General features: G+C 43.2%; 1 protein-coding gene across 1 annotated transcript; it reads left to right on the top strand.

Annotated features, from left to right (window-relative positions):
* Window positions 1-18,505: 18,505 nt before the first annotated feature.
* On the top strand, window positions 18,506-34,290 carry ZC3HC1 (zinc finger C3HC-type containing 1). Its single transcript, XM_068973051.1, has 10 exons — window positions 18,506-18,824; window positions 20,675-20,786; window positions 24,103-24,253; window positions 24,803-24,886; window positions 27,533-27,660; window positions 28,950-29,104; window positions 30,077-30,320; window positions 30,648-30,860; window positions 31,305-31,511; window positions 33,903-34,290. The coding sequence occupies exons 1-10, from the start codon at window positions 18,679-18,681 to the stop codon at window positions 33,969-33,971; spliced, it is 1,509 nt and encodes a 502-aa protein (XP_068829152.1). The 5' UTR covers window positions 18,506-18,678; the 3' UTR covers window positions 33,972-34,290.
* The last annotated feature ends 37,799 nt before the right edge of the window (window positions 34,291-72,089 follow it).

Below are 72,089 nucleotides of genomic sequence, written 5' to 3'. Positions count from 1 at the left end.
TATGAAATCTAGTTTTATTTATCATATTGGGGTCTTAAACTCAACACTGCACTGGGAAACCCAAAGACTGTCAACACTGACTGCATTTTGGACTAACCTTAGACCATTTTGGAAAATACTGATATTCAGGTTCCATTTAGATCAATTAGATCAGAATCTCTGTAGCACAAACATTGGCCATACTTTAAAATTTTTTTTCATTTTATTTTGGTTACTTATTTTATTTTTTATTGGAATATAGTTGCTTTACAATGTTGTGTTAGCTTCTCCTGTACAGCAAAGTGGATCAGCTATACCTATACATATACATATAACTCCTCTTTTTTGTATTTCCTCCCCATGTAAATCCCCCTGTGCTAAACAGTAGGTTCTCATTAGTTATCTATTTTATACATAGCATCAATTGTGTATGTGTGTCAATCCCAGCCTCCTAATTCACCCCACCCTCGCCTCTCTTGTTATCCATAAATTTGTTCTCTACATCTGTATCTCTATTTTTGCTTTGTAAATGGCCATGTTTTTAAGTTCCCTGAATTATACTAATCTACAGCCAGAGTTGAGGAAACAAATGCAATCCTTTGAACCCCAATTTTATTACATGCAAAATGAGAGTAATATCTTCTATTTTAGCAATATCTTAGTGTTATTGTGAGAAATCAATGAAATAGCATATGTGAAAGTACATAGAAAAGTATAATGTTTCACCTGAATATAAAGTCATATTACCATGTTAACAATCATGGTACAGCAATCCTTTAAAAATGTTTACTTCTTGGATTGTTGGTTATTGTCATAGATTAAATATAATCCCGGATCATATGAATTCTTTGGTGAATAGGCAAAGGTGACTAACCACCCATCATTGTACCATGCACTGTGTGTTCAGTTGTGTCTGACTCTTTTGTGACCCCATGGACTATAGCCCACCAGGCTCCTCTGTCCATGGGATTTCCCAGGCAAGAATACTGGAGTGGGTTCCCATTTCCTCCTCCAGGGGACCTTCCAGACCCAGGGATCAAACCTGCATCTCCTGCATTGGCAGGTGGATTCTTTACCACTGTGCCACCTGGGATCAAATGGGGCATTGATACTAAGAAGCCCAAAGTAATGAGTCTTAGTTTACTTAATTATGAAAAATTATAAGCATTTACACATACAAGCTGGAGTAGGAAATGGCAACCCATTCCAGTATTCTTGCCTGGGAAATTCCATGGACAGAGAAGCCTGGCAAGCCACAGTCCATGGGGTCACAAGGAGTCAGACACAGCTGAGTGACAGAGCATGCATGCACACATACAAGGGTCACACACACATACGTCATAATTGTATAGATGTCATAGAAACACAAAGTACAAATTTTTTAAATTTTTATTTATTTATTTGGCTGCTCTGGGTCTTAGTTGTAGCATGTGGGATCTAGCTCCCTGACCAGGGATCGAACCTGGGCCCCCCGCACTGGGAGCTCAGAGTCTTAGCCACTGGACCACCAGGGAAGTCCCAACAAAGTACAAATTATAGCTAAGACTGCCCTAGGGAAAGAAAGAAGAGGGTTTCCAATTGTTGGCCACCTTTTGTGAACTAAGTACTTTTGTGTATTATCACTATGGTATTTTTTGAGACATTAAGTCATGAAATTAGTTTAGTGGGTTATGACCAGTAACTTCTTTTTTTACAACTATAAGTCACCATTCAAAGATATTATAGTGATTGACTATATTGCCCACACTGTACATTTCATGACTCATGACCAGAATGTCTTACATGAAATACAGTGGAAAAAGAAGAATAAAAATATGAACAGGAGAAAAGGACCCAGGAAATCTTAAAACACCTTATCTAGGGACTTCCTTTGCTCCTTGGAAGAAAAACTATGACAAACCTAGATAGCATATTAAAAAGCAGAGATATTACTTTGCCAACAAAGGTCCATATAGTCAAAGCTATGATTTTCCCAGTAGTCATGTATGGATGTGAGAGTTGGACCATAAGGAAGGCTGAGCACCGAAGAACTGATGCTTTTGAACTGTGGTGTTGCAGAAGACTCTTGAGAGTCCCTTGGACTGCAAGGAGATCCAACCAGTCCATCCTAAAGGAAATCAATCCTGAATATTCATTGGAAGGACTGATGCTAAAGCTGAAGCTCCAATATTTTGGCCCCCTGTTGTGAAGAGCCGACTCATTTGAAAAGATCCTGATGATGAGAAAGATTGAAGGCAGGAGGAGAAGGGGACAACAGAGGATGAGACAGTTGGATGGCATCACCGACTCAATGGACATGAGTTTGAGCAAGCACTGGGAGATGGTGAAGGACAAGGAAGTTTGGCATGCTGCAGTCCATCTGGTCACAAAGAGTCAGACAGGACTGAGTGAGTGAACAACAAAGGGACTTCCCTGGCAGTCCAGAGGTTAAGACTCTGCACTTTCAATGCAAACGCCACCGGTTTGATCTCTGGTCCAGGAACTGGGATCCCACATGCTATGGGGAGAGGTTGAAGAAAACACCTTATCTATAAGTATTCCCATTTGAAGAGCCTATTGGGAAAGAACAGGTAGACTCTACAGCTCTTACCCTCCCCTCTCATGATTCTCAGGCAGGTATTTGATCAACATTAGAGGCGGCAATTAATATGTTTAGCGAAGTTTTAGGTTCTCAGAAGCCCTGTCTCAGAAATCAATCTGCAAATTGTGAAGGTGACTCTTTGTCTCTCTCCTACACCCACTTAAAACAAAACAAGGAAACAAAATGAATTTCAAAGCTCTCATGTTTCTTTGTGTAGCTCTGTGGGTAAAAGCCTGAATTTGCCATTGAGGTTTGGAAAAACTATGTTGGGCTTTGCAAAGGTAAAACCAAGATTTCTTTCTGGACAGGGGAAGGAGTTAAACAATTCTACTTGAGATGACATTGGAAAGGTAAGCCTCATCCAAGAGCTTAGACTGAATCCTAATGGAGCGGGAAGCCACTGAAGGCTTTAAGCAGAGAGGTGACATGATCAGATTTATGTTTTCAAAGATCACTCCAGTGAATTGGGTTGAGGATTTATCCTGGAGACGGTCTACCCCTACAGGTGCACCTGCCTATAGGCAGCAGCCTCAGGGAAAAGACCTCTACTCCCAAATATCCTCTACCTGCCTCACTAAAGATCTATCTGCTTACATTATGCATGTCTGCAAGCAATATAACTAAAGATTGGAATTCTTGTTTAGGCTATGATTTAAATGCAATAGTGTTCTAACGCTGAGCCTCAAGGTCTTATAACCTTGAATTATGGAGACAATATTTTTGTAGTGGTGTTCTGTAACTGAAAGCTGAACAGAATTAAAATTCGTTATTTAATACATTGGGTTTTTTACTTGTCATCAGGAAAATGACATAATGTAATGCTCTGCGGTGCTTAGTCGCTCAGTCGTGTCCAACTCTGTGTGACCCCATGGACTGTAGCCCACCAGGCTCCTCTGTCCATGGGGATTCTCCAGGCAAGAATACAGGAGTGGGTTGCATGCCCTCCTCCAGGGGATCTTCCTAGTCCAGGGATTGAACCCAGGTCTTCCGCATTGCAGGTGGATTCTTTACCATCTGAGCCACCAGGGAAGCCCAATGTAATGCAGTAATATCTTACTTTAGTTGTTGCAGGCTAATGAGGACAAGGGCTGATATATAACATGTAAATGTTCACTCTTAACAAATGAAACTATCTGACATCACAGCCCCAAAGCAAGTCAAGTCCAATAAAAAGTATAAGATTATTTTAAAAAAACTGAATAAGAGTCAATCATTCTTAATTATGCAAATGAGTCATTTGAGTGTTTACTTCCTTCAATAATCTAATACAAAGTTCTGGGCTAAAACTGGACAATTTTTTCTACCATCGGCAATATTGAACTTGAAGTCCAGATATTACTTCCTGTTCCCAGTTCCAGAACAGTTGCCTTCTATACTCATTTAATGCAGATTTAAAAAACACTAACTCGACTACAAGGGAACAAGACACTTTTACAAAGATGTGAACTGACATCTCATTAAATTGACCTTTGAGGAATGCTGTCTGGCACAGATTTCTGAAGTATTGAGTCAGATGATCCTGAACAAGTAAACAAAGCATTGAAATTATTAATATCATTTTGTATTTTTGATGTGACAGGCTTGCATGAAAAACTAAATTACACAAGCAAATTAAATAGAGAACCTACACTGGGACATATTTTTCTACTTTTCTCCAATGTTGGTGATTGTAGTTCAGCAAAGCAACATCATTCATCAGAGTCATTTCATTAATATGAACTGTTTTGAGTTTATGGTTATTTACTTTACATTTGTATTCTGATTTTATAAGTACTCTGCAACCCCAGGGATTAGCCTACCAGGCTCCTCTGTCCACGGGATTTTCCAGGCAATAGTACTGGAGTGGATTGCCATTTCCTTCTCCAACTATAAGCATAAGGAACTTTAAATAATTTATGTGTTTAAGTAATATTCTGATAAAAATAACTTGTCAATAAGTTGAGGAGGGGATTTTTTCTCTGTTTGAAACAAGAACAAAAAACATGGACTGAACATTACTCTATTTTAAGAAATACTGTTCTACCAAATTTTCCTTCTCAAGTTAAATTAGGTTTGTTACCTGAAGTCAGTAAAATCCTAATTAATACACTGTCGCTAGAGTTGTGAGAAATGGATGCAAACGATAAACAACAAATGTGAGATATTTACTACACAAAGTAGATTAAGAAATGCTTTTTAGTTGGCCAGCTAAGAGAGGCAAATATTATTCGTTACAGCATCGGACTTTACTTCCATCACCGGTCACATCTACAACTGGGTGTTGTTTTTGCTTTGGCTCCATCCCTTCATTCTTTCTGGAGTTATTTCTCCACTTATCTCCAGTAGCATATTGGGCACCTACCAGCCTGGGGAGTTCATCTTTCAGTGTCATATCTTTTTGCCTCTTCATACTGTTCATGGGGTTCTCAAGGCAAGAACACTGAAGTGATTTTGCCATTCCCTTCTCCAGTGGACCATGTTTTGTCAGAACTCTCCACCATGACCTGTCCGTCTTGGGTGGCCCTACACAGCATGGCTCATTGTTTCATTGAGTTAGACAAGGCTGTGGTCCATGTGAACAGCTTAATTTTTTCTGTGATTGTGGTTTTTGTTCTGTCTGCCCTCTGATGGATAAGGATAAGAAGCTTATGGAAACTTCCTGATGGGAGAGACTGACTGTGGGGGAAATTGGGTCTTGTTCTGATGGGTGGGGCCATTCTCAGTAAATGTTTAATCCAATTTTCTGTTGATGGCCAGGGCTGTGTTCCCTAACTGTTGTTTGACCTGAGACCAAACTATGGTGGAGGTGATGAAGATTATGGCAACCTCCCTCAAAAGGTCCCATGAATCCACTGCCACACTCAGTGTCTCCAACCCTGCAGCAGGCCACCGCAGACCCATACCTCCACCGGAGACTCCTGGACACTTACAGGCAAGTCTGGGTCAGTCTTCTGTGGGGTCACTGCTCCTTACTCCTGGGTCCTGGTACACACAAGGTTTTGTTTGTGCCCTCCAAGAGTCTGTTTCTCCAGTCATGTGTAAGTTCTGTAATCAAATCCCACTGGCTGCTGAAGTCAAATTCCCTAGGGGTTCTCAATCCCTTTCCCAGATCCCCAGCTTGGGAAATCTGTCGTGGGTCCTAGAACTTTCTTAACAGTGTGAGCATTTCTTTGGTAAAATTGTTCTGCAGTTTGGGGGTCATCTGCTCAGCAGCTCTATGGTGAGGTTAATGATGACCTCCTCCAAGAGGGCTTATGTCACAGGCAGTGTCTCCAGGTCTTCTGCACTCAGAGCTGCTGCCCCTGCAGCAGGCTATTGCTGATGCGTACCTCCACAGGAGGCACTCAAACACAGTTCTGGCTCAGTCTCTGTGGGGTCTCTGGGACCTGGTGCACACAAGGTTTGGTTTGAGCCCTCCGAGCATCTCTGGAGGGTATGAATTTTGATTCTAAACGTGATTTTGCCCCTCCTACCATCTTGCTGGGGTTTCTCCTTTGCCCTTTGATGTGGAGTATATTTTTTTGGTGGGATCCTGCATTCTCCTGTCGATGGTTGTTCAGCAGCAAGTTGGAATTTTGGAGTTCTCACAGGAGAAGATGAGCACACATCCTTTTACTCCACCATCTTAGTTTCTAGAACAACATTGCATAGGAACCTGGAATGTTAGGTCCATGAAACAAGGTAAATTAGATGTGGTCAAATAGGAGATGGCAAGATGACATTTTAGGAATCAGTGAACTAAAACGGACTGGAATGGATGAATTTAACTCAGATGACCATTATATCTACTACTGTGGGCAAGAATCCCATAGAATAAATGGAGTAGCCATCATAGCCAACAAAAGAGTCCAAAATGCAGTACTCAGATGCAATCTCAAAAACAACAGAATGATCGCTGTTCATTTCCAAGGCAAGCTATTCAATATCCAAGTCTATACCCCGACCAGTAATGCTGAAGAAGCTGAGGTTGAACGGTTCTATGAAGACTTATGAGACCTAGAACTGACACCCAAAAAAAGATGTCTTTTTCAACATAGAGGACTGGAATGCAAAAGTAGGAATTCAAGAGACACTGGAAGTAACAGGCAATTGGCCTTGGAGTACAAAGTAAAGCAGGGTGAAGGCTAATAGAGTTTTGCCAAGAGAATGCACTGGTCATAGTAGACACCCTCTTCCAACAACACAAGAGAAGACTCTACACATGGTCATCACCAGAAACCATCACCATGGTTAATACCAAAATCAGATTGATTATATTCTTTGTAGCCAAAGATGGACATGCTCTATACAATTAGCAAAAACAAGACTGGGAGCTGAACGTGGCTCAGATCATGAACTCCTTATTGCCAAATTCAGACTGAAATTGAAGAAAGTAGGGAAAACCACTAGACCATTCAAGTATGACCTAAATCAAATCCCTTACGATTATACAGTGGAAGTGAGAAACAGATTCAAAGGCTTGCATCTGCTAGATAGTGACTGAGAAACTATGGACAGAGGTTCATGACATTATACAGAAGGCAGTGATCAAGACCATCCCCAAGAAAAAGAAATTCAAAAAGGCAAAGTGGTTGTCTGAGAAGGCCTTACAAGTAGTTGTGAAAAGAAGAGACATGAAAAGCAAAGGAGAAAAGGAAGATATACCCATTTGAATGCAGAGTTCCAAAGAATAGCAAGGAGAGATAAGAAAGCCTTCCTCAGTGATCAGTGCAAAGAAATAGAGGAAAACAATAGAAAGGGAAAGACTAGAGATCTCTTCAAGAAAATTAGAGATACCAAGGCAACATTTCATACAAAGATGGGACACCTCTTGATGAAAGTGAAAGAGGAGAGTGAAAAACCTGGCTTAAAACTCAATATTTAAAAAACGAATTTCATGGCATCCAGTCCCATCACTTCATAGCAAATAGATGGGGAAACAATGGAAACAGTGACAGACTTTATTTTGGGGGCCTCCAAACTCACTTAAAATGGTGACTGCAGCCGTGAAATTAAAAGACGCTTGCTCCTTGGAAGAAAAGCTATGACCAACCTAGACAGCATATTAAAAAGCAGAGACATCACTTTGGCAACAAAGGTCTGTCTAGTCAAAGCTGTGGTTTTCTCAGTAGTCATGTATAGATGTGAGAGTTGGACTACAAAGAAAGCTGAGCACTGAAGAATTGATGTTTTTGACCTGTCGTGTTGGAGAAAACTCTTGAGAGTCCCTTGGACTGCAAGGAGATCCAATCAGTCAGTCCATGCTAAAGGAAATCAGTCCTGAATATTCATCGGACGGACTGATGCCTAAGCTGAAAACTCCAATACTTTGGCCACCTGATGTGAAGTACTGACTCGTTGGAAAAGACCCTGATGCTGGGAAAGATTGAAGGCGGGAGGAGAAGGGGACGACAGAGATGAGATGGTTGAATGGCGTCACCGACTCAATGGACATGAGTATGAGCAAGCTCTGGGAGTTGTTGATAGACAGGGAGGCCTGGTGTGCTACAGTCCCTGGGGTTGCAAAGGTCGGACGTGACTGAGCGACTGAACTAAACTGAAGAGAGGCAAAATAAGATAATAAATATAAGAAGTTGTAAATACTTCTAAGATAGCTATATTGCCCAAGAGCTATATGGATAACTATACTGTGTCTTTAAATTAAACTTAAAATTTTAAAATAATGAATATAAACTTATTGTATAATCTTCAATAAATGGAAGAAGACATAAAAACTATGAAACTCTCCCCTTTACCCTCCACTCAATCCTACTCCCTACTCCAAAAGCCTGTTAACAGGTCAATGTCTCGTCTTCCAGGTTTTTTTCTATGTATTGACATATATGCACATGTGGACCCTGGCATCTATTCTATTTTCAGTCCAGTTCAGTCGCTCAGTCGTGTCCGACTCTGTGACCCCATGAATCGCAGCACGCCAGGCCTCCCTGTCCATCACCAACTCCTGGAGTTCACTCAGACTCACATCCATCGAGTCAGTGATGCCATCCAGCCATCTCATCCTCTGTCGTCCCCTTCTCCTCCTGCCCCCAATCCCTCCCAGCATCAGAGTCTTTTCCAATGACTCAACTCTTCACATGAGGTGGCCAAAGTACTAGAGTTTCAGCTTTAGCATCATTCCTTCCAAAGAAACCCCAGGGCTGATCTCCTTCAGAATGGACTGGTTGGATCTCCTTGCAGTCCAAGGGACTCTTGAGAGTCTTCTCCAACACCACAGTTCAAAAGCATCAATTCTTCAGCGCTCAGCCTTCTTCACAGTCCAACTCTCACATCCATACATGACCACAGGGAAAACCATAGCCTTGACTAGACAGACCTTAGTTTTAGCTCCTTACATAAATGGGACCTTACAGAATGTCTTCAGCATGGCTTTTGTTCTTTTTATACAATATGTCTTGGGTACATTGGATACATTTGTATTCATTAACAGGTCATTCTTTTTTTTAAACCTGCAGCCGTTCTTCTGTCCCCTTTGGTGGAAAAAAAAAAAAAAAAATAGCCAAGACCTTCAAGCCCCAAATCAGCATACTGTCTTTTGGAATGTAAGTTTACAAACACAGCAAAAACAAACAAGAAGGTGTTAAAGAAATCCAAGGATTCCAAACAAATCCAAGCAAAGTTAGAGTTGCCTTCAGCACCTGAAAAATCATTTTCTTCTTCTTCAAAAAAAATATTAGGGTTGGGAGGGGGAATTTCTCCAAATGAGAAATATAGCTTTCAAGATCTCAGAGGCTCTGGGAATACCCTTGTTGACTGCATTGCACAGTAGGTTGAAAAGCCCCACTGACTTTCATTTCCCTGAAAGACTTGTTCACAGGACAATATTTTGGTTTCTCCATGCAAAATTCACTTACATTGGGGGTTTTGAACCTCTTTCAGTCTGGTGATGTCTGTGGATACTTTTATAGAATACATAAAACAAAATTTTTGACCAAAGAAACCAATTATACTAAAATGTAGCTATCAAAATATTAAAAGAATTAAATTTGTGATATAGCAGTTCATGTACCTCCCTATCAACACATTAAATAACAAGGTCAAATGGGAATCTAATAACTACTATAATTTAAAATAGAGCATAACAATACTTCAAGATGTTTGCAGTAAGTGTAATGGTGACAAAGTCAGAGTACAGTTAACACCATTGTAGTTTGTTGCTTACATTTATAATTGATAGATGGGACCAGATCACTTCATGGCAAAAAGATGGGGGAAAAGTAGAAACAGTGGCAGATTTTATTTTTTTGAGCTCCAAAATCACTGCAGGTGATGACTGCAGCCACAAAATTAAAAGATGCTTCCTCCTTGGAAGAAAAGCTATGACAAACCTAGACAGCACATTAAAAAGCAGAGACATCACTTTGCCGACGGAGGTCAGTATAGTCAAAGCTATGATTTTTCCAGCAGTCAAATATAGATATGAGAGTTGGACCACAAAGAGGGCTAAGCACTGAAGAATTGATGGTTTTGAACTGCAGTGCTAGAAAAGACTCTTGAGAATCCCCTTGGTCTGCAAGGAAATCAAACCAGTCTATCCTTAAGGAAATCAACCCTGAATATTCATTGGAAGGATTGATGCTGAAGCTGAAGCTCCAACACTTTGGCCACGTGATGCGAAGAGCTGACTCATTAGAAAAGACCCTGATGCTGGGAAAGATTGAAGGCAGGAGGAGACGGGGACAACAGAGGATGAGATGGATGTGACTCAATGGATGTGAGTTTGAGCAAACTTTGGGAGATAGTGAAGGACAGGAAAGCCTGACACGCTGCAGTCCATGGGGTCGCAAAGAGTCAGATTCGACTTAGTGACTGGACAACAACAACATAATTGATGTAAATGCTAACTTTCAGTTAGAGAATTTTTAAAATAATGGTATTTTTGCCCTATCTATATTAGTTTTTTTGGTATATTAATTTGATAGGCTCCATAACAAAATAACACATACTAGAGGACTTAAAACACAAAAATTTATTTTTTCTCACAATTCTGGAGGCTAGAAGCCTGGGACTTCTCTGGCAGTCCAGTGGTAAAGATTCCGCACTTCCATTGCATGGGGCAAAGGTTCGACCCCTAGAGGGAGAACTGAGATCAAGCATTTCCAAGCAGTGCCGGGAGGGGAGGAACGAAATGCTGAAGCACTGGAGGCTAGAAATCTGATATCAAGCTATCAACAGGATCAGTTCCTTCTGGAGGCTCTGGAGGAATACCTGTTCTGAGCCTCTCTCCTGTATTCGGTTGGGGTTGCTGGCAATCCCTTGCCTTCCTCGGCTTGCAGCTGCGCCTCTCTAGGCTCTGCCTTCATCACTACATGATGCTCTTTCTGTGCGTTTATGTCCAAATTTCCCTCTTCTTATAAGGATATCCGTAAGGACAGCCATATAGGATTGAGGGCACATCCAAATCTAGGGTGATATCATCTTTACTAAGTCCGCCTGCAAAAATTCCATTTCCAAATAAGGTCACATTCAGAAGTTAGAGGTGGACATAAATTTTGGGGGGACACTATTCAACCCAGTGTACCATTCAAGTTCACAGACTCCCTAGCTTAAATGAAATCAATACTATGTTTGCAAGAGAGAAATGATGGAAAATTCTAATGATTATCGTGTTGGAGAGTGAAATTATGGAATTTTTTTTTCTTATCTCTACTTTCAGAATGTTCTAAAATATGATTATATTACTTTAAGAATAAAAAGTTAATAAAGAAATAATGATGGTATTGATTCTAAGCATTGGCAACTTTTTAGATAATTTCTCCTGAATTCAACCTTGGATAATTTCAACAGCCTAAAGACAAAGGGACCTGGACAGTAAGAGGAGTAAGACTCCTGATTTTATACATCTGTGAAGTTTCAGATTAACCTGAAAAATCTCTCTCAAAGAAAAAATATGGTCATGTTTAATTCTTTTAATATAAGAGAAATGTTACCAAAGTCTCCTTGGATAAAAACAAACTACAATTGCCATGTAAAAATGAGATTAAAAACCCTAGTCAACATACCTGGTTAGAAAGAGGCAGGGAACCATGTATTTATGGGCAATTAACTTTTGACAAGAGTGTCAAGTGCATTCAAAGGGGAAATAATAATCTCTTCAACAAATGGTGCTGCAGTAACTGGATTTCCACAGGCAAAGGAATCAAGCTAGACCCCTAACTCACACCATATACAAAAATTAATCCTCAGTGGATCAATGACCTACATATAAGTGCTAAAACCATAAAACTATTAGAAGGAAACAGAGGTGAATCTTCATTCTCGGATATGACACCAAAACATAAGCAACAAAAGAAAAAATAGTTAAATAGGATTTCATCAAAACTTAAAAATGTTTATGTGTCAAAGGACATTATCAGAAAAGTGAAGAGACAACCTACAGAATAGGAGAAAATAATTGATGTTTGCAAATCATAATAAGGGTTTAATATCAAGAATACATAAAGCACTCCTAAAACTCAACAACAAAAAGACAACCCAATTTTAAAAATGGGCAAAGGATTTGAACAGGCATTTCTCCAAAAGAGATACACAAATGGCCAATAAGAACATGAAAAGATGCTCAACATCATTAGTTGTTAGGGAAATGCAAATCAAAACCACCTGAGATACCACTCCACATTCCCAAGGATAGCTAAAATCCGAAAGAGAGACAAGAATAAAGGGAGGATGCAGAGAAATTAGAAGACTCATACATTGCTAATGGGATTATACAATGGTACCACCACTTATATTTTTCAGAGTTAAACATATGACCCCAAAATTTCACTCCTTGATTTCTATTTAAGAGAACTGAAAACATATCTACACAAAAACTTGTACATATTCATAGCAGCATTATTCACAACAGCCCCAAAGAGTAAACAAACCCAAATGTCTATCAACAGATAAAAATAAAATATATCTTTACAATGCAATATTATTCAGCCATAAAAAAGAATGAAGTACTAATACATGATACAACATAGACGAACCTTGAAAACATGCTCAGTGAACAAAGCCAGACACAAAAAGCCACATATTGTATGACTTCATTTGTATGAAAAGTCCAGAACAGGCAAACTCATAGTGACTCATCAGTGATTGCCAAGGGCTGGGAGAATCCCAGGGACGGTGGAGCCTGGTGGGCTGCCGTCTATGGGGTTGCACAGAGTTGGACATGACTGAAGTGACTTAGCAGCAGCAGCAACAGGGGGAAGGGAGAAATAGAAAGTAACTGCTGTTGGGTATGGATAGAGATGGATAGGGTTTCTTTTCGGAGTAATGAAATGTTCTGGAATCAGATAGTGATGATGGTTGCACAACCATGTGAATACACTAAAAACTGCTGACATGTACACTTTATTAAAGGGGGAATCTTGTTATTTTAGTTATATAATAATAAAAAGTAGCTCATAAGAAATCACCACCTGATTCGAAGAGCCGACTCACTGGAAAAGACCCTGATGCTGAGAAAGACTGAGGGCAGGAGGAAAAGGACAGGGAAGCCTGGCATACTGCAGTCCATGGGGTCTCAAAGAATCAGACAAAAAGTCACAAAGAGTCAGGCTTAGTAATTGAACAACAACATAAGGCATCAAAATGTTTGATAAATGTGTGCCCACTTAAAAAGCCTATTAAGTATCATGTTTCATAGAAACTAAATTTTCAATAAAAATATAAATTTTGCTGTTTGGTATATTTTTCTACTTCATGAAAGAATGATATGAGCAAATGTAGTATGTTTGACATATTCCTGAGAGGAGAGGTCCTACATAGCAGAATAGGCTTATCCACATATATTTTTTGTATATTCTCACCACCCAAAAAACCCACAGCAAAGACAGTGTGACAGCTGGAGCTATCAGCAGAGTTGTTAACTTCACAGGGACAAAAAAAATGGATAAGCTGACCCTGAGAGGGTGATTAGCATGATGCAAGTTTTGGGGGAGAGCACATGGAAACAACACTATGGTAAGGAGAGGGAGGAAGCAGGATGGCAGGCGGAGAGGCAGGACTGGGATCCAGTCTTAAGGGAGGCCCCAGGGGCCCCTACAGACAATGCTAACGCTTATGGCCCTTCAGCATCATCCAGAGTTAGGAAGAGGTTAGGCCTTTTAAACATCTGTCTTGGCTAATTTCTGGATTCAGGATGCCCTTGGGAAGGAGTATTAGGTTGAGTATATAAGGTTGGTCTTATGTAGAAATGGACTTCCCTGGTGGCTCAAATGGTAAAACATCCACCTGCAATGTGGGAGACCCGGGTTTGATCCCTGGACTGGGAAAATCACATGAAGAAAGAAACAGCTACCCACTCCAGTATTCTTACCTGGAGAATTTCATGGACAGAGGAGCCTGGCAGGCTACAGTGCATGGGGTCGCAAAGAGTCAGACACACTTTGGGTCTTCACGACCCAGATAATCATGATGCTGTGATTACTCACCTAGAGCCAGACACCTGGAATGCCAAGTCAAGTGCGCCTTAGGAAGCATCACTACGAACAAAGCTAGTGGAGGTGATGGAATTCCAGTGGAGCTATTTCAAATCCTCAAAGATGATGCTGTGAAAGTGCTGCACTCAATATGCCAGCAAATTTGGAAAACTCAGCATGGCCACAGGACTGGAAAAGGTCAGTTTTCATTCCAATCCCAAAGAAAGGCAATGCAAAAGAATGCTCAAACTACCACACAATTGTACTCATCTCACACACTAGTAAAGTAATGCTCAAAATTCTCCAAGCCAGGCTTCAGCAATACATGAACTGTAAACTTCCAGATGTTCAAGCTGGTTTTAGAAAAGGCAGAGGAACCAGAGATCAAATTGCCAACATCCACTGGATCATCGAAAAAGCAAGAGAGTTCCAGCAAAACATCTATTTCTGCTTTATTGACTATCCCAAAGCCTTTAACTGTGTGGATCCCAACAAACTGTGGAAAATTCTTAAAGAGATGGGAATACCAGACCACCTGACCTGCCTCTTGAGAAACCTGTTTGCAGGTCAGGAAGCAACAGTTAGAACTGGACATGGAACAGACTGGTTCCAAATAGGAAAAGGAGTACATCAAGGCTGTATATTGTCACCCTGCTTATTTAACTTATATGCAGAGTACATCATGAGAAACGCTGGGCTGGATGAAGCACAAGCTGGAATCAAGATTGCTGGGAGAAATATCAAAAACCTCAGATATGCAGATGACACCATCCTTATGGCAGAAAGTGAAGAGGAACTAAAGAGCCTCTTGATGAAAGTGAAATAGGAGAATGAAAAAGTTGGCTTAAAGCTCAACATTCAGAAAACTAAGATCATGGCATCCGGTCCCATCACTTCAAGGCACATAGATGGGGAAACAGTGGCAACAGTGGCTGAGTTTATTTTTGGGGGCTCCAAAATCACTGCAGACAGTGATTGTAGCCATGAAATTAAAAGATGCTTACTCCTTGGAAGGAAAGTTATGGCGAACCTAGACAGCATGTTAAAAAACAGAGACATTACTTTGTCAACAAAGGTTCATCTAGTCAAGGCTACGGTTTTTCCAGTAGTCATGTATGAATGTGAGAGTTGGACTATAAAGAAAGCTGAGCGCAAAAGAATTGATGCTTTTAAATGTGGTGTTGGAGAAGACTCTTGAGAGTCCCTTGGACTGCCAGGGACCAGTGGATGCAACCAGTCCATCCTAAAGGAGATCAGTCCTGGGTGTTCATTGGAAGGACTGATGTTGAAGCTGAAACTCCAATACTTTGGCCACCTGATGTGAAGAGCTGACTCATTTGAAAAGACCCTGATGCTGGGAAAGATTGAGGGCAGGAGGAGAAGGGGACGACAGAGGATGAGATGGTTGGATGGCATCACCAACCTCATGGATGTGAGTCTGGGTAAACTCCAGGAGTTGGTGATGGACAGGGAGGCCTGGCGTGCTGTGGTTCATGGGGTCGCAAAGAGTCGGACACGACTGAGCGACTGAACTGAACTGAATTCTTTGTTGTAAGAGGCTGTTCTGTTCAGCAGCAACCCTAGCCTCTACCATCACCCCACTGGTAATAAACTAAAATGTCCCTAGAAATTGCCAAATATCCCCTAGAAGGCAAAATTGCACCCATTTGAGAAACACTGATCTATAGTAACAAGAGGAAAGGTAAAGTACTATCAGAGGATAAGCCAACCTTTCAGTATATGAAAAGACAAGACAAAGTGAAATTTTTATGACCAACCTAGATAGCATATTCAAAAGCAGAGACATTATTTTGACAACAAAGGTCCATCTAGTCAAGGCTATGTTTTTTCCAGTGGTCATGTATGGATGTGAGAGTTGGACTGTGAAGAAAGCTGAGCGCTAAAGAATTGATGCTTTTGAACTGTGGTGCTGGAGAAGACTCTTGAGAGTTCCTTGGACTGCAAGGAGATCCAACCAGTCCATCCTAAAGGAGACCAGTCCTGGGTGTTCATTGGAAGGACTGATGCTAAAGCTGAAACTCCAATATTTTGGCCACCTCATGAGAAGAGTTGACTCATTGGAAAAGACCCTGATGCTGGGAGGGATTGGGGGCAGGAGGAGAAGGGGATGACAGAGGATGGGATGGCTTGATGGCATTACCAACCCAATGCACATGAATTTGGGTGAACTCCAGGAGTTGGTGATGGACAGGGAGGCCTGGCATGCTGCAATTCCTGGGGTCACAAAGAGTTGGACACAAATGAGTGACTGAACTGAACTGAACTGATAAGCAGTGTGGCACAAGCTCAGAAAAAAACCAAACTGCTACTCTTATACTGGATTTTGAGCAAGTGGGGAGTTCAGGGATTGGTGACCTTTCAGAGGTTTAAGGGTGTTGACATTCTCCCTACAGGTGATAACTTGGGTGAGACTATTATTGATTGGTTGGCATTTGGTGGCTTGTTTATTGAAGTGAGCCTGTGATTGGCTGATTTTCAGAATTAATGGGTTGTCTTTGGATTTGCAAAAGCTCCTTCACTGGGATGAGTTATCAATTGATTGAACTTAAAACTGGTTCTGATTTCTGGCTACTACCATGAGACTGAAAAAAGAAAAAAAAGTGAAAATGTTAGTCACTCAGTCCTATCTGAATTTTTGCGACCTCATGCACTGTATTCCACCAGGCTCCTCCATCTCTGGAATTCTACAGGTAAGAATACTGGAGTAGGTAGCCATTCCCTTCTCCAGGGACTCTTCCCTGACCAGATCTCCTGCGTTTCAGGCAGATTCTTTACCATCTGAGCCACCAGGGGAGCCTACTACCATGAGAATATGGGAACTTAAAAAAATTCTCAGTACTCTATATGCTAGTGGGTAGATGTGGAGTGGAAATTTGTGAAAGTTTTCTTCTGGTTGCTTAAGTTTTTTAAGTGAAATAGGAAATAAGGACATTAGCAGACAGGGAGGATGGATTTGAAGAGATGTGAAAATCACCTATGAAGGCAGGAGAGGAGGTACACTAGGGAAATGTAGAATGATTACTGGGCAAAATTAAGGGCCCACTTGAGGTTGAAAATAAAGAGAGACAAATCAGCATGTCATTCATTTTTTTAACCATAGTCAGCTAACAGAGTTCAAGAGCAGAGTGGTGGAACACTGAATTCTATTGTGATTGAGGTTTTGCCAAATGAGAACTACAAATCAAGAAAGGTTCAAAGAAATTGAGAGTACATTCAAGAGAATGTATGCTTTTTAACTTATATATTTTGCTTTTTATTATGACATTGTCAAAAATACCCAATAATATAAAGAATAATAAGCCCTCATCTATCACCCAAAGACAACAATTCAAAGCATTTTGGAAAACAAAACAAAACATTTTGCCATCTTTTTTCATCTATTCTTACATTTCCTTTTCATCCAGAATTTTAAAGTCCAGACATCATTCTAGTTCACCCCCAAATACCTCAAAATGTACCTAAGGACTTTTGAAAACCATAAATCACAATGCTACTATCACATATAACAAAAGGAACAAGAAGTTTTAAATATTAACTATAAGTCCACATTCAAATTTTGCAAAGGAATGATAATGATTGGCAATGAACTGGCTGGCTAAGGAGAGAAGAAATAGGACAGGTGTTGGAGTTAGGATCAGTGGAAAGACTTAGAGCCATAGGCGAAAGTCCTGGAGGTTGGAAACATTATTGGAGTTAGGAGCCCACAGAAAGTGAGCTAGAAGGGTCGGAGTGGTTCCACTTTCAACTTTGCCTATTGCTCAGTCATATCAGTCTTTTTTTTTCCTCTTAAGAGTCTGTGTATTTCTCTTTCCCACCATCTCATCTATTTTAATTCCGGCACTGATGCTCTCAGAAGAATCTGCGGACTGAATTAGGTCCTTTATACCCTTGGTATTTGTTTGAAGCACTTTTAATTTCAAAAGTTCACGATAACTTTTTTTTTTTAATGTCTAACTCCACTAAGAACGATGTCTCCTTTATTCACTGCTGTCATTGCCATCGCTGAGGACAGCGTCAGGAGAACACCCTCATTAAATATTTTTTTGGACAAAGCAGGGAATAAGTGTTCAATGATGGCAAATACTGGAAACTTCTAATTCCACCCATAACACTGTTTCTAAGAAGAATTCGAAATTATTTACTCTCAAATCGCCATTCTGTCACATGTAAAAAGATACAACTTTAAACCTTTTGAGTTAAATCTTTTAAACCTTGAGTTAAACCTTTTTAAACCTATGAGTTAAAACTTTTAAACCTTATCAGTTAATTTTCTAAAGACTAAATTGAGCACCTCATCCCTGTTGAACTCTAAAAACCTATCAACCCAGGTCGGCTCGTACATAAAAGAAACGATTAAACTTCGTGATTAACCAGAGCCCTCCCGCAAGGGTCTCTCTCGTTGTGTTTTTTTTGCGGGGCGGGCCACGCTGCACATCACGCGGGATCTTAGTTCCTGCGACCAGGGGATCTGAACCCGCCCCCTTCAATGGAAACACGTAGTCCTAACCACTGGACCTCCAGAGAAGTCCCTAGCTCGCTCTAAAACGAGAATTTGCTTCCTTCTAACGTGGCCAAGAAGCGCTGGGCCCCGCGGTGAGGCCCCACAGGTCTCTCGGGCTAACAAGCGGGAAGCCAAAGAAAGATCTTAACCGCCCAGAACGGAAGTTCCTGAGCCTTCACACCCGCGGGGAAGTAACCCGGACACGGACCAAGATGGCGGCGCCCAGTGAGGGGACTGCCTTTGCTGCGGGGGTCGAAAAGAATTGGAGTGCGGTTGTTCGCTCTCCAGAAGGGACTCCCCAAAAAGTCCGGCAGCTGATAGATGAGGGAATTGCCCCAGAAGAGGGAGGCGCCGAAGCGTGAGTGCAGCCTGTGTCTGGCGACGGCAAATTGAAAAGGGTTTAGGGGACTCGGAGCAGAGAGGATACCTGGGTCTGTAACTCAGGCGGTGGGGGCGGCTTCGACCCGGGTCTTGAAGAGACTGGGATTACTTCGCCTAGTCGCCTTTAATCTTCTACTCAGGAGATACTGGATCCCGACACCGTGGGCGCAATTTTGCCTTAAGCAGACTTTTTTTTTTTTTTTTAAGCGGGGCGGGAGGAAAAAAAGAGGACCGCTAACTAAAAATGCGCACCCAATTTCTCTTGGTTGGACTTAACCTTTTTAAAGTCCTAGACACTTTTGGCGGCCTGGTAAAGTTTATGAACACCTCAGAAAGTTATATTTTTCAATGCATGAAGTAAATGCATAGGATTATAAAGGATATCACTTACTTTGGAATGCAGTTTATCAGGAAGTAAAAGATTAAAAAAGTGATGCAGTAAAACGCTTCATTAGTAAAACGCTTATTTAGTAGTAAATATGTTGTCTACTGTGATTTTGATGTAGTGTTAAGCATAAACGGTATTTCAAAACATACGCAATAACCATAATGTGGGGACAAAATATCTGTGACTTCCATGGTGACAAGTTTACAGATACTGCTGATGCTACTGTGGTTTTTTAAATTATCTTCATTCGTAATGGAAAGAAGTGCTGTATTTCAGTTCAGTTTAGTTCAGTCGCTCAGTCGTGTCCGACTCTGTGACCCTCTTCTCCTGCTCTCAATCCCTCCCAGCATTAGACTCTTTTCCAATGAGTCAACTGTTTGCATGAGGTGGCCAGAGTATTGGAGTTTCAGCTTTAGCATCAGTCCTTACAATGAAAAACCCAGGAGTTAGAGGTTACTAAAATAAATGTCACTTTTTTCTATCCAAATTTCTGAATCCTCTGAATTTTTTCCTAGATCCAACCTCCCTGAGGCTCTCTGTGACTCTCAGAAGGATTCTTAGAATAAATTACTTTGAGTTATAATGATTGATGTAATCTTGAAAGTGAAAGTTGTTCAGTCATGCCCAACTCTTTGGGACCCCATGGACTATACAGTCCATGAAATTCTCCAGGCTAGAATATTGGAGTGGGTAGCAGTTCCCTTCTCCAGGGTATCTTCCCAGCCCAGGAGTGGAACCCAGGTCTCCCACATTGCAGGGGGATTCTTTACCAGCTGAGCCACCAGGGATGCCCTGATGTAATCTTACTTTTATTAAAATTATTTTTTTCTAATGCAGTTCCTCCCTTTACCCTATCCAGGCTCTGTTGAAGTGCCTTTCATTGACTATAAAAGAATTGTTTTGCTGTTTTTTTCTCCTTGAATTTTTTCATGAAATAGCCTAAAAATCTTTACTTAGATTTAAATTTTCAAATTAGTTCCTTTGGGGGAAAAGTGGGTATCAAGTATCAATCTAGGTGGAAATATAAAAACTTATTTTCTGCTGTTAAAAAGAGTTGAATTTGTAAGGTGGTTCAAGTTGTATAATTGATGATAGAAGCCTTGAGTCTTGTTTTGTGTTTACAAAAGTTATGCAAAGTGCTGTCAGAGACCAGAGAGTGAGATAAAACAGTTTACCAGTACAGGATTAGCAGAGCATGGTGAAGTAGAAATTGCTTGAAACTTAGTTATGACCAAACTGTAAAGAGATTTGAATGCCAGACTGAAGAATTTGGATTCTGTGGAACTACTGAAAATGTTAAGTAGAGAAGTGAAATTTAGAAAGTTTAAAATCTAGAGTGGTGTGATTGATATTATGATGTACAGAGAAGCCAGATACAAAATGTTTAGGCAAAGTGATGCCTTGAAAGGATTACCAGTAGTTCTGCCGCTTTATTTTAGGAAGGACACATCTGCCACATTCCAGTCAGTTAATGGATCTCCCCAAGCAGAAGAACCTCCGTTGGAATCTACAAGCAAAGAAGCCTTCTTTAGCAGAGTGGAAACATATTCTATATCCTTTTACGTTCGTGTGAGTTGCATGTTCTCCTGCTGCTGAATTTCCACCCCGCGCCCCCCCCCAGGAATAAGACCACTTACTCTGATGTTTTAATTTTTAGAATTAAACTTGGTAAAAAAATTTTTTAGGAAAATTAACATCATAAAATATTAAGGGACATTTGACTGCTAATCTTTTTTCTTCCCCCCACAGAAGAGGAAACTAATAGCCTGAGAGAAAAAGGAATAATAACTGACGTTGTATATAGTGTTTTCATGTTTATTATCACATTTGAGCTTCATCTTAAACATCTGAAAATAAGTATTCTTAATCTCATTTTTGCAAAGAGGAAACAGTTCAGGTAGATTATTTGATTTACCCAGGGTCAATTTACTAGTAACTGGTAGAACTGGAATTATGGTGTAAGGCTGTTAGTGCTCAAACCTAATATTATTTTAGACTATAGTACATTTCCTGTCTCTTTCAAGATTTTCCTCTGAAAGTTATACATGGTTGCACAACAGATTATCCTCAGACTTAGTAGCTAAAACCACAAACACTTATTATCTCACATTTTCTGTGGATCAGGAATCTAGGCACAGCTTAGCTGAGTCCTATGGTTCAGGGCCTCTCTCAGACTGTCATCAAAGTGTTGGCCAGGGCTAGACTAGTAAAGGTTCTACTTCTAAGCTCACTCATGTGGTTGTTGGCAAGATTAATTTCCTCATGTCTGTTGGACTGAGGGTTTCGGTTCTTTACTGGCTTTGACTGGAGCTACATGGGCCTCTCACAGGAATAGTTAAAACATGGCAGCAGACTTCAGTCAGAGGGAGCAAGCAAGAGAGAGCAAGATAGAAGCTAGATTATTTTTATAACCTAGTCTCAAGCAGCATCACATCACTTTTGACGTTTTCTATTTACTGCTGCTGCTAAGTTGCTTCAGTCGTGTCTGACTCTGTGCGACCCCATAGATGGCCTCCCACCAGGCTCCGCCGTCCCTGGCCTTCTCCAGGCAGGAACACTGGAGTGGGTTGCCATTTCCATCTCCAGTGCATGAAAGTGAAAAGTGAAAGTGAAGTTGCTCAGTCGTGTCCTACTCTTAGTGACCCCATGGACTGCAGCCTACCAGGCTTCTCAGTCCATGGGATTTTCCAGGCAAGAGTACTGGAGTGGGGTGCCATTGCCTTCTCCTTCTATTTGCTAGAGTGTTTTTAATCTAAAAGCAATTACAGACTTAATAGAAAAGTTGTACAGGTTGCAAAGAACCTTCTATTGAGTACTTGAAAGTAAGTTGCCAAAGTGACACCTCATGACTCCCAAATATTTCCCACAAACAATGACTTTCTTCTACATAACCACAATGAAGTCATCAAAATTGGGAAATTCACATAATAAATTACTACTGTCTAACCCTCACATCATAATCATTCTATCAGTCATCATAACCTTCTTAAGATCCAGTTAAAATCTTCAGTTTTTCTTTGAATTTCATGACCTTGATACTTTTGAAAATGATAGGCCAGTTATTTTATAGAGCGTATCTCAGTTTGGATTTGTCTGATGTTTGGTTATGATGAGATGCAAGTTGTGATGCTGTGTTCTCATTGCATCCTGTCAGAGGTGGCGCATGCTTTTGATATGCCCCTATACCTGGATGATCATTTTGATCAGTTGATTAAGTGGGTGTTTACTGTTGTAAAATAACTTTTTCCTCCTTTGTAATTAAGCTGTTTTGTGGGAATATGCTTTGAAACTACGTAAATATAATTCCTCATCAAACTGTATGTAACTTACTTGTTTGTAGTAGCTTGGTCTCCTGATTTCCTTTTTTATTCAATGGATTTTAATCCATTACTATTATTATATATTTTGAAATTCCTGGTGCCCCCTGATTTGGTGAGTGGGAGGCCCATGTAGATACTCTTTACACCTCACTTGGTTACAGCACCCCGGGGTGCTCCAACATCCCCCTCTATGTGGACTCCCTCTTTACTTCGGCTTTGACGCCTTGCCCTGAGCTGTCCCCCTCACCCTCCTGGCTTATTCCTCTGCCTTGCACCCCCTGGTGGCTTTAGGACTAAATTGTTCAGGCAAGATAAAGTATTTTAACCATCCTTGTACTGCTGTTCCTTGGATTAATTCCTAATATTGATACAGCATTTAAAAATTATTTCATTTTGTTATTTTTTGTTCTCAGTGAATTTAATTTGATTACCACTTTGATACGATAATAATTTATTTGACCTAAGCTAGTTAAGTGATTCTCTCACTTTAAAAAAAATTTTGTTTAGTTTTTAATTGAAGAATAATTGCTTCACAGAATTTTGTTGTTTCCTTCTTTTATTCTACAGAATTCAAACTCCTTTAGCATTTATATCTAGATTCTATTTCTATCCTTCAGTTCTTTTGCTGCTATTAAAATGTTTTCAAATTCCAATATCCCTTCTAAAAATACAGAACTTTCCTGCAACTTTCGTGTTTTATCCTTTTTGTGTGTATATGCTCTGTAAAACAAGAGCTCTGTAGGTAAACAAAAAAAAGTGTTGAATGTTAAAGATCAATAAATGATTTTATTTTCCCCATACTTGTAGATGCTCTTAATGCTCTCAGCCTATTTCAGACACACATACCACCTACACACATTAGTATATAACAGTCAAATTTAGGGCAAGGATGAATAATGAATAATTTTACTGACTTTATTTTTCAGAAGGTAAAAGTAGGGCAGCACAGAGGAGTGATAAATATCTCTGTTGTTTGACCTTCACCATCCCCTATCGCTCAGGAAAATCTGGGTACTTTCACTGTGTTTTCAAATCCTTAGCATTTTTTTTATTCTGTTGTATTTATTTGTGGCTGCACTGGGTCTTCATTGCTGTATGCAGGCTTTCTCTAGCTGTAGCGAGCAGGGGCTACTCTTCATTGCAGTGCACAGGCTTGTCATTGTGGTGGCTTCCGTTGCAGAGCATCGGCTCTTGGGTACTCGGGCTTCAGTAGCTGTGGACCAGGCTTAGTTACTCTACAGCATGTGAGATCTTCTTGGACCAGGGGTCGAACCTGTGTCCCCATCATTGGCAGGTAGACTCCCAAACACTAGACCGCAAGGCAGTCCCTAGTATTTCATATTAAGCAAAAAAAAAAAAAATAGAATGGCTTCTCTACTCCATCCCACCACTGGTAATAAAAAACATTTTAAGCATATAAAATACATAGGGCTTCCCATAGCTTTTCCTCTGAATGTGTTTATTCCTAACTATACTAAGAGTGAATTAAAGTTTTCATTTCTGACTTGTTCATTTTAATGTACTCATGTTTTTCTTAACATGAATACTCTCTGAAATGGGCAGGCAAGCCCTCTGAGCTGTCTCCACTGGTCTGTGCAAAATACGGCTGGATCACAGTTGAGTGTGATATGCTGAAGTGCTCTAGCTGTCAGGCTTTCCTCTGTGCCACTTTACAACCAGCTTTTGATTTTGACAGATGTAAGTATAAAGTACAAATTACATTTTTCTCCAAGTTCAAAAGATATCTATGCTAGCTTTTCTGAAGACTAGCCACTTGTGTTTGATCAAAGAATGTGTCCTTCTATATATAACAAGCTAAATTTGTGATTTTCTTCACCCTAATTATCAGCTTCAGTCATTACTTTTTTTTTTTTAAAGCTCAGCTACTTTAGAGTGAACCTGTCTGTATGCATTCTGGGAAACTAAACAGCAGTATGTTTATATTAGGATTCTGAAATTTATACTTTAGGCTAAGAAACACAGGATGTTAATGAAGGCTCACATTTTGGAATGCTCTGCCTTATAAAGATACATAATAGCTCCTTGTTAACTGGTCTTAGAATCTTGATTTAAAACTTGTTTTGTGACAAATATTAAGATGATGCAGTTACTAATATTTCATATCTTTAAAAATTGCCTAAGTTATTTTTATTTTTAGTTATATCTATACTCTTAAAGGCTCTTGGCCATTGGATGTTGAATCTGTGATAGTGTTTTTTAAGGCACTGTTACCTATGTGGGTTTCAGATAAGGAACGATGTGCTGAGCTGAAGAAAGCCTTATGTACTGCCCATGAGAAGTTCTGTTTCTGGCCAGACAGCCCCTCTCCAGGTACTTATTCCCAGCATTTCCCAATTATCATCTCTTTGGTCATTGCATTTCTCGTATTGTCTATTTCTTTGTAAAAATCTAGTCTTTAAAGTTTCTTTTTTCTCCTTTCTACTTGTGCTTTACTAGAAGCACTGACATTAATTTATTCTTAAGTCAATATTTTATTAAATGCATTTGACATGACAGAGATTAAACCATGCATACATTATCCTGTTTAATCCTTTCAGGGGCCCTGGGAGGTAGATAGTATCAATCTGATTCTTAGGTAGGGAAACTGAGAATCAGAGATCTTAAAACCAACTAGTGAGGAGCCATAACCGTGGTTTTATCTGATTTCAAACTCTGCCTTTCTTACCGTAGCAAACCAGCCCCATGTTCTGCCCAGGCTTCCTGGTACACTAATGGCATTAATGGTGGCAGTTAAACAGGGTTCAGTTGCTAAGGAAGACTCACAGGACTGCACATGAGAGTGACTACAGATCTACAGTTTATGACAGTAAAACAGCACCACATACCGGTAGCATTGAAGTGAAGGTGTCACAGGGGCTTCCCAGGTGGTCCAGCGGTAAAGAACCCACCTGCATGCAGGAGATTCCAGAGACAAGCCCTGGGTTGGGAAGATCCCCTGGAGGAGGAAATGGCAACTCACTCCCATATTCTTGCCTGGGAAAATCCCATGAACAGAGGAACCTGGCAGGCTACAGGCCGTGGGTCACAAAAGAGTCGGACGTGACTTGGTGACCAAACAATAACAAAGGCTGTCACAGCCAAGGACGCCCACGCCGTAGGGAGTCTGGAGAGGCCAGGTGCAGGCTCCTCTTGAGCTTCCCGTGGAAGAGCTGTGGCAGTACGCCCTTTTTCTCCAATCAAACCACTCATGTGTGCACAAAGCTCTTCAGAACAAGGGAGCCCAAAACGTAGTCTCAAGTGGTACTTGTTTATATTTTGCTGGTCTCGGAGGCATATTGAGTAAAGCCTTGAGCACAGCCTTCTGGGGGCTCACAAGACCAGAGACAAAACTCTTTGGACCCATAGAAAGTGTCTCTTGTTTTATTTTTAACTTTTTAAGTAACTTCTAAAATTTTAGTGTTTCAAGTATCAAAAAATGTAAATAGTAATACAAGAAGCATCTCTACATCTACCACCCAACCTCACCAATTACTAACATTTTGCTACCCTTGTAAACACTCACCTTGCATTCTTTCTGTTAATCAGGAAGAATTACAAGTACAGCTGTGTAGTCCTCCCCAGCCTCATTCCCTGCTTCCCTGTCCTGCAGTAACTACTATCGTGAATTTAGTGACCATGATTTGTTTACATGGTTTCTGTATCTACATTTTCAAGTATCTAGAGGCAGTATATATGGTACTATTTGTTTGTTTTACATTTTTCTATAAATGTTGTCATTCTGTATATATTCTGCAACCTATCTTTCATAGGGGGAGTCAGCTTTTTTGAAATTAATCCATGTTGTCATATGTAGCAGGCTTGAAGCTTTATAATTGGTAGAACCATCTAATTTTAATCTGAGAGCTGAGGAATAGTGTTTATCTAGTTGATTCTCCCTTTGGGAACACTGGCTTATTCATTTTAGAGCCTCCTGTCAGACCCTCTTTCTACATTATTGTTGTGTGACTGTAACTTGAACACCCTTCTCACCAAGTTACTTGTCATACCGGTGTTAATCAAGCTTGCATTCTTGGTACACTTCCTACTTACTCTAGCATAGTGGCTCTTTCTCTGCTTACATAGATTTTGAGCTTTTGGATGTACAGGTAAATGTTTTTAATCAAATTTGGGAAGTTTTCAGGTCATATTTCTTCAAATGTTTCTGCCCCTTTCCCTCTCTTCTGGGTCTCCCATTATGCAGCTGTTGGTGTGCTTGATCGGATCCCACAGGCCTCTGTTCATTTTCCTTCATTCCACATGGATGTTCCTTCTCTCCATCCTTGTGCCACTGATATCTTAGAGGGATTACTACTTCAGATCACCCCACTGCCCGCTATACTTATTTCTTTGCATCTAGGCTAACCCCTTAGTCTCTAAACTAGCGCATATATTCTATAATATATTTTTCCTTTAAAAAAAAAAATCTTCCAGTAGTTTCTCATCAACATACATTAATAAAATTATGGCCTGACTGCTGTCTATACTTTAACCTTCTCTTCGACTCGGCTCCGCACAGGAATAGTGTGTTCCAAGCCTGAGAAACTATTTAAAATTCCCCACATATGCTGTCCCTTAGGGCTTTACTTTTACACATTGTTGTTGGTCTTTCCAGTTCAGCTTAGACCTGACTGCTTCTGAGAAACCTTTCCTGAGACTCTGCTTTCTAAATATAATCACAGGGACTTCCCTGATGGTCCAGTGGTTAAGACTCCACACTCCCAATGCAGGGGGTACAGGTTCAATCCCTGGTCAGGGAACTAAGATCCTGCATGCCCCACAGTGCAGCCAAAAAATAAAACAATCACAAAAGTATCATCACAGCCCTATCCAAAAAAAAATCGATAGTTTCTTTTTTTTTTGGTAGTTTCTTAATATCATCAAATATCATCTGTTTTACATTTCCCCTGCTGCTCTATGCATGCTTTCTTTTGAAAAGTAATTTGCACCAATATCATCTTCAGTTTACTGTTTCCACAGATCGATTTGGGATGTTGCCATTGGATGAGCCCACTGTTCTTGTTAATGAATTCCTAGATCGTTTTCAAAGCCTTTGTCACTTGGACCTCCAGCTTCCTTCCTTGAGGCCAGAGGACTTAAAAACTATGGTGAGTTTTTCTTGGCTAGCATACAGTGGCCTTCAGTTGTCACCAGCATGCAGCATTTCCTTTAATGACCAGAGGATGAAGATAGCTAAGAAGAGAACTGCTTGTTTGTCTCTCAACTGACCTTTTCCAATCTCTATTGGAAAGGTGACTTGAGGGTTTAAATAAATGAGTTCTATTTGCACTTTTAGATATGCTCTAAGTGGCATAAATTCAATTTTATCTCAATTTGTTACTTAAACTACTTAACAGAAGATACTGAAATATGGCTTATTGCATACCATTTTCCAAAGAAAATGTTAGAGAAGTTATAAACTCCCTTCTCCCTTGTAAACAGAAATTTTGAAATACTTTGGCCCATCTGTACTTTGAAACTGAACATTTACTGTCCCGTTTGTCATCCTGTGATTATTCTATCAAGACAGACTGTAACTGTAGGAAGTAGAGGCTATTATTTTGCTTTTTCAGTTGAGAAACTATTATATATTTTGGCATCAGACTATAAACATCTGATGCCTATTATAAATGTCCACTTGTCCCTAGCCAAGGCAAGTTTTCTTCACCCTGTCATGGTTCTGCATTATTCTTAGAACAAAAGTAAAGATTCTGGCAAGCTCTTTTGTTGTGTCAAAAGCAAATTCAGGGCTTCCTTGGTGGCTCAGAGAGAAAGAATCCACCCGCTAATGCAAGAGACACAGGTTTGATCCCTGGTCCAGGGAGATCTCACATGACGTGCAGTAGTTAAGCCCATGAGCCACAACTATTGAGCCTATGCTATAGAACCCCGGAGCCACAACTATAGTGAGGCTACATGCCTTAACAGCTGAAGCCCACATGCCTGGAGCCCGTGCTCCACAGCAAGAGAAGCCACCGTGGTGAGCAGCTAGACAGAAGGCCAGGCAGCAACGAAGACCCAACACATCCAAAAATAAAGTAAATTCAGTGTCAGCGCAAGATACAAGACATAGGTGGTAGTCATTATTTGGTTTTGAAGTTTACAGATTTCAGAGAAAATATGGAGTTGGTGATTTGAAAGCAAGTTGGTACTAAGAAAAGATGAGGTAGTTCCAGGAAGACTGTTCCCTTTCTCACAGCAGATCCCGGGCAGGTCAGGAAGTGCCTGTGGATACCTTAGCCTCTGCTAGAAGTAAGTCTACTTGAGTGAAGAGAACTGTCTTTGTGTTTATCATTTTTTCCGTGATTTTTGCCTTGTACCATCCAGATGCATCCTTATGGCTTCTGTTCATGGTGGTGGAGATTCGTGTAAGTCTTTCATATTGGTTCCTTTGTAGTGCTTGACAGAAGACAGGATCAGTCTTCTCCTGCACCTGCTTGAAGATGAACTGGATCACCGGACTGATGAGAGAAAAACTGCAACCAAATTAGGCTCAGACATCCAAGTGCATGTCACTGCCTGTATTCTTTCCGTGTGTGGCTGGGCGTGTAGGTTAGCGAATGTGCCTGGGGACATAAACCGTGGTGACACCGTATACCCATGTGTATCAGTTACTCTTAGCATTTGTAGATCACGTGGTATTTGTGTAAGAAAGGCAGTGACAGAGAAAACCTAAGTGGGCGGAAGAGGGATAGTAAGAATTAGCAACAAAACCAGAATTAGAACTCAGGAGTTCGTGAACACCCCTGAACTGTTTCTTTTACTGTCACTTCCCAGTAGGAAATTTGTGTTCCTGTAAGCAGTGAAGCTCCTTTCTAGTTTTAGAAAGGAAAAATCAGTTTAATTGATGAAATCTACCAAGGAAGCACCAGCTGAATCCTCTAGGCCCCAACTTGGTGTTTCCATTCCAGCTGCTCAGTTTGGCACAGAATCCTTCTGAGACAGAAGACTCAGACCAATTTTGATTTATTTTAAATATACTTTCTTTGGTACATTAAGGACTATTCTTTTATAGGGAAAAACTTTTAAAAGGACATGAGAAATTTATAAAACATACCTTTAAAGTGGGGCTTCCCTGGTGGTTCAGACAGTAAAGAATCTACCTATAACATAGAAGATCTGGATTTGATCCCTGGGTCGGGAAGATCCCCTGGAGAAGGCAGTGCCTATCCATTCCAGTATTCTGGCCTGGAGAATCCCTTGGACAGAGGAGCCTGGCAGGTTACAATCCATGGCATCACAGAGAGTCAGACACAACTGAGTGACTTAACACTTTCATCTTTAAAATAATCTTGCCATAGACGGCACACTAAGACCCCTAGATCTTTCTATAGGAAATTCGTAAGAGGTGATGAAGTTAGGTCCTGAGCCTGGAGAATAGGGGCCCTGAGAGGAGGTGGTCCCTAGGCCATTGGACTGCCCAGAGATTTGATGAGATGCAGCATACTCACAAATCATTATGTTTAGTCCCTTGGCAGTATTACCTTCTGAGAAAACCCTCTCTCTTTTCTTTTCTTTTCTTAGTTCTTTGTTGGAACCCATGCAGCTCTCCCTGATAACTTGTTCACAGTGTATGAGGAAGGTGGGGCTCTGGGGCTTCCAGCAGATGGAGTCATCCATGACCGACCTGGACGCTTCCTTGGGCCTGACCAGCTCCCCTGTCCCGGGATCTGAGGGCCGGCCAGAGCGCTCCCTTCTGGTGCCTGAGTCTCCTCGCAGGATGGTGACTCGGAGCCAGGATACCATCTTTTCCCCAGGCTCAGAGCAGGTATAGACTCCTTTGGCTTGTGTGGGGTGGACTTTTTAAAAACATCATTCTTAACAAAAATCTTGGTGAAAAATTGGAAATTAACTTAGGTTAATTGATCAGAATACCATAGAATGGTTTTATTCATTAGTTGCAGTGGAGATGCTAAATTCATTATTTTGTATGGAAGTGTTATTTTTGAAGAGTTCAGTTACACAATTCAGAAACTAAATTTTTATAGTTTTTAAAATGTTAAAAAAATAAATGTTAGCTTTCACATACTTCTAGAAATATTTCTCCGGACCATAGTCATTAATGTCATTGTCCAACATCTCCCCTTTCCTTCAGGCTGAAAAGAGCCCAGGTCCCATCGTCTCCAGAACTCGGAGTGGGGACTCCTCCAGTCCTGTGGACCGTCCCGAGCCGGAGGCTGCTGGCCCCGCCACCAGAACCCGCCCAGTGACCCGCAGTATGGGAACAGGAGACAGCGCCGGCCTGGAAGTGCCATCTAGTCCTCTTCGAAAAGCCAAACGGGCTCGCCTCTGCTCTTCCAGCAGCTTGGTGAGCCCACCTGCATGCTTGCAGGTCCCTGAGCATGGCAGCATGCGAGCCCTCACTGTGTATACAGCGTGGAGAAGCAGGCATGAGCCGAGCCTGGTCTTGTGGCTATAGGAGGCTGTGGGAATAAGTTTAAAGATGGGACAGTTGGGTGACTAGAGGCGGGGGGGCGGGAAATTAAGGGTTTTGCCTTTAGTTTCTTTGGGATGGCTACTGGAGACATGATAAATTTGTCTAGCCCAAGGGACAGTAGTGAGAAAGGGGAACAGACCTGGTAAGTTGTGGTTTAACAGAAAGGGAGTGAAGGAATTTTTACGAGAGGGAAGTAGATGGGCAGAGTTTAAAGGAGAACATAAAACTAGAAATTTGAGCATCATGAGATTCTGAATTTGACGACTTACAGTGTCTGCCCTTCATTAACACTGACTGCTCTGCCTCCTTCCTCAGGACGCCTCTTCCCGAAGCTTCTTTGATCCCACGTCTCAGCATAGAGACTGGTGCCCTTGGGTGAACATCACACTGGGCATAGAAACCAGGGAGAATAGTGGTACGGAGGTGGATGCCAGCACTCCGGCAGAGCCAGGCTGGAAGGCAGTGCTGAACATCCTCTTGGCCCACAAACAATCTAACCAGCCCGCTGAAACCGACTCCACGGTGAGATAAACCGTTGCCCTGATCATGTGCAGCACTTGCTGTTTATGAGATGAGGAGAGGCTGTTCCTATAATTAGCACCCTGCCTGCCCACACTTTTCACAAGTCAAGATGGACTCAGTCTGGGTTCATCCTAGAGAACAAACACGGGACTGGCTCAGTCCTTCTGCAGTTTAGCATTTGTCATTCCACCAAATTCTGATAAATTCTTTGTCTTCTCAACTTAGATGACTCGAAGTAGAAAAGGGATAGAGAAACAGCAAGAGGTAACAGGCCACTGCTCCAGCCTCGTGTTGGAGAGCACCTGCTTTTTCCGTCTGAGTTGCTGTCTCTTGGACTTGGAGCCCTGGCCAGTTAACGTAGCTGTCTGCATGGAGCTCTGTGCTCTGCTGCCATGAGCACAGCTTCATTCCTCGTGGCGGGCGCATTATTTTGCCGTGTTCCGAGGCCCCAGGCTTGTGTACTGACCCTCAGCTGCCATCACACGAATGACTGCTGCTGGTTCCACTTGTGGGTAAAAGCAAACCAGTCACGAAAGCTGAGAAAGCAACTCAAGCATTTGCTCTATGCCACGGATGGAAGCGAGAGGACAGTGGGCATTAAGAAATCATGAAAACTGCATTCTCTTTCCTTTGCTGGCTCATTTCCAAATTTGCCATGTCACCTGCTTGATATAAATATAGTAATTTCTGACTTCTGTTCCCTCCAAGGACAAAGTAAAATAATACTTGCCAGCAGCTGTTTATCAGAAGCATTCCCAGATTCATGGTTTTGTAGGGTTACAGGATTCCACTGGAGGGAGCTGCTGTGATGCTAAAAGCTCAAGAATGTACATTCATTTACCCTTAGTAAATATGCAGATGATGGTTTTCCAAGTTTTTGCCCAAAAAAAAAAACCCCTGCATTTTTCCAGTTTAAAATCTTGGAAATACGTAAAGCTACCTGAAGACAAATGTTTTGGCCCACCTTGCAAATGGGAGAGATTAGGTCTATCTTTGCACATGAGTTCTCTCTGCCTGGGTCCTCATGAAAAAATGTATGGCAGTTCTAATTAACTCCCCTCTGTCACTGTCATGCTAACTGGAAACCCCTCAGGGCTTTTTTTTTTTTTTTTTTTGGTAGTGGGAAAATTTGGCCTCATAAGTGGCCCTGAGTTCCAGGAGTTTGAAGGTCTGTTTTTGCAACTTGTCTGCTAAGATTCCCCACAGCTGCTGTGTGACTGGGAATTACAAAATTTAAGAGGCTCTCCTATAAAGGATCTTGAAGCTAGAAAAAAGTTTACACTGTTTTCCAACTTAAATTTCTTTCAAGTTTGTCACTGTATTAACTGAATTGCCCTCAGTCACGAGTAAGAGTTCAAACTTTGCCCTCCTAGAGCTTTATTAAGACATTCAGCCACAAAGAGGATAAGGAAACAGTGAAAATGTCATCTTCTGTCAGACGTTGGAGGGAACTTTGTGGGTTATCTCGTTAGATGTGTTTGTGCTCTCACCGAGACTCTATGCTCATCTGTGACTCTCCAAGGCAGAGGGAACCAAGTGTTCTGCTTCCCTGAGAACTTTTATCTTTCAGTGAACCGTTTTGTCTCCCTGTAACACCATTTCTCAGAATCTCAGATCACTTCGCAGGCATGATCAAGTGGCAGTGAGATTCTTCCTATTATTAGCTCTGCTGGCTAAAACAGGAAGCTGAGAAGGCCAAGGTCATAGCTTAAGCTCTTCAGAGTCATTTAACTTTGTTTCATTCCTCAGCCTTAGATTATTCCATGAATACCAGCTAGGCATCTTATGAATCTGAATCCTTGTTCACAGGGCCAGTTCAGCATCACAGATGAGAAGTCAGTGCAAAGTGTGTGGTGCTACACTGATGGCGGGTCACACGTGTCATCCTCTCTCTCATACAAAGATGAGGACACATACAGATGCTTGGAGGAGGACATAAGCCGTATTGTAGAGGCGCCGAGTGTGTTAGCAGTGGTATCACAGCAGACTCAAGCTTCTGGATTCTTAGTTTGGCTTTTAGCTACCCACTCCAGTGTTCTTGGGCTTCCCTTGTGGCTCAGCTGGTAAAGAATCTGCTTTGAATGCGGGAGACCTGGGTTTGACCCTTAGATTGGGAAGATCCCTTGGAGAAGGGAAAGGCTACCCACTCCGATATTCTGGCCTAGAGAATTCCATGGAATGTATAGTGCATGGGGTTGCAAAGAGTCAGACATGACTGAGCGATTTTCACTTTCACTTTATGTATAGCACAGTATACAATTAACTTGTTTTATTTACTCCTAGACATATCTAGATCTTTGTGGGAGAAATTTATAGACCTCATCTTAAAGCTATTACCCTTTGTCTCTGTAAAGGAATTTAATCTCTAATAATGAACTTTTCTATCTACAGAGTCTCTCTGAGAAATCAAGAAAGGTATTCCGAATATTCCGGCAGTGGGAATCTCTGTGCTCATCCTGAAGATATCCCAGCCCTTCCTGCAGAGAAGTGGAATGAGTGGCTTTGAAAAATAAAGCCTAAATTCCTTTTTGAGCAGCTGATGCTAAGATTTTCTCCTTTCTGGTTTAATCACAAGGAGCCCCTGCCCTTGCAAAGACATGTGTGTCACCACCTGCATCTGACAAGAGGAGACTTATTTGCAGCACAGGGATGTGGGCAGGAGAGGCAGGGCGAGCCTGGCCCTGGTGAAGGAGTGCCTGATTCCAAAACTCCAGGGAGGACCCCAGCCTTGAGCAGTTTTCGTGTCTGAGGTTGGGGCAGTGTTTTGGAGACTCTTATGTCCCAGAAATATGTCAGTGTGTGTTAATAAAGCATTTGTTAAGATTCTTACAGTTGGAGAGCTATTTTCCTCCTTGTCTAATGGGCTGATATAAAGGAAGCTGAGACTGAGAAAACTACTACAGTGGAGCAGTAAACAAAGTCAAAATTTTAGTTTTCAGATTGGCTGCAAAGCCTGGAGTTTATCTGTGATTCTAGTCAAAGAGGTATTCCTGAACAGAGACAAGACATTGTTCTCTGCATCACCAGACCTCCTCATGAGTTATAGTGTAAGTAAGCTAATGGTTTTCTCCCTTCACTTGATAATAACAAGAATGAGAGATGCCAAAGGGAGCCAGGCTCTTCAGAAGAGACCCCTCCACGCAAGGCTCCCCTGAGTGGGGCTCCCCAGGGCTCTTTCACTGCTGGTGGGGCATTGTCTCCAAGGTGGAGAAGTTGACCCTGACCTGCCCCAACTAAATAGACTACCCACAGAGAGAGCGACCACGAAGGAAGCTAGGTATTCTGCCAAATGTCGTATTTTCTTTCAGTAGCTGCAGTAGGTTGGTTTTATACCTCACTTCTTTTATACTGCAGTATTCTAGGAACATAGTATGTAATATAATACTCCACCCATGCTAAAATTTATATCTCTCAAAAATTTTCTGTGTATTGCACCCAACAAAATAAACCCTTAATATCTAATACTCAGTCCATATACAAAATTCCCAGTTGTTCCCAAAATGTCCTTTACGTTTGATTTGTCCACAGCAGTATCCAATTCAAAAAGTAATGGGTTGCATAAATCTCTTTAGTCTAAAGGACAGCCTCCTTTTTTTCATGTATGTCAGATTTTAAATCTGTTATTTTTCTCAATCCTGACTTTTTAAAGATGGTACATAGTGTTGAATTTGCTCTTAAGCCTCCATCAGTGGGTAAGACTGGTAGAGGTTGCCTCCAGGTTATTTTCCTAGGGACACTCCTTTGCCTTTGGCGCTGATGAATGGCTTGACGGCTCATTTCCAGTCTCCATGGTCCCCTTAGAGGTTGGTTAACAGGTAGCTTTGTAATATTCTAGTAATGAGACTTCTGGCCTAGGATGCGAAGCCATCTGCTGACTAGTGACTATGTAGAAGTCTGCTCACTAGAAGCTCATCGCTTCTAGGTCACAATTTCTTAAGGAGTAGTGTTGAGTCATTAACATAAGGTATTCAAATAGACTACAAGCCTAAGTTTCAGATTATAATTGGGTGTTTCTTTTGAGTATATTATAATTTTAATTTATACCTCCCACCAAAAAAGGTTTTCACTCTTCTTTAAAATAGAGTTCCATACTATTTTTGGCTTTGTGGGATTTTTTAAAATTATAAATGGAAGCAAATTGGGATAGACTTGATATCATTTAAGAAACATTAAGTCTCGTGTGTGGCACTGTCCAAGCCCTTATATAACACAAGCATGAATGATCACCCTGGTTTCCACCCTCAAGAAGTTCCACCCTCCAAGTCCAGCCTGGAAGATATATGTGTACATAAATGTTACACAAGACAAAGAGTGATAAACAGTATAAAATAAGTTAATTCTCATCTATGGAATATATGGAATTGGAGAGAAATTGGGGGAAGGTGTGGATTTGGGCTGAGTTGGAGATGTAGGCTCTATGAGAACAGGGACCTTGTCTGTCTGGTTTTATCATCTCAACATTTAAAGCTGCCCTGCTCATGGTGGACGCTTAATGAAAAAAGGATATTTGAGGCTGAAGGAACGTTGAACAAAGGAGCAGAATTTCTAAGTTCCTGAAAGAGCAGGTGTTCCGCCGTGACAAGATCTCTGCACTGAGTAGAAGAGAACGGCTGAAAGAATGCAGTCTGGGCCAGTCTGAAGTCTCATGTTACACTGAGGCAGTTCTGTGGGGAGAGAGAAGCCGTGGGAGAATGTTTTCAGCAGGGAAGTGGCGTTTCTGCTCAGGAGGACAGTCGAGTGTGTAGCGCATGCGCTAAGGGGGACGGGAATGGGTACTTGGATAGAAATGTCAGTGGTGACTTCAGCCTTTGGAGGGAAGAAGATGGAAGGAGTCACGGACGGCCCTGAGGTTTGCGGCCTGCCCGATCAAGGCAGAGAGCTCAGGTGCGGAGGGAAGACAGTCGCTTTATTTTTAAACATTGTGAGTTCAGTTACGTAAAAATACCTGTCTGGAAATGGTGTTCTAGAGGTCAGGAGAATTCAGTGCGCTAGTCAAGGATCATTGTTTCAAATGCTCAGAATGTGCAGACTCTAAAGCCGCAGAGAGCGATGCTGTCATCGTTACCACCTTACAAGGACCTTAATGCCAGCCTGTTTGTTTGTCTTGTTTGTGCCACATCGCCAACTGAGATCTCAGTTCTCCAATTAGGATTGAGCCCAGGCCATGGCATTGCAAGCCCAGAAACCTCACCACTAGGCCACCAGGGAACTCAGTGCCAGCTGGTTTAATGGTGTGCCTATGCCTGAGGGCTTGAGGCTGCCTGTCAAGTTTCTGGTGAATATGCTACTAGACTGGATGAGTATACTTTCAAATAGTGTGTGGTCTCAGATGGGGTGATGATTAATTTTATGTGTCAATTTAACTAGTTAATGGACAGCTGGTAAAACATTATCTCTGGGGACTTCCTTGGTGATCCACTGGTTACAAATCTGCCTTCCAAGCGGAGGACAGCGTTTCGATATCTGATTGGGGAACTGAGGTCCCACATACCATGTGTGCAACTAAGCCAAAGTACCACAGCTACTGAGCCCACGCGCCGCAGTGAAGATCCAGCACAGCCAAAAATAATATTATTTTCCGATAATATTATATTATCAGCCTGTGAGGGTGTTGGCAAAATAGATTAGCATTTGAGTTGGTAAACGCAGTAAAGAAGATCACCCTTACCAGTGCAAGTGGGCATCACCCACTGAGAGCCTGAGCAGAACAAAAAGGCTAAGGAAAGGCGAATTTGCTCTCTTTGTGGCTGGAACATTGGGGCTCCTGGTTCATGGGCCTTTGGAGCTGGACGGGGGACTCCACCACTGGCTTTCCTGGGCTTCCAAGCTTGCATGTGGTTGGTAATAGGATTTCTCAGTCTCTGTGATCACGTGAGCCACATCCCATAATAATTCTTTCTTTATATGTATCCTATTGGTTCTCTTTTCTCTGGAGACTGCTGACTGATACAGATGAGCGTGAACTTACGAGCTTCATCTTCCAAAGCATTTTATTTCTTCCACACACTAGGACATCACTTCAAGTTATTATTCATTCTTGTGGGTTCAGTTCAGTTCAGTTCAGTTCAGTCAGTCAGTTGTATCCGACTCTTTGCAACCCCAAGAATCGCAGCACGCTAGGCCTCCCTTTCCATCACCAACTCCCGGAGTTCACTCAGATTCACGTCCATTGAGTCAGTGATGCCATCCAGCCATCCCATCCTCTGTCGTCCCCTTCTCCTGCCCCTAATCCCTCCCAGCTTCAGGGTCTTTTCCAATGAGTCAACTCTTCTCATGAGGTGGCCAAAGTACTGGAGTTTCAGCTTTAGCATCATTCCTTCCAAAGAAATCCCAGGGCTGATCTCCTTCAGAACGGACTGGTTGGATCTCCTTGCAGTCCAAGGGACTCTCAAGAGTCTCCTCTAGAAGTGTTTGGTTTGACCTTTCTGGTAACCCATTTTTCCTTATTTGGTTCTTTATTTGAAAAAAAATTCTTTATTTCACTTGGCAAACCCTTTTAAAGATGGAAATTGCCTAAATTTTCAATTTTGCTACTTTACTATCTTAAAGATAGCATTATAAATCATCATTATAAAGAATTTCCCCGCTTATACCTAGCCAAACTAGGTAGCTTACAGAGGTACTATATAATCTCTGTGTTATCTACTGCTGGCTTTCTCATGGGTAAATAGAACTACCAATACCTTCTTCTCTCCCTCCCAGGTCAGAACCTTTTACAGTCTGGGTCCCAGGGGTCAAGGCAGATGGTACCTTGAAGACCCTCAGCTGTTCAAGTCTATTCAGACTTCCTAGTTTGGCCAGTCCTGCCAGCCTTCAGATTCTCCTTATATTATTTTTCTCCACTGAGGCCTCTAGGATTCTGTGTTTTGTTCTAAGACAAGTTGCATTTCCCATCTGAGTAGTTTTTTTCACAGGTTAAGATTGGAGCTCAGACATTGAATAATGTCTTGCTCTGTCATACAGCTAGAATGTGACAGTGTGTGTGTGCTAAGTCGCTTCAGTCATGTCTGACTCTTTGCAACCCTATGGACTGTGGCCTGCCAGGCTCTTCTGTCCATAGAATTTTCCAAGTAAGAATACTGGAGTGGGCTGCTCCGCCTTCCTCTAGGGGATCTTCCAGATCCAGGGATAGGACACACATGTCTTGCATTTCCTGCATTGGCAGGTGGGTTCTTTACCACTAGTGCCTCCTGGGAAACACAGAGTGTGACAGAGCCCCCACTTAAACCTATGTCCCCCAGCCTCTGTTCTTTGCACTATGACACAGCTCGGAATACCTTTCAGCTCAGTGAGTCTTAAGATTTCCCTTTTCTGAGCATCAAGTCAAGACCTACTCTCACAGGGGAAAGAAGAATCTTAAAATCACTAATGGGATACCAGTACCAAAATGCATCTGTTACCTGGCTGTTAGATTTTAGCCAACTTGCATAGACTTAGCAGGTGGAACATTCTCTTTGGGGGCTTTCCTCATTTACTCATCAAACTCTTATACCAGTGGTGGCTACATTGGAGCCAGCTTTTAAATCCCTTCCACCCTGTTCCATCTTAGAACAGAAACAGCTGCTTGTACAACTTGACCAAGGGCAAAAGTACAAACACTTCTTCCTCCTCAGTTTTCCTTGCTATTTTTAGTTTTATCCCTATTTTAGATTTTCTTTGGCTTTGTGTAGCTGTTATCTGGATTGGGTGACCCATACCTTTGGAAATGAATGCTGCACCCAAGCCCTTTAATTAAAGGCTATCATTCCACCTTTATCCCATGCTCTCTTTCCTCTCGTTGCTTCCTGGCTGATGTGTTGGTGGTGGTTACTGTTTTTCTTTTCATAGTGCTTCTGTTTGAATTGACTGTCATGTCACTACAGCCGCCTAGGATGGGAGGAAAAGGGGAACCTGTAGGAAAGTCTCTGAGGAGGACTGGTAGGTCATGGAGATTGGTGGTATATCCAAAAATTATCCAAAGATTCAGACCACCTTAATATACTCTTAAGCTTTTTGTCCTCACTTCTGTCAGCTACCCAGCAATAGAGTGAGATATGGGAGGAAAAAAATGGACTGTTTTCTAGGTAGGTCAGTAATAGCCCTCCAGAGGGTAAAAGTTAGAGCATAAAATACTAGATTTGGAAGGAATTCTAGATGTATCTTCAGGGCCTTCACCATTCTCACGAGGAAGCCAGCATCACAGAGGCAAAATCACTTTTAGCCTCCAGCTCCATTTCCTAGCCAATCTTGTCCAGCTTAACAAAACCATAGGAGGAGACAAGTCTTGGGTGGCAGGATGGATTTTGAGCCATTTTGAAGTGATAGTGAAGTAAATACTGTAGCTAGAGGCTGCATCTTAGACTTGAAAGAGGAGGCAAGAACAGTCTAGAGCAGGAAAGCCTCTGAAAATTGATTTTTCTACTACGACAGAGAGCTGTTACTCCAGAAACATACTAAACTCTGCTTAGTGTTTAACCGAGCACTTTTCTAACTCAGCCTTCGAAGCCTATGTTCCTAACACTACTGTTTGTCTCCTAACCAGGAGCCTAGCTCAAAAGAGCAGGAATTACATATATGAAAGGTGTTCAATACATGCTTACTTACAATAAGAAGCTGACAATAACCTAAACATCTAACAGTTGCAGAATGATTACATAAATTTGTAGAATATAATTCAAACTATTAAAATGTTAGTTGTGATTATTCTGTTGGTATAGAAAGTTGTTTGCAATATCCATGAAAAATAATGCCAGGTCTTATATCTCCACTGTGATTTATATACCCATGTCTAGAAGAAAACTTGAAAAAATCAAAAGTCAAAGTATTAAAATAGAATTATATAATTTTCTTTGGATTCTTTTTGTCACACATACTGTTTGTGCAATGAAATTTTTTTTGTTTCCGTTTCCTCATAGCTCAGTTGGTAAAGAATCCACCTGCAATCCAGGAGACCCTGGTTCAATTCCTGGGTTGGGAAGATCTGCTGGAGAAGGGATAGGCTACCCACTCTGATATTCTGGCCTAGAGAATTCCATGGACTGTATAGTCCATGGGGTCGCAAAGAGTCGGACATGACTGAGCGACTTGAAATAATAAATAAATACATCTTTATAATTCTGTAACCAGTAGTCTGTGGCCTAGCAAAGATTTCTGGTAAACTTGATGTTCTTTTCTTAAGCCATGGATAAAAGTGTTTATATTTTGTTTCTCCTGTACTTTTTGTTTGCCTTTGATATAGGGTAGGTGAGAAACAATAAAAGCAATTAATAGCATTAAGTGAAAACATTAAGATAGAACGCAATGAAGTGTTAGCTTGAAAGTTGCCACGTACATTGCCTAGTTTTGGTTTATATTTTATCTGTAAGCATGGAAAAAAGAACCATTGTTGGTAATTTACTGGCTCATACTGGATATCATTCTACACAGTTTATAGACTGAACAGGAAAGCTACCTGTTCTATATCACAGAGTAGTAAGAACAGGGGAGCTGGGCCCTCCTTTCCTACCTTCCTCTATTCACCTTCAACCCACCTTCACGTGAGCGCACAATCTAGTCACATCCTCTCTGAGCTGAGTATCTTCATAGCTGTTAAAAAGGAAATGGGTACACACCCATATTCATCGAAGCATTATTCACCATAGTGAAGAGGTGGAAGCCTAAATGTCCATAGAGGATGAATCAATAAAGAAAATGTGGAAAATAGGTAATGGAACCTTCAGCATAAATAAAAATTTAAAAGATGGAAATCCTGTCATACGCTACAGCATGGAGGAGTCTTGTACATTCTCCTAAGAGAAATAAGCCAGTTGCAAAAAGACAAATACTGCTTGATTCCATCTACATCTAAAAGAGACAGCTGAAGGAGTTAGACTCCTAGAAACACAAAACAGAACATAGTGGCCAGAGGCTGGGAGAGAGGGGGAAATACAGAGTTGTCCGGTGGGTTTAGAATTTTAGTTTTGCAAAAAGAAACAGTTCTAAAGATCTACGCAGTACAATGTGCATGTAGTTAACACTACTTCTTACTCTCAAAAATGGTTCAGATGGTAAATTTTGTTATTATTTTAAAACTACATTAAAAAGAAATGGCCACTTCTACCGCCCCCAACCTTTTCTGTATACTTGAACCCTGTGTCCTTCATCCTTCCAGTCTAGGCTTGGGCAGCTTCGTCCATCAACCCTTTTCCTTCCACTGGCATGTCTGGGTGCATCTTTGCTCTGAGGCTCTTCAGCTGGGCCATGGCCTTGATTATCCGTGAGCTTGAAGTGGCTGCTTCTCTAATATGGGGAAAAAAATGGGTGTGAAACCCGATGTGAAAACTTTATTCTGTACATACAAAAAAATTAGATGTCAAGTGAAAGGCGGCTTATCAGATACTAAGTGACTAAGGGATATCTCTCTTCCCTAATTATCAGACCAGGAAGACATCTGCACAGAGTCAAGATCATGGATGTTGAGCAGCAATGCAGCAGTACCTTCTGGAGCCACTAGGTGGCCCCCATGGTCCACCCCTGACTTCCCTGCCGCGTGGACCTGGCCTCAGCCCTTGATGGCTAATCACTAGCAGAAAAACAGTGGCGGACAGTCAGCATTTACTTTTCCAAACGGCTTAGTCTCATTTTCAGCATCATTCCTACTTTGTTCTTATTTTCTTACAGGTCTTCTCCTAACCAAACTTCTTGAAGGCGGAAGCTATCTTGTTTCTACTGTAGGCTTATACAGTGGAACAGGGGGACAGACTGAAAGCGCTGAGACAGAGATAGAGGGAGCAAATGGAGCCACAGAAGTGAAAAAGTTTAAGGTCAGGGTTAGGACCCTGTGTCCAGGATTAGGGGAACAAGTAGCAAGGACAAGAAGCTGACTGAGTGGGAATTCAGCTGCAAGAGGAAACCCAGGGGAAGATAAAGCCGTTGGTGGGGAACATTGGCACTCATGAGGCAGCCCTTCTGTGCTCCATCTCAGCCCCAGGACTCAGGGCTGGGTCACCCCAGGGCCAACCCACAAAGTTAGGCAAGCCACTCATGAAGCTTTGAGGAGGTGTTCTTAGACGCACAGGCCAGAGTACTATGTCACCAGGGCCACAGAGCAGCCTGAACCCAGCAGATGACCCTTTTCTTGTGAGGATTCCAAGGTCTGTGACTCATGCTAATTAACCCTGACTCACTGTAGCACTGAGCACAACAAGGTTATTGTCTCCGCCCAGTTGAGTGGGGAAACTGAGGAATGGAATGGGGAAGCAACTTTGCTCCATGAGTGGCAACAGGCCCTGAAGCTGCAAACACTCGTGAAGCTGCCCTTGAAAATCAGGAGCAAACACTTCCCAAAAGGGGGGTCCAGAGGAAGAGGGGGAGGAGGAGAGGGGGAACCTTTAATTTGTGCTAGTTCCTTGTAGGGTAGAGCCATAAAACTCTACAGTTCAGTTCAATTCAATCGCTCAGTCGTGTCTGACTCTGCGACCCCATTAATCACAGCACACCAGGCCTCCCTGTCCATCACCAATTGCCGGAGTTCACTCAAACTCATGTCCATCGAGTTGGTGATGCCATCCAGCCATCTCATCCTCTGTTGTCCCCTTCTCCTCCTGCCCTCAATCCCTCCCAGCATCAAGGTCTTTTCCAATGAGTCAACTCTTCTGCATGAGGTGGCCAAAGTATTGGAGTTCAGCTTCAGCATCAGTCCTTTAACTCCTAGGACTGATCTCCTTTAGAATGGACTGGTTGGACCTCCTTACAGTCCAAGGGACCCTCAAGAATCTTCTCCAACACCACAGTTCAAAAGCATCAATTCTTAGGTGCTCAGCTTTCTACACAGTCCAACTCTCACATCCATACATGACCACAGGAAAAACCATAGCCTTGACTAGACGGACCTTTTTGGCAAAGTAATATCTCTGCTTTTCAATATGCTATCTAGGTTTGTCATAACTTTCCTTCCAAGGAGTAAGTGTCTTTTAACTTCATGGCTGCAGTCACCATCTGCAGTGATTTTGGAGCCCAAAAAAATAAAGTCTGACACTGTTTCCCCTGTTTCCCTGTCTATTTTCCATGAAGTGATGGGACCAGATGCCATGATCTTAGTTTTCTGAATGTTGAGCTTTAGGCCAACTTTTTCACTCTCCTCTTTCACTTTCATCAAGAGGCTCTTTAGTTCCTCTTCACTTTCTGCCATAAGGATGGTGTCATCTGCATATCTGAGGTTTTTGATATTTCTCCTGGCAACCTTGATTCCAGCTTGTGCTTCTTCCAGCCCAGCGTTTCTCATGATGTACTCTGCATATAAGTTAAATAAGCAGGGTGACAATATACAGCCTTGACGTACTCCTTTCCCTATTTGGAACCAGTCTGTTCCATGTCCAGTTCTAACTGTTGCTTCCTGACCTGCATATAGGTTTCTCAAGAGGCAGGTCAGGTGGTCTGGTATTCCCATCTCTTTCAGAATTTTCCACAGTTTATTGTGATCCACACAGTCAAAGCCCTGGCATAGTCAATAAAGCAGAAATAGATGTTTTTCTGGAAGTCTCTTGCTTTTTCCATGATCCAGCGAGTGTTGGCAATTTGATCTCTGGTTCCTCTGCCTTTTCTAAAACCAGCTTGAACATCTAGAATTTCACGGTTCACATACTGCTGAAGCCTGGCTTGGAGAATTTTGAGCATTACTTTACTAGTGTGTGAGATGAGTACAATTGTGCAGTACTTTGAGCATTCTTTGGCATTGCCTTTCTTTGGGATTGGAATGAAAATGGACCTTTTCCAGTCCTGTGGCCACTGCTGAGTTTTCCAACTTTGCTGGCATATTGAGTGCAGCACTTTCACAGCATCATCTTTCAGGATTTGAAATAGCTCCACTGGAATTCCATCACCTCCACTAGCTTTGTTCGTAGTGATGCTTTCTAAGCCCATTTGACTTCACATTCCAGGATGTCTGGCTCTAGGTGAGTGATCACACCATCGTGATTGTCTGGGTCATGAAACTCTTTTTTGTACAGTTCTTCTGAGTATTCTTGCCACCTCTTCTTAATATCATCTGCTTCTGTTAGGTCGATACCATTTCTCTCCTTTATCGAGCCCATCTTTGCATGAAATGTTCCCTTGGTATCTCTCTAATTTTTTTGAAGAGATCTCTACTTCTTTCCCATTCTGTTCTTTTCCTCTGTTTCTTTGCATTGATCGCTGAGGAAGGCTTTCTTACCTCTCCTTGCTATTCTTTGGAACTCTGCATTCAGATGGGAATATCTTTCCTTTTCTCTTTTGCTTTTCGCTTTTCTTCTTTTCACAGCTATTTGTAAGGCCTCCCCAGACAGCCATTTTGCTTTTTTGCATTTCTTTTCCATGGGGATGGTCTTGATCCCTGTCTCCTGTACAATGTCACAAACCTCCGTCTCTGTTAAAACTCTACAGTGCCATGTAAAACAACAGCAAGTTGCTGACTATTTGCCCTCACCGGCTGCTTCTACAGTGAGGAATCTGAAGGCCAGAGTTGGGGGAGAGAGGGCCAAGGTTGCATGTAGGGTATTGTGGCTGCACCAGAAATCTCGAGGCTCCATGATCAGTCGTCTCCCGCTACAGCCCCTCTGTCGGGGGAAGAGGCAGTAAGTAGAAGAGGGGGTAAGAGCACGGCCTGCAGATCCCGTAGCCTGGCTTCAAACCCTAGATCCCCTGGTTACCTGTGTGCTTCTGAGCCAAGGACCCCTTTCCTCAGTTTCTTCATCTGTAAAAAGGTGATAACGCTAGTAGCTATGTCACAGGGATGTCTGAGAATTAAGTGAGATATGTGAAGTCCTTAGAATAGTGTCTGGCATGTAGTAAGTGCTAGGTATACTAGTTTTTTTTTTTTTTCAGTATTATTTAAATAAGGCAGGTATGATAATGCATGTGTGTGTGCTAAGTTGCTTCAGTTGTGTCTGACTCTCTGTGACCCCATGTACCGTAGCCCACCAGGTTCCTCTGTCCATGGGATTTTCCAGTCGAGAGTACTGGAGTGGGTTGCCGTGCTCTCCTCCAGGGGATTGTCTCAATCCAGGGATCGAACCTGCATCTCTTACATCTCCTACACTGGAAGGTGGGTTCTTTACCAGTAGCACCACCTGGGAAGCCAGTTATGACAGCACTTAGCTGCATATCCAGCCACTCAGCCATCCCATTGGCTTCAGCTCAACACCTAGCCAAGTTCCTCCAGTTCACCTGGGGTCTTGTCAGGGAAGAGAGCACTGAAACAGCAGGTGTTGGGTCAGGAGGAAGAGACTGACTGGAGTCTCTGCAGCACACTGTCCATGCTCTGAGTAGGGCTCTTAGCCTAACAGCCTCTGTGACGTCATCAGAGTGCAGGTGCTGGTGACTCAGCTCCAAGCCCAGCTCTAGAAGCATCAGGGATCTTCTTGGGCAAGAAGACACAGAGCCAGAAAACCACATTCCTGCCAGCCTCCTCGGGTCCTGGCTCCAGGCCTGGCAAGCCCACTTTCAGAAGGCAGTGGTGTAATGATGACAGGAGAGCTCATTACAGCCGTCATCCTGCCAGGATAAGAACACGGGCTTGTTTGTCCAGCACAGCTCACCTGAGTCATCCAGCCTGTAACCTGTAGCCACCTGGGCTTGGAGCTGGACCAGCAGGCTGCCAGGAGTCTGGAACACCTCCTGCGTGCTGCCCTGGCGAGTGCCAGCACTTTCTGCTTGTTCTCTCCTCAGAAAGCAAGTTGAGACACAGCTCCAAACTGACTGAAGAGCCTAGACGGGGGCTTGACAACAGGCCAAAACTCCAGGGCCTGTCCTGGGGTGAGCAGAACCAGAGCTGAGGCTCCAGAATCTGCAGAAAAACGCTTCCAGGGATCTGAGATGAAACCAAGATGGGGGGGCAGCTTCCTCCTCGCCTCTGCATCACCCCCAACACCACTGAGCCACTTCTTGGCGCCCCTGGCCCTAAGATGGGTGGCAGGCACATTTGCCAAACCCCAACACTGCCCAGGCCACCCCCGCAGATTGTGCAGTGATCTGAGTCACCTCCCATGAGTTCGGTCTGGGTTTTCTCCAAAGTAAGATGAGAAATAAAATAGGGACTGTATTTCACACACACACACATACACACACATTTTTAAAATTACAATAGAATTAGAAAATATTTTTCGAAAGATTTAATAAATGAGGATGAAACTCCCCTGTTCTCTCTCTGACTCAATGGGTGAGGGAAACAAGGGCTGACAGAAGAGAAAATGTGTGCGGGAGGCCCCAGGAGGAAGAAGTTTACTGCCTTGAGGTGATTTCCATAGCCGAGGAGGAGGGGACCCTCTGTGGCACAGCCAGGGAAGAGTAGCTTGAAAAGGCCCTCAGACAGTAAATCTCATCGGCCCAGGAATGCGGCTCTCCTCCGGGAAAGAGCTAAAAAGCCCCATGAACCGAAGCGCTGGTCAGGATGCCAGCTTCCCTGGGCCTGCGGGGACCTGAGATGGGGACTCCGTCAGGCTCGCTCCCCACAGCTGCAGCTGTTGCTGGGGCCCCTCTGCTCCTGTAGCTCCCCCAGGAAACTGGAGGCTTGGCAGTGACACCCCATGCTGTGCAAACTGTGAACCCTTAAAGCTTCTCCATTTCTGTTGCCCACCCACTGCCCCTCATCTTTCTAGTTTGGTGGGAAGTGAGGCTGGTGACAGACTGTCTCCTGAGGGAAGGGAGAGACAGGTGGGAAGGGAAGACTCAATTCTAATAACTGGCTTTCTGGTTAGCCTACCCACTTGGGGTGACTCCCAGCCCTGACCTTTTCAACAGCCTTATAAAGAATGTCGTGGCCTTCCCCAGAGCCAGAAAACCGAGCAGAAGCCGCATGGTCTGTTCTGAACCAGCCTCATGTTATCCAGAATCACTTCCTCTGTAATGTGTGGGCTACCAGCAAGTGATGAAGGTCAATTCAAATCCAAAGACAAGGATCCCCACCTTTCAAAGAGAAAAATGTCGAACAATTTGAGGACATCTTTTAAAATGCTACGCCTCCCTTGTCAACTTCTCTGGGATGAAAACGTTAAAGGTTAAGGGTGTAAGTGAATTCTTCAATTAGAACAAAGGTATGAGAGGGAGAGGCGGTGGGGGTGGGGGCGTTGGGTCAGTGTGCTTCCCTGGTGGTTCAGATGGTAAAGTATCCACCTGCAATGCGGAAGACCTGGGTTCGATCCCTGGGTCGGGAAGATCCCCTGGAGGAGGGCATGGCAACGCATTCTAGTATTCTTGCCTGGCGAATTGCCATGAACAGAGGAGCCTGGCGGGCTATGAGGTTGCAAAGAGTCGGACACGGCAGCAACTAAGCACAGCACAGCACATGAGAGAGAGAAGCGAGGCCAACTTCCTGGAGGTAAAGGAGTACAATGGAATCACCTGTGAGAGTTCAAACAGGAACAAGAAACTCAAGGACAGAACTCAGGCTTGAATACCATCAGCTTAGTCCGCATTCTTCCAAGGCAGCCTACTAAATGGGAAAAAAAAAAAATGTGCAAATCATGTTTCTGAGAAGAGATGAATATTCAAAACACTTACAATTCAATAGCAAAACACTTAAATAATCCAATTAAAAAATTGGACAGTAGATCTGAATAGACATTTTTCCAAAGAAGACATACAGATGGTCAGCATGTACATGAACCGATGCTCTACATCATTCATCATCAGGAAAATGCCAATCAAAATCACAGTGAGATACCACCTCACACTGTCAGAATGGCTGTTATCAAAAAGATAAGAAGTAGCGAGTATTGGCAAGGATGTGGAGAAAAGGGAACATTTGTATACTGTTGGTGGGAATGTAAATTGGTGCAGCCAGTATGGACAATACGGAAAATAGTATGGAAGTTCCTCATAAAAATTAGAAATAGGGCTATTATAGTATCCAGCAGTTCCAGTTCTGGGTATTTATCCAAAGAAAACAAAAACACCAGTTTGAAAAGATATATACCCCTGCCACACCATGTTCATTGCAGCAATAGTCAAAATATGGAAGCAACCTGTGTCCATAGACGGATGAATAGATAAAGAAATCGTAGTATATATATATATTTTCATATACAATAGAATATTATTCAGCCATTAAAATGAATGAAATCTTGCCATTAGTGATAGCATGGATGGATCTTGAGGACACTATGCTAAAAGTGAAGTAAGTCAGACAGAGAAAGACAAATACCATATTATTACTCTTACATGTGGAATCTAAATAAATAAAGTAAAAAACTAAGTTCACAGATACAGGGAACAGATTGGTGGTTGCCGGAGGTGGAGGCTGGGGAAGGGGAGAAACAAATAGGCACACTGTTTGTTTTGTTCTTTTAGTTCAAATAGAATTAAAAAAAAAAATCAGGTGAGTCTCTATTTTAAATTTTATTTTATTATTGGAGAAGCAGATGAGTCTCTTATTTTACCTATCCCATTACAGAACAAACATTGCACTCACGGCTCATTCACTAACTTTTTAAAGATCAGATGCCAAACAGGACATCTATGATTAAGAATCCGGGTCAGGAGTTGTCTATTCAAAATTAGAGTTGGAGCCAGTGACGGTCTATGTCCAAAAGAAACAAAATTGAGTCAATAAGAATAAAAATTGTTCCCAAAGACTTTGGCCTCAGGACCTTGGAAAAGGTAATACATCTGGCCCAGAATAATGTATACAAAGGAATTTTCTAGCCATGGTATGCCCTTCTTACCATTTCTTTCATAGTCCCATGTCTTTGGGAGATGGGTAACATTGTCAATAGATTTAAATTTATTTGATACTCTTGGAATGTTATTGTGATTGGGCTTCCCTGGTGGCTCAGTGGTAAAGAACCTACCTGCAATGCAGGAGATGCAGGGTCAAACCTTGGGTTAGGAAGATCCCCTGGAGGAGGGCATGGCAACCCACTCCAGTATTTTCACCTGAAGAATCCTATGGACAGAGGAGCCTGGTGGGCTACAGTCCATGGGGTCGCAGAGAGTGGGACACGACTGAGCACGCACGCATGTATGTTATTGGGGTTATCCTGTTATATCTTGCAAATCTTGAGGAAAAGTCATACATGTTTCAGCATGTTGAAAGAAGTGTCCCTATAGCTATGGGGCTCCAGATATATCAGGCCATTGTATCCTTCCCCATAAATAAATATGTGTAAAGACCAAACAAATACCAACCTCCATCTTCTTTCTTTTTTCTTTCTCTTCTCTTTTTTAGTTTCAAATGATAGCAGTTTTATTTTCTTTTTATTAACAATTCAACTTGCAATTTCAGAATATGCTTCAATTTAACAAGGTATGCAGAGAGATTTTCCACAAGGTGTCCTCTTCAAAAATATTAAATTGGCAGCACATGGTACTGCAGCAATGGTCTCCAGCAGCTTTAAACTGGAGAACATACCTTGACATGTCCTCCGTTATATAAAATGTGTGGTATTATTGATTTTATTACAGCTTTTCAGATACTTGAAACTATATAAAAATTAAAAACTGTAATTAAACATTTGAAATGCTAAGGGCTGTGTAGAATACACTGTAAATTCCTCCTCTCCCCATTCTATGTGTGGGTGCGTCCGTGTGTGCTCACATTCCATTTCTTTTTCAAATTGAGACTCATATGCTACACTGAAACTCACTTCTCTTGTTCAGCTCAGGTTCACATATCTTTATTTTGCTGTTCAAAACTATTTCCTTCACATAGACCCTTGATTTCCTCTGAAATCTCATTAAGTAACTTTTCTATTTCTTCTCTCTGATATGTCCAAAATTTTAATGTATACTGACTCTTCTAAAGAATTCTGAATTCTTAAGAATTAAAGGATCATGAAATATGTCTTAATCCTCAAAAAATTTTGATCTATGTATTTTTTCTTTTCTTCATACTTTATTTCCATCAAATCTTAGTCAATAATTATCAGCTTTATCAAATCCAATATACTTTTTAAATTGATAAATAATTGACATGTAACACTGTGGAAGTTTAAGGAGTACACTGTGTTGATTTGATACATTTATATGCTGTGAAACAGTTACCACATTTGAGTTAGTTAACACCTCCCTCCCTTCATGTAATTAATTATCATTTCTTTTTATGTGGTGAGAATAATTAATAATAATTAAGATCTAGTCTCTCAGCAGTTTTAAGTATATAACACAGTATTATTGACTATAATCATTACACTGTGCATCAGATCTCCAGAATTTTTACATCAACTAGTTGCAAGTTTCTTAGAAAATGACAGGCTTCCTGACTGGCTCAGTGGTAAAGAATCCACCTGCCAATGCAGGAGACACAGGAGACGTGAGTTCAATCCCTAGAGTAGGAAATGGCAACCCACTCCAGTATTCTTGCCTTGGAAATCCCATAGACAAAGGAGTCTGGAGGGTTACATAAGGACTTGATTTGGGGATCTGAAGTGCTACAACCGGAGAGGTAGGGGACAGCAGGTGGGGGACAGCTGCATCAAGAACAGGGGAAGAGCAGAAGTGAGAGATGATGGTGCAAAGTCAAGGACCAGAGGAGAGCCCTGAGAAACAGCTCTGGGGCTGTGCAGCTCTGAGGCTGTGCAGCTCTGGGGCTGAGGGTTGGAAGAGAGAAGAGAGTCAGGTGGTGCCCTGGGTAGGGATCATTCTCTCCCTGCAGCTTCTGGAGGCCCACAGGCCTGCAGTCAGTGCTGGGCCTGCCAACTGAGGAACACGATGGCTGGGCTCCCAGGCCATGCGGGCCTTGGAGCCGCTGCTCGCTGAGCCAGAAGCAAGCCACAGAGGCCGACAGACCGCCGTGAAAGCCAGACTTGACGCCAACTCTGTGGAACAGCTCACGGAGTCCAGGTTTTGGGCCCATCCTCGGCAAGTAAGACAAGCCTCTGAGGGAATTCTGATGTTTGGCCCTGTTGATTGCCCAAGCCGAAAATTAGTGATACCCAGAGTCCTCAGATCTTTTGGGGTATCCCAAGAGAGTACTTCACACATGTTCATGAGCCAGTCTGTCACAGGGCATCTTCCATCAAGCTCTGTGTCTCTGGCTTCGGCTCCCACCAGCCGACCTCACACAGCTCAAAGTCACTTGAGGGAGCCAAAGCTGCCATGCTTCGGGCACCCCGAGAGGCTGGGTTCCTTGTCTCTGTGTCTCCCCAATTCAGCACCAACATTGTCAGTACACCCTGAAGCTGCAGCGCATGGTCCAGTCTTAACACCCTTTGTTATCGGTTTGGTTAGCTTCTGGTTCTCTCTCTCCAACCACGAGGGCCTAATCCTAGACCAAGGATCATGGGGAGGGACACCCACCTGTCAGCCCGCCTTCTCTCTGCTGGGATCCTCCCTCCGACCTCTTCCTTTAGCACCCAAAGCCCATTGTAGCTTCCTGGAATCAGGACACAAAACAGCTCCATTTCAGAAGTTGTTCTTAATGTTTCTATTTCTGAGAGATCAAATTCAATTTCTTTTTCCTTCTTTTGCTATGCTGGATCTTAGTTGTGGCATGCGAACTCAGGGTTCAGGGATCGAACCCGTGCTCCCTTCATTAGGAGTGTGACGTCTTAGCCACTGGACTACCAGAGAAGACCCTGTAAGATTGATTTTAGTGCTTTTTTCTGAAACAAAAAATGGTGCCCTCAACGTATACAGGAATAGCTTTCCAGCGAGAAATTGGTTTTGATTGTTCCCCTGGGCTCTGAAAATCTCAGGACTGAGTTGCAACAGGGCTCAACATTACGTAAGGGCAGGAGGGATAGACAAGACGAGGCGTGTGTTGAGTGTTGAAAGATGTGAAACCACGTGGAAGATCATGCAGGTCTCTCAGAACTTCTCAGCAGCTTCACCTACCCTCTGCCCCATGGCTCTTCCCCAGTGTTTATCCCCAGGGACTGACACAAAGTGCTCAGGAAGGATTTACTGCGTAAATGGACATTTGCAGTTTGTGTCGGTGTTTGAAGGCAGAACTTTGTATTGCAGCCTTGGTGCAGGATTGAGAGGTCCCCTTCCAGTCCTTTGGAAGGGGTCTGAAGACAAGATTTCCCCTTCTGCTGATGAGAAGAGGGCAGAGCCATCTAGCAAGTGGAAGGGAAAATTACCTGAGGGCTGGAAAGGGGAAATCTGGGGCTACGTTTAGGCTGAGAAATGAAGAGGGAAACCGTGCGTCCCAGCAAGTATGTGGCCTGACTTTGGTAACATTAGGAAAATTTTTGATATAACATACACTTCTATAATCAGGGCTTCCCAGGTAGCGCAGTGGTAAAGAATCCGCCTGCCAGTTGTAGAGATGTGGGTTCAATCCCCGGCTCAGGAAGATCTCCTGGAGTAGGAAATGGCATCCCCGGAAAATTCCATGGACAGAGGAGCCTGGTGGATTACAGTCCATGGGACCGCAAAGACTCGGGCATGACTGAGCACACAGGTACACTTCTATAGCTTCTCATGGTCTCAACATGGCACAGGCAAGTGAGAGAATTTATGTGCAAGTGTTTTTTGTTGTTGTTTTTTTAATTAAAATAAGGGTAACTAACCTTGTAATGAGTTTCACTATTCACAAAACCCTAACATGTACAGCTGTCTCATCTGACCCTCCAAAACCTCCATAGAATTTAGATGTAGTCTCACCTTCCTTTTACAGATAAGAAAAGTGAGAACTTCAGAGTCAGGAAAGGGAGTGAAGACTCCAACCAGGGCCTGTTCAACTCAGAGCGCTACACTCTTTCTACTGTATGTGTCTTACCTTGCATTCTTTATATTACAACACTACAACAGGGAATTTCAAAAAAAATTCATTTAAAAAACTCCTTGTAAAACATAAAGCTTTATATATACATAAAAATTTTTTTAGTTATAATAATACAGCATATGGCCAGGGCTACTGCTGGTCCATATGAAGTCTTTCTAGCAGACCGTGAACTGTTTATACAGTGAACAACCCGCCCAACTGGTATATATTTCAGGGTACGGGGGAGGGGAGCAACAGATGTGAATTCGCGAAATCTGGGGGTTTAGTTCCAATTCTGCCCCTATTAGCTTTGCCACAGTAAGCATATCATTTTGCCTCTCTGAAATTCAGTTTCTACATGTATAAAATTTAGATGTTAATTGTGCTTTCACCTTTATCACAGTGTTATGAGATTTGAGTTAAGATATTATATGAATGTTGTTTTACAGATAAAGAAAGACTTGCCCCGGTATGTATGTGTGTGTATATATCTATAGATATTGTTGTTGTTTTGTCGATAAGTTGTGTCTGACTCTTTTGTGACCCCATGAACTGTAGTCCGCCAGGCTTCTCCATCCTTGGGATTTCCCAGGCAAGGACACTGGAGTAGGAATGCCACTCCCTTCTCCAGGGGATTTTCCTGATCCAAGGATTGAACCCGTGTCTCTTGCAGTGGCAGGCAGTTTCTTTACCACTGAGCCACCAGGGAAGCCCCATATCTAAAGATAAAGATAGATATAAAAACTAGAACTGATTTTTTGCCCTTTGTTCTTATTTTGTCTCATTGGGGAATAGCGGACTAGTCATCATCCACCCAGCACCTATTTCCCTTCTTCCTTCCCAAAAGGTCTCAGCTTTTCGTGGATCTGGGGCTTGGCTTGTGCGTCCACCCCCAGCATTGGAAGGTCAGGGCTCTACAGCCTCAAGTCTATGGAGGGTGTGTACTTATCCTGTGGGCAGAGCTGTGTGTGCAGCCCTGATTGGCTTCAGGGCTGAGACTTTACAAGGTGGGTATCTGAGAATTCTTTATGGTCTTTGCTTACCCTTCATTCAACAAAGATGACAATCAGGATTTGGGTCTGAGCTCACAGAGAGGAGAAGACTGATAAAGGAGCATATCTGGGGGAAAGTCAGGGTTTTTGTTGTTGTTGTTGCCACATCCCATGGCATGTGGGATCTGAATTCCCCAACCAGGAATCGAACCCATGCCCCCAGCAGTGAAAGACTGGAACTCTAATCCCTGGACTGTCAGGGAATTCCCAAGAGTTTTCATTTGATCATAGATAACTTTGAGATGCTCATTAGAAATCCATAGCAAGACAGTATGAGAGCACTGAGGACCATGGGGGTCACTGTTCTACATATTTGCATTATTCCATAATAATAAAAAAAGAAAAAAATTCATCACAGGAATCTGGAACTCCAGGAAGAGCTGGAAGCCTTTTACAAGAGGTTGTAAACTTGGAGGTTATCACAGTACACTTGATATTTAATCAGGGGCCTGAAGGAAGTCACCTAGAAGAATCATGGAATTGAGCCCTGGGAACTCTGATTGTTTAAAAGTCAAGAGATAAGAGGGGAAGAGACACAGACTTGAAGAGAGTGTGTCCTGAAAGACAGGTGATGGGGGAGTTTTAAGAAGGGAATGATCAACAGGGTTGGGTGCTCCTGACCATTTGAATAAGATGCGGACCGAGAATTGGTCATGGCTTTGGCAAGCTGGAGGTTGTGGTTTCAGCAGAGTGATGGGGGCAAAATCCTGATTAGAAGGGAGGAGAAAGAACACTGGGGGAGAGGAGAAATGGAGACAGCGATAGGTAGCGCCATAATGAGGCTTCCCAGGTGGCGCTAGTGGTAAAGAACCCACCTACCAACGCAGGAGATGTGAGAGATGCCGGTTCAATATCTGGGTCGGGAAGATCCCCTGGAGGAGGGCATGGCAACCCACTTCATTATCCTTGCTTGGAGAATCCCATGGACAGAGGAGCCTGGTGGGGCTACAGTCCGTAGGGTCGCAAAGAGTTGGATACGACAGCGACTTAGCACACACGCACGCGTGCAACACCATGATGGTGTTTTGCTATAAAGAGTATTGGAGTGGTAGCCAGATAGGAACTCTGCTTGTGTTTTGTTGCAAGAAAAAGATATTATCAAAAGTATTTTTGCTGATAGAAATAATCCAGTGGGGGTGGAAAAACTGACAATGGAAAGGGTGCTACAAAAGGGGTAGAGTTAAGTACTGTTGCAAGGTGTTTGAGTAGAAAGGAGGGAATAGTGTGCGAGTGAAAGAGAGCCATAGTGAGGAACCAGCTCTTTCCTTGCTGCAGACAGCTGGTTAGTCCCAGAGCTGCTGCGACCATTTGCGGCCACCCGAAGATAAAGTCTGTGCTGAAGGCTGCAGGATGGAGAGACAAGAAGCACCAAAATGCTCTGATGGGTGGGGTCCCTGGACCACTAACCTGCAGCCTGCCCTACCACAGGACCTGCTGTTAAATGAGATGGTAAACTACCTTCTTGTTTAAGCTGGCTCAAGTCAGGCGTGGCTGTTGTTTTAACTTTATTTTGAGATATTATTACCTTCAGGAAAGTTGCAGTATTAGTCAAGAAAACACCTAGATACTTTCGGTCACTAACTTTTAAATGTTTGTGTGTGTGTGCATGCACACACTTGTTTTCTGGATTATACTAAAATGGACTACGTATTCACGTCCCTTTATACGTTAGACCTCTACTTTGTCAGTGTATTTCCTAAGAACATGCATATTCTTGTTCATGGTCCCGTTATCAAATTCAGGGGTATTTACACTGATACAATACTTTTATTTATGCCACAGTCCATATCCTAATTTTGTCAATGGTCTCAATGATGTCCTTTAAAGTTTATTTTCTTTTTTTCCTAGCACAAGATCTAATTCAGGATGAATAACTGTCATATGTTTAATCTCTTTTAATTTTGATTTCTCAGCTTTTTAAAATCTTTCATGATGTCACTGCCCTTTTTAACAGATTAGTTATTTTATAGAATGTCCCTCAATTTGGTTTGTCTAATGTTGCCTTATGATTCTGAACTGAACTGAATGTTTTCTCATGATTAGATTCAGACTGGTTTTTCCATTAGTCATGTGTGGATGTGAGAGTTGGACCATAAAGAAGGCTGAGCACCGAAGAATTGACACTTTCGAATTATGGTGCTGGAGAAGACTCTTGAAAGCCCCTTGGACTGAAAAGAGATCACACCAGTCCATCCTAAAGGAAATCAACCCTGAATATTCACTGGAAGGACAGATGCTGAAGCTCCAATACTTTGGCCACCTGATGTGAAGAGCAGACTCATCAGAAAAGACCTTGATGCTGGGAAAGATTGAAGGCAGGAGGAGAAGGGGACAACAGAGGATGAGATGGTTGGATGGCATCATCAACACAACGGACATAAGTTTACGCAAACTCCAGGAAGATAGTGAAGGACAAGGTGTGCTTGTGTTCATAGGGGGGTGCTGCAGTTCATAGGGTCACAGAGCGAGACACAACGACTGAACAACAGCAGTATATTTATGACTGGAATTATATGTGACATTAAATATTTATATATGATGAGGTATCCTTCTCAGGGTACCACAAGGGAAGCCATGATTCCTTTTTGCCCCTAGTTTTGATCACTTGGTTAAGGTGTTATATGGTTTCTCTACCCAATGGTTATTACTTTTGTAATAATCTTTTGTAATTAATATGTAATTAGTGGAGAGGGAAATGGCAACCCACTCTAGTACTCTTGCCTAGGAAACCCCATGGACAGAGAAGCCTGGAAGGCTATTTTCCATGGGGTTGCAAAAGAGTCAGACAGAACTTAGTGTCTATACAACTAAACAAGACAGAGCTTAGCGACAAAACGATAGGAACATAGTTTGCGACATGTAAGTATCCATATGTGTCTTATCAAAGCCCCTCCCCTGTTTAGCATCCATGACCATTCTTGCCTGAACCAGTTTTTACTATGACAAGGGTTGGTTTTTGTTTGTGTTTTGGATAGATGTGGCCCAAACCTTCTAACCCAGGGGTCCCTAATCTTTGGGCTGCAAACCGGTATCTCCTGTCCATTCAGCAGCAGCATTAGATTAGAAATAAAGTGCCCAGTAAATGTAACGCGCTTGAATCATCTGAAAATCATCCCTCCCACCCCCCCCCCCAGTTCGTGGGAAAATCGTCTTTCATGAAATTGGTCCCTGGTGCCAAAAAGGTTGGGGACTGCTGTATAACCACCATCTTACGAAGTGTTTGGTATGAAAAATTGAACCTTGTCCTTTGGAACTAAAGAGAAAAGGAAAATTTTTGCAACCTGTCAGGCCAAGGAGGGCTCAACCCTACAACTGGCTGACAGCATGCGAGTATCTGGCAAACAGGGGCCAGAGAGCTTTGGAGTTGCGAGTGGGGGCCCCAGAGATCCTCCCCTGACAAGCTCCTCTTTGTTTGCTTTATAGGAAGATTTTTTCCCCAATTTTTCTTTTGCTAGCACAGACATTTTGCTCTGCTCTTTGCCTTCATTTCCAACAGCCTCCAGGACGTTTCCATTTGGATGTCCTGTTGTCACCTTAAACCTCACATGAACAAGGTCATTTCCGGTGTTCCAACAGTGTCATCATAATTATCCCCGTCACTCAGGCTGGAAACCTGAGTCACCTTTGATGTTTGGTATCTCCTTCTCTCTCATCACTGTTGATCGGTCCCCAAACCCTGTTGTCTTGTTCTTCCTGCATCTCTCACAGCCCCCCAGGTTTCCTTCCCACGTGTACTGCCCTCCCCTGGCCCAGGCCCTCTTGGCATCCTGTCTAGATTGCTGTTCAGAACAGCTCTGCCTCCAGACTTTACCAGGCCTAACTCGTCTTGCACACATTCTTGCCAGATGAATCACTCCAAATTGCTTTTATCAAGCCACTGTCATTCTCAATATTCTTCAACAACTCACCATTAGGTAATGGGACTAGGGTTTTCTCAGTCCAGCATCAACAACCTTTGTAAATTCATTCAGCTCACATACCTCACCGGCTTTGGACTCCTATGGTATTCTATGGTATTCTCTGCCTGCAATGTGCTTATTTATTTCTTGCTCACTTATCATCTTGCAACATCTTGGCTCTGCCAAAGTAATTAAGAATGTGAACTATGGAGGAAAAAAAAAAAAAAGAATGTGGGCTCTAGAGCCCAATACCCAGAGTTGAAATCCTAACTGTCATTTCTTGGCATTTGACCTTGAGTAAGTTACCCAACTTCTCTGTGCCTCCATCCATCAGATGAAGATATTAATATGATTCACTTTATAGGATTTGATGTGATGAATAATTGACTTATTATGTAAAAAGTGGGCTTCACTGATAGCTCAGTTGGTAAAAAAATCCACCTGCAATGCAGGGGACCCTGGTTCAATTCTTGGGTCGGGAAGATCCGCTGGAGAAGGGATAGGATACCCACTCCAGTATTCTTGGGCTTCCCTGGTGGCTCAGCTGGTAAAGAATCTGTCTGCAATGCAGGAGACCTGGGTTTGATCCCTGGGTTGGGATCCCTGGAGAAGGGAAAGGCTACCCACTCCAATATTCTGGCCTGGAGAATTCCATGGCCTCTATAGTCCATGGGGTCACAAAAAGTCAAACATGACTGAGTGACTTTCACTTTACTTCACTAGGTAAAAAGTAGGACTTCCCTGATGGTCCAGTGGTAAAGACTTGGCACTTCCACTCCTGGGGTCATGGGTTTGATCCCTGGTCAGGGAACTAAAATCCTGCATGCCTTGCAGCACAGCTGGTAAATAAATAAGTACTTATAAACATAGCATGGCTATATGATCCAGCAAATCTATTTCTAGATGGGTACCCAAAAGAATTAAAGCCAGGGACTTGAACAGATACCTGCACATCAAAGTCTGTAGCAGCATTTTCACAATGATTGAAAGGTTGGAACAACCCAAACATCCTTCGGTTAATGAGTGGATAGACAAAATATGATATCACATACAATGGAATACTATTCAGCCTTAAAAAGGACTGAAATTCTTATAATGTGTATAAACCTCAAAAAATTATGCTAAGTGAAAGACATAGATACAAAAGGAAAAATATTGTATGATTCCTCTTATGGGAGGTACCTGGACCAGGCAAATTTGTGGAGATGGAAAAGTGGAATAGAGGTTCCAGGAAGGAGAAATGGGGAGTTACTATTTAACGGACATAGAATTTCTGTTTGGGAAGATGAAAAACTTTTGAAAATGAATAGGGCACAACACTGTGAAAGTAATTAATGGCACATGGTAAGTTGCTTCAGTCATGTCCGACTCTTTGCGATCCCATGGACTGTGTAGCTTGCCAGGCTCCTTGGCCTATGGGATTCTCTAGGCAAGAATACTGAAATTGGTTGCCATGACCTCTTCCAGAGGATCTTCCCAACCCAGGGATTGAACCCACGTCTCTTACGTCTCCTGCATTGGCAGGTGGGGTCTTTACCACTAGCGCCACCTGGGAAGAACTAAATTGTAAAATTAAAGATGGAAAATTTCATTTTATGTGTATTTTACCACAATTTAGCCCCTCCCAAACGCTTAGAACAATACTTGGCATATATAAATGTTTAACATTTGCTAGCTGTTAACATTTATAATAATAAATAAATGTTAATAAATAAATATTATCTCTCATATTTCTGCCTTTGTTAAAACTTAACAGATGTCAAAGCGAGAAGGTGGCAACGGTTTGGAGATCACCATGGCTGGACCACATGGATCCAACAGTATGACATTATCAATGCCTCTGGAGTTGATCATGCATAGGAAAATCGACTCGTTAAGTCAGTGCCCTAGAAACTCAACTAGACTGTCAGATGCACATGCTCAGAAAGCCTCCTTGAAAAACAATTTCCCTGGGATCCTTCGCTAGAGATCGCACCAACTAGTTTTTTGCCCTTCAACTGCCTTTGTTTTCCAAATTGCAGGTGGATTTCCCCACACCTACACTCTGTTGCCCATCCTGTCTTTAGCCAAGTTATCATTGTTCTTTAGTTGCTAAGTCATGTCTGACTCTTTTGTGACTCCATGGACTGTAGCGCACCGGGCTCCTCTGTCCATGAGATTTCCCAGGCAAGAATACTGAAGTGGGTTTCTGTTTTCTTCTCCAGGGGATCCTTCCGACCCAGGGATCAAACCCGCATTTCCTGCACTGCAGGGGAGGTCTTTACCACTGAGCCACCTGGGAAGCCCTTAACCAAATTACAAAATTATTAATTCACTTATAAGCCCTTTTAGTTCTAAATCTGATAGTACACCCTTGAATGGCTCTCAGGGCTTCCCGAATCTTCATCAGCAACACACTGAACCCCTGAAGCCACTTTGAGGGGAAATACTTTTGCATCTGGCAAGTGTGTTCTTTTTCATTTCTCTGGGAAGGTAACCGTCTCCAAATTCTGATGATACCCGACAGACATACACTGCCTACAATCTTGCTTTGCTGGTTAGGTGAGGTGGAGGTGAAGTCGCTCAGTCGTGTCTGACTCTTTGTGACCCCATGGACTGTAACCTACTAGGCTTCTCCGTCCATGGAATTCTCCAGGCAAGAATACTGGAGTGGATTCCCATTTCCTTCTCCAAGGGATCTTCCCGACCCAGGGATCAAACCCGGGTCTCCCACATTGGAGGCAGACGCTTTAACCTCTGAGCCACCAGGGAAGCCCAACTCCTATTATTACTTGGTGCATCAATTCATTCATTCATCTGACAAGCATTTATTGATCATCTACTGTATATCAGGCATTGTGCTAGGTGCTGGAACAACACTAGTGGGCAAAATGGACATGTGCCTACAGAGCAGACAACCTAGTCTGCTAGGAGTGGACGAAAGATGACCATAAGGCAGTGAGATTGATTTTCTAACCAGCAAGGGTATTTGAGGCATCCAGATCTCCTCCAACGGTCCCAGCAGGAGATGATACCTTCCTGCCCACCTCTAACCAAGCTGCCACTGCTCAGAGGGTTTGATTTTGTTTAAGTTTTCCCATGAAATAGCTTTTAGAGCCTCTGGTGTCTTCTTTTGAGTAACCTCAGTGGTGGCAAATCCCTGAACAGTTTACAGCAGATCTGACTTTCAGAGATAGTTCAAAGGTATTCAGAGTTAAGTCTGGGAAATAATTTGTACGATAAAGTAGGGAATAACACTGTGTTTGGGAAAAAAAAATTTTTTTGTTTTGTTTTTTTTTTTTTAATATAACTCTCTGGAGACTTCTTGTCATGCTCAAAAACTGCATCTGGAAGCAACTCCAAAACTGGAAAGCCAAGAATGTTTGGAGCCATGACAGCATCGCTTCCAAAGGGGAAAGGGTGAGACTGACTTGGACACGAAGCTCCAGAGAATGGCTGGGTCGTCCATGCCACAACATTTGAGTTCCCTTTAAACTTGAGAGCCTATGGCTCTATTTTTATACCAAAAACAATCTCATTACTTCATGAACTCCCAGGAGGAGGAAGGGGCCTTAAGCAGCATCTTCCTAGCCCCCAGGCTGTGGCAACCACCTTGAGGACAGTTTAGTGCCAGGGTGATGGCCCAGGCCCAGGTGCCAGTTCAAATCCCAGCTCAATCCCTTGCAAGTTGTGACCCAGGGCAAATAGCTGTCTCTCTGCCCCAGTGTCATCTTTAGAATAGGAATAATAATAATTGAGACTACCTTGTAACCACTGCAGAAGATAGCTGTGAAAAAGAAATGAGTTAGGACATTGTCAGACACTGAGAATGGTGCCTGGCACACAGGCTCAGTAAGTGAACGAGTGATTTCCATTGTTAGTTCTTCAGGAGTAGGGACCAGGCATGCTCTTTGAGGACTCAAATGGTTCCTAGCATGGAACTATCAACATAGTGTGTGTGTGCATGCTCAGTCATGTTCAACTCTTTGAAACCCCATGGACTGTAGTCCATCAGGCTCCTCTGTCCATGGGATTTTCCAGGCAAGAATACTGGAATGGATTGCCATTTCCTCCTCATCAACGTGGTACACACTCAATAAAAACTTACTCCAGGATAAAGTGCATCTATGCGTGCACACACACACACTCACAGCCACGCCTCCAAGAACTCTGTTTTCTGACATACACATCTACTTAAGCTCCTGCCGTCTTGGGTACTTTCGCTGCAATGATGTCTCCCCTTCTGCCCAGGTGCAGTCAGCTGTCTGCTCCCTGGCAGGCCGACAGCAGGTGGGGCTGAAAGCAGGGTGAGCCAGGGGCAGCGTGGGAGCAGGAAACAGGGCCCTCTGTTTTAAGCACTTGCTTCAGCTATTCCATGGGGCCCATCCTATTAGGACTGAAAACAAAGCCCTCCTGGTGTGCCAGGGGACCCTCCCAAGGACCACTGGGGCCCAACTCACGGCAGTGAGACCGAACCCTGCCAGCCTGGCTGGCTGCTCTGGAGCAGAGTGGCTTTTTCTTGGGGTCAAGTGGTGAAGCTGCCTGACTTGATGGGCACTGCCAGAGGCAGTGTGGAAAGGAAGCTGTGACTTCCAGAGGACTCCTTGCCTCCGAGGCCTCTCTGTTGTCTCTGCAATGCCTCAGAGGCCTCTCCATCACCTGGAAGGGCCTCTGGGTCCCTAACCAGGTGGCTTCTTGATGGCTTGGCTCTATTTTTAGACACTTGCAGTAGGCCAGACTATCTCCTTTTCTGAACATTCTCCCCAGCCACAGCAGAACTTACAGCAACTCAGGCCACGTCCATCTTTTCTCCCAGAAATGACCATAAAGGTCACAGCCCAGGGTGAAAGGTCAAATGTTCGGCTGCCTCTTGGAGGGTGTGGGTCCTAAACTGCGGTGATGGTTTCCTCTTTTTTCTTTTAGTAATTTTATTTATTTTTGGCTGTGCTGGGCCTTCGTGGCTGCAAGTGCTTTACTCTAGTTGCGGGAGAGCGGGGGCTACTCTTTGTTGCCGTTCAGGGGCTTCTCACTGCGGTGGTTCCTCTTGCTGGCAGAGCATGGGCTCTGGGCACGAGGGTTTCAGCAGTCACGGCTCACGGGCTCAGTAGCTGCAGCTCCCGGGCTCTAGAGCACGGATTCAGTAGTTGTGGCGCTGGGGCTTAGTTGCTCCGAGGCCCGTGGGATCTTTCCAGATCAGGGATGGAACCCATGTCTCCTGCAGTGGGAGGTGGATTCTTTACCACTGAGCCACCGGTGAAGCCTGACTGCTTGCTCTTCATGCTTGATCTGGTGCAACTGTACCCGAACAGAGACTGGCCACCATCTCCCAGGCCTCTGTCCCATCCAGCTCCAGGCCTCAGGGCAGCTGAATCCAGCCGTCTTCCTCAATTCAGACTCCTCCCACAGGTCCAAGGCAGGTCGTTCTCAAAACACAGGTGGCTTGTTAAAAATCACTTTGGTGGCTTGTTAACAATTCAGGGGCCTGGGCCCCATGGTTAACCCATTAAATCAGAGTCTCAGCGGTGGAGCCAGGCGTCTGAATTATTGAAACAAGGTTCCAGGTGATTCTGATTCACACCAGAGTCAGTGCCTGCATCCATCAGGTTCTCTTTGATCCTCGCTTCCTTGTTTGACTGAAACTGGAAACCCCTGACTGGACCCACATATGATTTCTGCCTCTCTAAAAAGTAAGGTTTTCTGTTGAAATTGTGCAGGCACCAGGTCTCCAACATGAAGAACTTCCTGATTGCCTAGGACTGGCATTTCCTGCATATCAGACTCTACTTTTAAAATATAAAACATGAGGGTGATTGGCAAGAGTGACAGAGTCAGGGGAGATGGCCTTGTCTGATTCACGTATACCAGGAGTGTAGCTTGAGCGGCTTTTCTAAGCCAGACATGATTCTATACACCAGGGATCCAGCATTGAACAGGCCAGGCTGGGTCCCTACCCTCATGAAGCTGACATCCTAGTGAGAGAGACAGTCAATAATAAATGAGCAAATAAGTAAGCAAGATAATGTCAGGCAATCATTAAATCAGGTTGTTCTCCAGCATAAGTAATGGAAGATCCCAAAGGACCATCCCAAAGAACCATCCCAAAGGACCAGGCTTAAACGATAAGGGTGATTTCTGGAACTTCCCTGGAGGGGAAGACTTCACCTTCCAATGCAGAGGGTGGGGCTCGATCCCTGTTGAAGGGCTAAGATCCCACATGCCTTGCGGCCAAAAAACCAAAAACATAAAATAAAAACAGTATTGTAACCAACTTGATAAAGACTTGAAAGATGATCCACATAAAAAAATCTTAAAAAAAAAAAAAAATAAGGGTGCCTTCTTACCCTACTGTTAGGGACTGAATTGGCCCCTGCCCCAAATCCTAACCCCCAGCACCTCAGAATGTGACTGTATTCAGAGGTAAGGCCTTTAAAGAGATGACTGACTGAGCTAAAATGAGGTCTTTGGGGCAGGTCCTGATCCCGTGTGACTGGTGTCTTTATCAGTGGAGGAGATTGGGACAGACAAGTGCAGGGGAAGCCCACGTGAGGACACAGAGACAAGGCGCTGTCTGCAAGTCAAGGAGAGAGGCCTCAGAAGGACCAACCCTGCTGACACTTTGATCTCAGGCTTCAAGCCTCCAGAGCTGTGAGAAAATAAATTCCCATTTGTTTAAGCCACCCAGTCTGTGTTACTTTATTATGGCAGCCCTGACAGACTAATACACCCACCCAACAAGAGCAGCTGAGGTCAGACAGCTTCGGGCTTGAAAAATGCAGGGGCTCAGAGCCTTTATCCCTTTCATCCTTCGACTCTGTCTCTCTGCCTGGCCCTCAGCTCCTCACAGGGTTGTAAGCTGGCTGGTAAGTTTCCAGGCATCACACTCAGGACAACACTCCCCGGAAGGAAAAAGAAACTCTTCCAAGCTATGTGTCTCCCCTGCAGAAAAATAAAGCATTTTCCAGCAGCTCCCTGTAGACGCTCCTCACATTTCATTGGCCAGAATGTCATCCTGTGCTCAGTCCCAAACCAAGCACTGGCAATGGGATGGGAAGCAGTGTAACTGGCTTAGATGAATTAGGATTTACTCCTGAGATGAGAGGGCTTCCTAAGCGGATCAGTGGTAAAGAATCTGCATGCCAGTGCAGGAGATTCAGAAGACTCAGTTTCGATCCCTGGGTGGGGAAGATCCCCTAGAGAAGGAAATGGCAACCCACTCCAATATCCTTGCCTGGAAAATCTCATGGACAGAGGATCCTTGCGGTCCATGGGGTTGCAAAGAATCGGACATGACTGAACACACGTGAACACAAGTCTGAGATGAGAGTGAGGGCAGGAATTATCACCTGGACAAGTCAGAGCTCTGTGGGCAAGGTGGAAGGAGAAATAAGCCTTGGGGAGGCAGTTAGCAGTGCCTGCTACAAAGTGCTCTGCAGAAAAGGAGAGCAGACTTTTCTAACATTTTTATTCCTTTATTATTTACTTGACTTCATCGAGCCTTGGTTGAGGCACTCAGGATCTTCCTGGTGTCATGTGGGATTTTTTGTTTTGGCACTCGGAGTCTCTAGTTTTGGTGCATGGGCTTAGTTACTGCTCTACAGCGTCTGAGATCCTAGTTCCCCCATCAGGGATCAAACCCACATCCCCTGAATTGCAAGCTGGATTCTCAACCACTGGACCATCAGGAAAGCCCCAAAAGCAGCCTGATGTGATAAACAGCGATGGAGGTAAGGGTTGAAGGTGACAGGGTTAGACCAGGAGGTCGGGCGAGGCCTCTCTAAGAAGATGCGTCAGCTGATTTCCAGTTGAAAGGAAGGAGCCAGCAGCAAAAACCAGGATTCAGAGCATCGGAACTCTGAATGGGACTGCAGAGGCCTGGGAGTGTAAACAAGCTGGCTGTGTTCCAGCAGTGGTAAGAAGTAGGATTGCACTACCTCCAGCAAGACCTTCCCTTCCCTCCTCTCCTCCCTTTCTGCCTCAGTCTATCTACTTGAAGAGGGAGTTGAATGAAGATTATCACCATGTGCCTGAGTCATCACTGGGGTGGACTCCATTCTGGCTATTGTCTCTGATGTCACAAGAGCAGAAAGCCCAGTAAAAACCGCATGGGTGTTTTCTTCCAAGGAGGATGAGAAAACTCCAAAAATGGAAGCCAGTCCAAGGATCCTTGTGGGTAAGGACCTGGAGTTTTGAGCTTTCCTACTGGAGGAGAATTTGCAGAGTTTGATGGAGAAAAAGGCATATGCTTGGGTCCTTTGAGAAATGTGTGTGCTAGTCCTCCAGGAAGGTAAATTTCATGTGCCAGCTGTTCACATCCCCCTCCGTCTCATTCACATCACTTCTGCCTAGGCAGGGAGCAGGGGAGAGTGTGGGGAGCAGACCCCAGTCTCTCAGAACTCAGGGCTGTGCATCCAGCATCAGGGAAAAGGCATGGCCTCACAGATGTCAGGCTGAAAGGGATGTCTGGTGTCATCTCTCTGCCTGCTTCATCTGCTGTTTTTCTTTTCTTCACTAATAATATGTCTTTATATTCTCTTTCTTAAACAGTGAGCATAAAGCAGTCATACACAGAATAAAAAAGGTAAAGTCCCATTGGCACATTGCTGCGGCCACTTTGAAAGTTAACCTTACTTCATCAACTTGGGTGTGTCTGTATCCTGTGGCCCAGCAATCCCTCTCCTAGGTGTGCTCCCAAAGAAACTCATGTGCTTGCAGAAGATGTGTGCAGGGATGTTTGTGGCAGTATTGTTGGTAGGAGCGCAAAACTGGCCACCATACAATCAGTTCATTCAGTTCAGTCGCTCAGTCGTGTCTGACTCTTTGCGACCCCATGAATCACAGCACGCCAGGCCTCCCTGTCCATCACCAACTCCCGGAGTTCACTCAGACTCACGTCCATCAAGTCAGTGATGCCATCCAGCCATCTCATCCTCTGTCGTCCCCTTCTCCTCCTGCCCCGAATCTCTCCCAGCATCAGAGTCTTTTCAAATGAGTCAACTCTTCGCATGAGGTGGCCAAAGTACTGGAGTTTCAGCTTTAGCATCATTCCTTCCAAAGAAATCCCAGGGCTGATCTCCTTCAGAATGGACTGGTTGGATCTCCTTGCAGTCCAAGGGACTCTCAAGAGTCTTCTCCAACACCACAGTTCAAAAGCATCTATTCTTCGGCGCTCAGCCTTCTTCACAGTCCAACTCTCACATCCATATATGACCACAGGAAAAACCATAGCCTTGACTAAACGGACCTTAGTCGGTAAAGTAATGTCTCTGCTTTTGAATATACTATCTAGCTTGGTCATAACTTTTCTTCCAAGGAGTAAGCGTCTTTTAATTTCATGGCTGCAGTCACCATCTGCAGTGATTTTGGAGCCCCAAAAAACAAAGTCTGACACTGTTTCCACTGTTTCCCCATCTATTTCCCATGAACTGATGGGACCAGATGCCATGATCTTCGTTTTCTGAATGTTGAGCTTTAAGCCAGCTTTTTCACTCTCCTCTTTCACCCTCATCAAGAGGCTTTTTAGCTCCTCTTCACTTTCTGCCATAAGGGTGGTGTTATCTGCATATCTGAGGTTATTGATATTTCTCCCGGCAATCTTGATTCCAGCTTGTGTTTCTTCCAGTCCAGCGTTTCTCATGATGTACTCTGCATATAAGTTAAATAAGCAGGGTGACAATATACAGCCTTGATGTACTCCTTTTCCTATTTGGAACCAGTCTGTTGTTCCATGTCCAGTTCTAACTGTTGCTTCCTGACCTGCATACAGATTCCTCAAGAGGCAGGTTAGGTGGTCTGGTATTCCCATCTCTTTCAGAATTTTCCACAGTTTATTGTGATCCACACAGTTAAAGGCTTTGGCATAGTCAATAAAGCAGAAATAGATGTTTTTCTGGAACTCTCTTGCTTTTTCCATGATCCAGCAGATGTTGGCAATTTGATCTCTGGTTCCTCTGCCTTTTCTAAAACCAGCTTGAAAATCAGGGAGTTCACGGTTCACGTATTGCTGAAGCCCAGCTTGGAGAATTTTGAGCATTATTTTACTAGCATGTGAGATGAGTGCAATTGTGCAGTACTTTGAGCATTCTTTGGCATTGCCTTTCTTTGGAATTGGAATGAAAACTGACCTTTTCCAGTCCTGCGGCCACTGCTGAGTTTTCCAAATTTGCTGGCATATTGAGTGCAGCACTTTCACAGCATCATCTTTCAGGATTTGAAACAGCTCAACTGGAATTCCATCACCTCCACTAGCTTTGTTCATAGTGATGCTTTCTAACGCCCACTTGACTTCACATTCCAAAATGTCTGGCTCTAGATTAGTGATCACATCATCATGATTATCTGGGTCGTGAAGATCTTTTTTGTACAGTTCTTCTGAGTATTCTTGCCACCTCTTCTTAATATCTTCTGCTTCTGTTAGGTCCAGACCATTTCTGTCCTTTATCGAGCCCATCTTTGCATGAAATGTTCCCTTGGTATCTCTAATTTTCTTGAAGAGATCTCTAGTCTTTCCCATTCTGTTGTTTTCCTCTATTTCTTTGCATTGATCGCTGAAGAAGGCTTTCTTATCTCTTCTTGCTATTCTTTGGTACTTTGCATTCAGATGCTTATATCTTTCCTTTTCTCCTTTGCTTTTCGCCTCTCTTCTTTTCACAGATGTTTGTAAGGCCTCCCCAGATAGCCATTTTGCTTTTTTGCATTTCTTTTCCATGGGGATGGTCTTGATCCCTGTCTCCTGTACAATGTCACGAACCTCATTCCATAGTTCATCAGGCACTCTATCTATCAGATCTAGACTGTTAAATCTATTTCTCACTTCCACTGTATAATTATAAGCGATTTGATTTAGGTCAAAGTAGGAAGTCAAGAAACACCATACAATGTACGTGCTAAATCACTTCAATCATGTCTGACTCTTTGTGACCCTGTGGACTGTAGCCTGTCAGGCTCCTCTGTCCATGGGAATTGTCCAGGCAAGAATACTGAAGTGGGTTGCCATGCCCTCCTCCAGGGGATCTTCCTGACCCAGGGATCGAACCCAGGTCTCCTGCATATACGGGAAACTAAAGAAAGTAGAGGAAAGAGGTTCTCACTGGGTGGAGGAAAAGGGGCACAAAGCCATGCGTGGTGTGCCCTTTGGTAGGTGGGGTGGAAGGTGCATTGGTAGTCATTTTGTAAAATTGTTCTTTTTCTTTTTTCCTTTTTGGCCACACCATGCAACATGTCGAATCTTAGTTCCTAGACCAGGGATTGAACCCATGACCGCTGTGGTGGAAACTCAGAGTCTTAGCTTTGGATCACCAGCTGCTGCTGCTAAATCATGTCAGTCGTGTCCAACTCTGTGAGACCCCATAGACGGCAGCCCACAGGCTCCCATCCCTGGGATTCTCCAGGCAAGAATACTGGAGTGGGTTGCCATTTCCTTCTCCAGTGCATGAAAGTGAAAAGTGAAAGTGAAGTCGCTCAGTCGTGTCTGACTCTTTGAGACCCTGTGGACCGTAGCCCACCAGGCTCCTCTGTCCATGGGATTTCCCAGGCAAGAGTACTGGAGTGGGTTGCCATTGCCTTCTCCGTTGGATCACCAGGGAAGTCCCTAAAATTGTTCTTTAAGGAACTTCTGCTTTTGGCAAGATGGAATAGACAACATTTTACCCATTCCTTCCACCACTATAACTAAAAAGTCTGGATCCCCTCCAGGGGATCTTTCCCACCTAGGGATTGAACCCACATCTCTTATGTCTTCTGCACTGGCAGGCAGGTTTTTACCACTAGGACAACCGGGGAAGCCCATGTATATATGTATACATGTATATATATACACACATGTATACACACACACACACACACACACACACACACATATCTGAATCACTTTGCCATATACCAGAAACTAATACGACATTGTAAATCAGCCATATTTCAATTTAAAAAAAGAACAAAGTATGGCTCCTTCTCGGAGTTGGTGATGGACAGGGAGGCCTGGCGTGCTGCAGTCCATGGGGTCGCAGAGAGTCAGACACGACTGAGTGACTGAACTGAACTGAACTGATGGCTCCTTCAGCACCTGTGAGAGCAGGCATGTTCCCAGAAGGGGACATGAGGGTGGGTCCTTAAAATATGCCAAGTGTAGAGGGAAACAAGTAAGCATGTAAATTATAGTTGACTACAGTTGGTACCAATGAGCCAAGGTCTAGGTGAACCCAGGCCTGGGAGTCAGGGAAAGTTCCCAGAGGAAAAGGTCATCTGAAGGAGGAGCAGGTGTTTGCCAGGGAAATATGGGAAGCAGGCATTCCAGGAGAGGACTGTGTGGGCAAGTGGAAACTGTTGTCAGAGGTCATGGCCTGCTCAGAGCAGGGAGACAAGTGCAGGGAGACCAAAGTAAGACTGGGGTGGCAGAGATGGGAGGGAGGCTAGGCGGGATCAGACGGCAAATGACTTTGTGGAGCTGGGCTTCATCCCACAGGCAACGGGAGCCAGACCACATTTATTAAGCAGGGAGGTAACATGAACTATTGTTTCCTGGACTCAGGCTCCACGTTGCTCATAGGATCACCACTTCCTGCCATTGTTGGGCTCTGATACAATATCAGGGCTACTGCATGGGGTTCTTTTTCCTATGGGGGAATGGTCTTTCTTTTGGGGTGGGGGGCCTTCTGTCCCCCTATTTCCAAACTCACCAGAAATATGTCTCCAATTGTGAGTGGGGGTTCAAGTAGATAGCTGAGAGTTTCATGGGAATGGGCACCCTGTCTTTAGGACAATGGTAACTAGCTAGGGCTTTCAAGTGGTGCTAGTGGTAAAGTAACTGCCTGCTAACGTAGGAGATGCAGGAGACCCACGTTCAATCCTGGGGCAGGAAGATCCCCTGGAGGAGGAAATGGTAACTTACTCCAATATCCTTGCCTGGAAAATTCCATGGACAAAGGAGCCTGGCAGGCTGTGGTCCATGGGGTGGCAAAGAGTTGGACAAAACTTAGCACAGCACAGCTATAGCTAAGCTAAAGGTTAGATTAGAGGAGAGCTCAGACGAGGGGTCTGTTAGGCAACTGTTCTAATCAGCGAGGGCGAGATCTAATCCGAGGTTAGGAAGACCTGATCCAAGCTAGCAGGAGATGGGGGTGGAGGCATTGTGAGAGACGTTCTCCGGTGGGATCATCCACGGCACTTGATAATCTCTGGGGTGAGGATGAGGCAGAGAGAGGAGGCATCTAACGTGGGTGAGTGGGAAGAGAAGGGGCTTAGAACACACCAGCAGGCTTGCGAGGTAGACACTGAATAAGGTTTTGAGCCTGCTATTTGGAGATTTCAAGTAGGCAGTTGGAAATATGGACCTGGAGCTCAAGAGAAAAGTTTTTACCTTCGCACTTCCTCCGCACATCAATCTATTCTACGTGTTTAGCAAAGATGTTGTAAGTCATCTGTTCCATCAGTGTAACCACTGGCTGGTTTTGATGTCACTTCGGATCCTTCACTCAAGCTGATGTCTGGACCTGAAACTGTGGTCTCTGCCCAGGCAGGCTTTGGTTCTGTAACTTATCTTTCAAAATCTGCCCCCATCTTTGAGTCTTTTCCGTTCAGTCAGCTCAGAGAACATCCTCCCAAACTGCCTCATTGCCTCTCCTTCCTGTGACCCTCTTCTTCAGAAACAGTCTTGCAGCCCGGGTAAGGAGCGCAGAGAATCAGTCTCACTCAGCCCTGGTAGAAAGGAAAGGAAGGAGCCGATGGAAAGGGTGGCAAGTAGGAGTGGCTGAAGCTCTGGTTTTCTCTCCCTCCAGATGGTCTTGCAACCTGTGTGTGGATTCCCTTGCCTTCCTTAGGCCCATGGTGGGGCTGTCCCTGATGCTTGAGCAGAAGTTCCACCTTGAAAGGCTTTACTCTACCACCTCTCCTGCCCCCCAAGGAATTCAAACACACACATACACACACACACACACACACACACACACACAACCTGGAAGGAGATGTTGCACCTCTTAGATCAGGTTCTCCAGTCAAGTTTGGGAGATGGAAATGAGCA

Source organism: Capricornis sumatraensis, chromosome 5 (assembly GCF_032405125.1).
Source record: "Capricornis sumatraensis isolate serow.1 chromosome 5, serow.2, whole genome shotgun sequence".
NCBI lineage: Eukaryota > Metazoa > Chordata > Mammalia > Artiodactyla > Bovidae > Capricornis > Capricornis sumatraensis.
Note: the sequence above shows the minus strand (reverse complement) of the source record. Positions and strands in the feature narration are given on the sequence as shown.

Coding starts and splice junctions, on each gene's coding strand:
- ZC3HC1 (XM_068973051.1), top strand. CDS start 18,679: ATGGCGGCGCCCAGTGAGGGGACTGCCTTTGCTGCGGGGGTCGAAAAG. Junction 30,861..31,304: donor TCTGCTCTTCCAGCAGCTTG/GTGAGCCCACCT, acceptor CTCCTTCCTCAG/GACGCCTCTTCCCGAAGCTT. Junction 31,512..33,902: donor CCGCTGAAACCGACTCCACG/GTGAGATAAACC, acceptor TTCTATCTACAG/AGTCTCTCTGAGAAATCAAG.